Genomic DNA, 72,089 nt, shown 5'->3' with positions numbered 1-72,089 from the left:
CCGAACCCGGGACCTCTAGTTTAATAACCAACGTACCAAACAACCGAACCAAGATAACAATTTGTTAAACAAACTCAAAGTTAAACCCACAATTGTTAATTTACCTATTAGTCGTTCACGGGGTTGTCGGAGAAAAGGTTGCCGGAGACGTGCCGGAAAGACGAACCAGAGAGAAAGAGAGTGAGAGAGAGAGGGAGAGAGAGAGATACGAAGGGAGAGAGCGAGAGGGAGAGAGAGCTGAGAGGGAGAGAGCCGAGAGGGAGAGAGAGACGCGGAGAGAGAAGAGAGAGAGAGAGACGCGGAGAGAGAAGAGAGTGAGAGAGACGCGGAGAGCATCCAGGAGCCACGGCAGTGCTCCGACGTCAGCGGCGACGGTAGAAGGTTGTCGGAACAGGGGCGGCCGACTGTGATAGGGTTACCGGAAAAACGGGACTCGCCGGAAAAACGTCCGGCGGTCCATTTGTGGTTGTGGGTGAGAGGTTCGCAGACCAGAGGGGAAGAAAGGGACGGCCGGAGGTGGTGGTGCGTCGGAGGTGGTGGCCGGCAGGGTGGTCGGCGTTGCCGGTCGCCGGAAAACGGTGCCGGAGGCCGAGAGGAAGAATGGGGGTGGCGGCTGGTGATAATATGAGTTAGGTTTAGGGTTTTTTATTATATATATATATATTATATATATTTTCAAAAATAACCCCTCAAGTTTCAAACAAGTTTAAATTGAGTTTAAAGATTCTTAAAACTCATAACAACTTTACGAAAAATCGGTTTGGATCCCTTATGTTTTCTTAACGACTCTATAATATGACAAACCTTGATTTATTAATGATCGAGGTCTATATAATATTATATAATACTTAATTTAGGTTCTAAAAATGATTGATTCGGTTTTACAAAATAAAAGTTTACAATACGGATACAACTCGAGACTCAAATTTGACGAATGTTACAATCTTGCCCTCCTCTCAGGTATGTCCTGAATGGTCTTCTCAGCGGGGTCCTCAGGATCCCAAATCTGGTTGAGGGCATCGTGAAACCTCCATTGTTCTGGGTTTCTGCCAATTTGCTGGACCATCTGCATACTGATTCAAAGGTTGAGGTCTAGTGGGATCGAGCTGAGGCTGTGTGTTCCTTCTCTGTCTACACCATAAGCTTTGTAGAGCTTATAAATCCATGCACCACCATAGATCGGGGTATTTAGGCTCTTTGCATTTGCATTAGTTTTAAATAGTTGACAGAATAGGTACGTGATATTGCAAGGTACCTCGTTCTTGATGCAATAAAGGGCCCATAAATACCTCAATCCTACGACCTCCGCGCTCTGACCACGCTGAGTGATAGTGTGACTTAGGAAGCGGTGGATATACCTCATTAGCGGGTCACGTAAGGCGGTGCTCTTGGTGCTGCTTGGATAGTACCTTTCACCTCCAAAACTTAACTGCTCCCATGCTTGTATCCTGGTGTTTCCTGGCTCACTGGATTCATCAGCATCCTCATCTGTAAAAGTTATCCAACCTCATACCATATGGGAGTATCGGTCTCATCGGGCGTGTAAATTCTCAAATCGATCACAAGCTGGGTACCCGAGGTTTTGTACCATACTCCTCCATCCCTGAACTCGATAACTTCTTCGTCCCACATTGAAAAGTCTTTTGTTTTTATAGAGAATGAAGCCAAGAATTCTTTAGTCAATTCGGTCACTGCCTTGCCATTCTGATTGAGAACACGTGTCCACAGTCCCTTGACAAGCCCTTTGTACATTCTCCATTGGTTTACTTGCTGCAGAGTATCTTTACAAGCATAACAGTATCCTAATATTTTTCGGGCGAGCTCATCGCGTGCTGTGTTCTCGGGAAAAACTAAGAAAGCATTTTTTCCATCCCCATATTCAGTCGTCTGAATTTTTAGAACAAGATTAGGCAATTAATTTCAAAATTTTGCTCAGGATGTGGAACATAGGGCAAAGCAAGGCCCCGTGCCTCTAGAGGCACAACCCAATGTTGCTCTGGTTTTGGCAGTTGTAGTCATCATGACTGATTTTGACTTTGGTTGACCTGCAGTTGACCACGGGGTGTGTTTTGCAAAAAACGCGGCCCGTGTTTTTAATATGTTGCAAATGTTAAGATTCAAAATTGCGATTCAACCCGGTTCTTAAGAAATATCATCCGGGTTTGATTTTTATGGTATGGGTCGTCCAAGACCCGAACCCGTATGTTTTTCCTTAACAACCTCTTCCTACCCTAAGTTTCAATCTAGTCAAACCAATTTATCAATTCAAGATCGTAGACTTACAGGATTGACCATTCTAATTTTTGGGTTTTGACCCGATTCATCAACAATTTCGGATTTTGGGATGCGATTTAGACCTAGAATGGTTAATTAGACTTATATAATCATCAAATTGACATACCTTTTGTTGGAGATTGAAGATTTGAAGCAAGGATTGGAATTTTTGGGGTTGGTTCGCAGGTTTTCGGATAGAGGCGGAGTAGGTTTTTAGGGTTATGTTATGAGGAAGTTGTTGTTGTAATTAAAAAATCGTAACTGAACTATAGGTTGGGGCACGACCCCGTGCTTCTTGAGGCACGGCCCCGTGCTGCATGTAACAATCAGGTTCCTTTTTGTTTTAATTGTTTGTTTAACGAGTTGGTTTGTTTTTAACTGATTTTCTTTGAAGATTAAGGGTAGAAACATAAAATCCTAAGAAATTTCATTAACTTCTAAACATTACAACGAAAATTAAACAACATGAACCGAGAAACATGAAACTTACTTAAACAAGAACAACTCCTAAGAAAACAAGACAATGCTAATAACCACCATTCCTGAACAAATCTTGAATGTGTGGTGGGGCTCTTTTGGCTTCCAAGAGCTCGGAAAGCTTTTTGTCGAGCTTTCTGATTTCTCGGTTAAGGAAATTAAGCTTGTAGTCCACATATTTGTTATGGTTCTCAACAACATGGAAATTCTCGAACCTCAGTAGTTTAACCTTGTTCGTCAACTCGATCAAGCGAGCTTCTCTTTGGATGTCACTCTCGACTTGGTCTCTTATTATGCCTTGAAGCCTTATGATTTCTTCCTCAAGTTTTGAGGAAGATTCACCATTTTTGAATTTCCTCAATGGTTTCCACTCCATCTTTTGTTGTCCATTTCAGGTTTTTTAGTTTGGTAAGAATCGAATAGTGAGGAAGGCATGCAATATATAGAGACTGGAACGTCGAGCACGGCCCCGTGCTTAGTGAAGCACAACCCCGTGTTTTTGATGGAATAAATGTTTCTGATTCAGAGAGTTGCACGGAGTCAGCGCGTATCATGCTGAACATTCTATGGTGACCACGGCCCCGTGTAAGATGAGGCACGACCCGTACTTTTTGTCACTGAAATATTATCTTTGATTTTTCAGCAAAACGCGAGAACAGAAATTTTCGGAATGATGTTTAAGATGTTAACTGAACATTTTTGACGTCCTAAAATTACTTTTCATTAATAATAAAGTCCTAAACATAGAGTCGGGATAATCCCGAATATCCTAAAACATGAAATTAAGTCGGGATAAGCTCGAAAGTCCTAAACTTTGTGCCTATTGCACTTGATTGCACATGAAAGGATAAAGAGGAGTATCTCTAAATTCCACTGAGTGGATCTCCTCCATCGAACGGCATAGGTGGAGGAACATAGGTGAAACGAAGGACTTGAAACTGAAATTGTTCATTGATGTACCGTAGTTCCATTTTCATGCTTTCCATTGACTCGGTGAGTTGTATGAGGCGCATCTCTGAAAGGAGATTCATTTCGGTGAGTTCCTTTATGAGCTCTTGAAGTTTGATAAGTAGCTCGGGTTTGGAAATGTGTCGGCTTTCGTTTCTCGGTTGGCGAGGAACGGGAATTTCACTGCTCATCTCAGTTGGCATTTTGATTTCTCAGGGGTGAGAGTCTATGTTTGGTTTGGTGCAAGAAATGCATTGGCAAGAGATGCAATTTATAGCCATACAACTGCCAGACACGGCCCCATGCTTCTAGGAACACGGCCCCGTGCTTTTGGTCTGACAATTTTGTTACAAACCAGACTGAACGAGATTTTTGCAGCGAAGATTTCGGCCCGCACTTTATGGCACGGGGCCGTGCCTATTGAGGCATGCCACGATGTTTTAAGACTCTCCTTTTTTTAAGTAAAACAAAAGAACATATATACAAGGCCTGGTTTAATGAGGGTCTTGGCCAGACCCTACTTCCAGTATGTTCATTTGTTTTGGTAGAGGATTACGACCTCCGGGACATCTTCGAATTCTCCATCGATGTATGGTTTCAATCGATGTCCATTAACCTTAAACCCGTTGCCGTCAGAATTTGAAATCCCGACTGTCCCATAGTAAAAAACTGATTCAACTATGTATGGTCCTGTCCAATGAGATTTCAACTTTCCTGGAAAAGTCGTAGACGTGTGTTATATAACAGTACACGATCGTCAACATGAAATTTCTTGTTTCCTATTATGTGGGTGTCTTTCAAACGTTTAGTCTTTTCTTTGTAAGACCAGGATTTTTCATAGGCCAGTGCTCTTAGTTCTTCGAACTCGTGAATTTGATCTTCCCGGTTTTTACCGGCGGACATTAGATCAAAGTTCACTGCTCTAAGAGCCCGGTAAGCTTTGTGTTTTAGTTCTACTGGTAGATGATATGCTTTCCCATAAACAAGTTTGAAGGGTGTTGTTCCTATGGTGGTTTTGTAGGCTGTCCTAAGGGCCCACAGAGCGTCATCTAACTTTTCTGCCCAGTTTTTGTGATTCATTCCTATAGTTCTTTCTAAAATCCTTTTTATTCCTCGATTTGAGACTTCTACTTATCCACTGGTCTGAGGATGATATGGTGTTGCCTAACGGTGGTGAACTCCATATCGTGCTAAGACTTTATCCATTAGAGTGTTACAGAAGTGAGTACTTTTTTAATCATCTCAGGTAGTTTTTCTCCCCAATTTTTGCGATTCATTCCTATAGTTCTTTTATAGGATCCTTTTTTAATCCCCCGATTCGAGACTTCTAATTGTCCACTGGTCTAAGGGTGATATGGTGTTGCCAAACAGTGGTGGAACTCCATATCGTGTTAAGTGCTAAGACTTTGTCCATCAAGGCTTTGTAGAAGTGAGTACCTCTGTCGCTGATTATGGCTTTTGAAGTACCGAATAGTGAAAATAACTTTTCAGAAATCGTACAACTACTCGAGCATCGTTAGTAGGAAGAGCTTGTGCTTCTACCCATTTAGACACGTATTTGACTGCCACAAGGATGTACTTATTCCCGAATGAGTTAGGAAATGGGTCTATGAAATCTATTCCCCATACATCAAAGACCTCACAAATTTGAATGCCTTTTTGGGCCATCTCATTCTTGGCTGAGATGTTCCCGACTCTTTGACAAGCATCGCATGCTTGGATTAAAGCATGTGTGTCTTTACATATGGTGGGCCAGAAAAACCCTGCGTCAAACACTTTCCTGACCATGGCAGCGGTACTGTGGTGTCCACCAGTTGGTCCTTCATGGCAGTGTTTGAGAATATCTAAGGCTTCCTTTCCTGATACACACCTACTAACTACCTGATCGACACCTATACTAAACAAGTAAGGATCTTCCCAGAAGTAGAACTTAAGGTCGGAGAAGAATTTCTTCCTTTGTTGATGAGTTAGCCCTTTTCTTAGGATTCCGCAAGCTAGATAGTTTACGAAATCGGAAAACCAGGGACTTTCATCCTCTTCTTTCATGAATGCTTGGATATGCATGAGAACTTCGTGTGGAAAATTATCATTGATAATTTCCTCGTGATGTTCTTCTGAAGCTGGACATTCTAAGCGTGAGAGATGGTCTGCGGCTACATTCTCTGCTCCTTTCTTGTCCTTAACTTCAATGTCAAATTCTTGGAGTAGTAAAATCCATGGGATAAGTCTGGGTATTGCATCTTGTTTATTAAATATGTATCGTATGGCGGCATGGTCGGTGTAAACTATGGTTTTGGAAAGAACTATGTAAGATATAAATTTTTCAAAGGCAAAACCTATTGCTAATAACTCTTTTTCTATTGTGGTGTAATTTTCTTGTGCATCATTAAGAGTTTTACTAGCATAGTAAATTGGGTGAAAATGTTTTTCTTTGCGTTGTCCGAGTACGGCTCCAACTGCAAAGTCACTTGCATCACACATGATCTGTAATGGAAGGCTCCAATTAGGTGTAGTCATGATTGGTAAGTTGACAAGTTTGTCTTTTAATATGTTGAATGATTCAACACTTTCTTCATTAAAGACGAATGGTGCGTCTTTCTCTAGAAGTTTGGTCATAAGTCTAGAAATTTTGGAAAAATCTTTTATGAAGCGGTGATAGAATCCTGCGTGGCCTAGAAAACTTCTAATGGATTTGACTGAAGTTGGTGGCGGAAGTTTGGATATGGTTTCTATTTTAGCTCTATCAACTTTTAGTCCTTCTTGGGATATCTTATGACCGAGAAAAATGCCCTCTTAGACCATAAAGTGGAATTTCTCCCAGTTGAGTACTAAATCCACTTCTTCACACCTAGCCAACATTTTGTTTAGGTTTTTCAGACAGTGATCGAAGGAGTCCCCAAAGACTGAGAAGTCATCCATGAAAACTTCCATAGAGTTATCGATCAATTCATGAAAGATGGCCACCATGCAGCGTTGGAAAGTGGCTGGAGCATTACATAGTCCAAATGGCATTCTTCGGTAGGCAAAGGTTCCATACTGACATGTAAAGGTGGTTTTCTCCTGATCTTCAGGAGCAATTGGAATTTGAAAGTATCCCGGGAATCCATCAAGAAAACAGTAAAACATATTTCCAGATAAACGTTCAAGCATTTGATCGATAAAAGGAAGTGGAAAATGGTCTTTTCTTGTGGCGTTATTAAGCTTCCGGTAGTCAATGCAAACTCGCCAACCTGTGATGGTCCTCATTGATATTAGCTCGTCCTTTTCGTTTATTACAACTGTCGTTCCTCCCTTCCTGGGTACTACTTGAACTGGACTAACCCAAGGTGAATCTGAGATTGGGTAGATTAATTCGGCATCAAGGAGTTTGATTACTTCTTTCTTCACCACATCTTGCATGTTGGGATTGAGAAGTCTTTGATGTTGGACCACGGGTTTGTATTCTTCCTCCATGAGGATTTTGTGAGTACAAAAGGAGGGACCGATGCCCTTGATATCCATGATCTTCCATGTGATTGCCTTATTATGATTCTTAAAAACCTTAAGAAGTTCGCCTTTCTCTTCTTTAGAAAGGTCAGATAAAATAATTACTGGGAGTTGAGAATCTTTTTTCTAGAAAGGCGTATTCGAGATGGTTTGGAAGTTCTTTTAACTTTAAGGCTGCTGGTTCTTCGATTAATAGTTTCGATTTTTCATTACATTCGGTGATCTCACATACTACTTCTGATGTTTTCTTGATGGTTCTTGATAGTGCCAAGATTTTTGTTTTTTAAAATGGGTTTAGTGATAATTTCAGTTAAGATTTGTGTTTCTAGTCTATTACTGATGGAGGAATCTTGCACATAGCAACTCATGATAGAATCCATGATATCAACACAGTATAATGTGTCATCGTGATGTTGCGGATGTTGCATAGATTTTCCTATGTCAAAAGTGATTGCCTCATCATTGAACCTCAACGTGAGTTTGCCGGTGCAAACATCAATGATAGCATTTGCAGTGGCTAGAAAGGGTCTTCCTAAAATTAGAGGTACACTTTTATCTTACTCCATATCTAGATTTACAAAATCTACTGGGAAAACAAATTTGTCAATTTTGATAAGCATGTTTACAACAATGCCCCGAGGATATTTAACGGATCGGTCTGCTAACTGAATGCTCATGCAGGTGGGCTTTGGTTATACTATCCCTAGTTTTGCAAAAACGCATAAGGCATTAACTTAATACTAGCACCTAGGTCGGCCAGGGCATTGCTAACATACAAATTTCCTATGAGACAAAGGACAGTAAAGCTCCCTGGATCGGTCATTTTCGGTGGCAGCTTGTTTAGAAGGACAGCTGAGCATTCTTCACTCAATGTGACATGCGAGAGCTCCTCCAGCTTCCTCTTGTTGGTCGGCACTTCTTTAAGGAATTTTTCATATTTCAGCATCTGAGCAATGGCTTCGACGAAAGGGATGTTGTTGGGGAGTTGTTTGAAGAGTTCTAAAAACTTCCCGTACTGAGCTTCCAATCTCTCTTGTTTCAGCCGTCCAGGGTATGGAATAAGTGGAACATAAGTTCGGACTGGTTCCTTAGGTTGTACGGTGCCTGTTGGAATCAGTATCTCCTGCGTCTTATAAGGGACTTCCTTCTCCATAACTGGTTATGAAGTTGGTGAGGCAACAGTGGTTGTGCCACTTCTCAATGTCACAGCGTTGTCTGTCACATTTGGGTTTGTTATAGTGTTGCTTGGAAGAGCACCAGGTGATCTTTCAGACAATTGTCGAGCAATCTGTCCGATTTGAGTTTCTAGATTCTGCAATGATGCTTGTTGGCTTTTTAGGTCAGCTTCATGCTTTAACAATACTCCGCTGATATCAACGGCTCTTGAGTCGGCCTTCTTTTCTGCTTCATTTGTCTTGGTCATGATTTGAATCAACATTTCTTCAATTTTTGAGTAGCTTGGATTATGATGGCTCCTAGAACTTTGTTCTTGAAATTGAGATTTAGGTTGGAAGGATTAATTCATCGGCCTCTTTTCGAATCCGGGTAGAGTTTGAGTGTTACCTCCATCATTCCAACTAAAATTCTGGTAGTTTCTCCAACCTGGTTTGTAGTTGTTGCTGAAAGCGTTGTTCTGTTGGGCGATGAAGTCAACTTCTTCCATGGCCATAATGACTTGTTTGCAGCCACTCGTCTTGTGAGTTCCTCCACAGGTGTCATAGGTGATTTTGGTTTTCGATAGTTCGGCTTGAAGTTGTTCGAATTTTTTAGAGAGTGCTTCAAACTGTGCGGTGACATGAGTGTTGGAATCGACGTGGTGCATGTAACACCCCAAATTCGTGTAAACGTATGGTACAATTATATATTAACTCTGAATAAAGCAATCATTAGTTAAGTTAACTTTTGGTGCAAGTTGTACTTATATGTAACCTTTAATTTATTTAGTTTTGAACAAATTAAATTATGAGGGAAACTATAAGGGATCACTGTGTAAATTTTGAATTAATTCCCTTTTGATAAAACCCTACCTACTCTTGTTACCCACCATTACCTTGAGTAATCAGAAGATATATTCATAGGTCGATCATGACGTGTGGTTCATTTCCTCTCGTCAATTCAGAAACAATTGGTGGTTGCGGCCTGTCCACAATTTTAAAAGCAGTCACTCTCTATAGAAACACTACTAGTTGGTGAGCTTATTTTAGGGCTCGTGTGTATCGCGGTTCTCTTGATTATAGTAGCTCGCGTATTACATTAAGGTGAGTTCTAGATGCCTTCTTTTAAATGTTTTAATGATTTTTAGGGTTGGTATATATATTTTTTGGTTTTTATATATATGATTACTATACATGCTTTTATGATGAACGAGCATAAATCGGTTACAAATATATGCATGTTTATGTATGATTTCATACGATCTTTACGCATGAGTGGGATATATGATGTTACTAGTTATAATATAGTAATGTTTATGTTTTTCTTACGGTCGTGTACAGAAATTGTCCAAGAATGTCTTGAATGTTTTTATGTATGGTTTAATGATAGATTTGTGCGCATGATGTTATGTTTGATGTTTATGATTTTAACGGTCGTGCACGGGTTAGGTCAGCTAGAAGAAGTCCCTTCACAGGGCAAATAGAAGAAGTCCTTTCACGGGGAAACTAGAAGAAGTCCCTTCATAGGGCATTAGAAGAAGTCCTCTAACAGTGCTACGACTTTGTGTTTGGCATGTTAGGGGCATTTACGAACACTTAACGACCCAGTGGACTGACTATTTTATATGTTATGTTGCGTACACTTGTTTATGAACTGTTATTTGATTTTTTAAATCCTTCATTGATGATTTTAAAACTAGAACTCGCTCAGCAAAGCTGACGTTTTCAATATATATCAGACAGTTTACAGGTCTGGTGATGGAAAGAGGATCTCTTCGCTGCGCATGAAGTTACCCGCATCAAGACTGGCATTCTATTTCCCTTTGTTTAAATCTTGTTGCTTATTTAAATTTTGAATGTTGAGTGTTTTCCGCTGTAGTTGTTTCCTGTTTATTCCATATTTTAGAACTATGTGCTTATGAATGACCAACTGTAGGATCTCCCGGGTTTGGGGTCTTACAATGCATTTCTTTATGGGTTGGTGTAGATCTTGGTGGGTTATAAGCGAAACTCTTCTTTGCTTCCTTCTTCATGATTTCAAATGTTTCGTTAGGTGATTTGGATCCCAAGTCTCCACCGTGACTTGGTCGATGGCCTGTTTGTTTTGACTGGATTGTGCGTCAAAGAAAGTTTGTACTTGTAACCATACGCTTAGTCCATTATGTGGGCATCTTCTTAGAAAACTTTTGTATTTCTCCCACGCTGCATGTAGCGATTCATCATCATCGGTCCAGAATCCGGTATTGCTGGCTCGGTATTTGGCAGTTTTATCAGGCGGAAAGTATTTGAGGAGAAACTGTTCAACCATCTGGTCCCAGTTGGTGGTGGAACCAGAAGAAAGAGATTCTATCCTTTCTAAGGCTTGTCCCCTTAGAGAGAACAAAAAGAGTTTGAATTTGATCTGATCTTCTGAACAGTTTTGGATTTTAAAGGTTCTGCAGATTCATAAGAATCGAGATATATGAGAAAGAGGATCTTCGTCGAGGAGACCATGAAATTTAACTGAATTTTCCAACATATGAATGGTACTTGATTTGATTTCGAAATGTACGGTGATATCGGGTGGAGCCACTCCATTGTCGTAGCCTTCGAGAGTTGGCTTGGCATATTGGCTCATGTTTGGTTCATTGTTTTGTGCTTCCATCGTTTCTTCGGTTTGATTTTCTCCTGATTTCGTAACGTCTACTGACTCATCTTTGATTCTTTCAGCGGTTTCTGCAGTCCGTTTACGTATTCGTCGACGAAAAATTTATTCCGGTTCAGAAATTGGGGAAACAAGCTCAGGTTTGAATGTAGAGGACATACATGGGATTAAATCAAATTTAAACTATTTATGACAAAATTAAAAGTTAGCGAAACTTAAACTAAAGGTTAGGCTATTTTAAAACTAAACTAAAGTATAAGTTAATTAAATTTAAGCTAAAGTAAATGCTAGACTAGCCTTAAAAAATCAAATCTAATAGTTAGTAAAAAGAAAATAAAATAAAAGTTAAAACTTTATACAATAATAAACAATGATTAAATTAAAACTTTGTTCGTTCTTAGAAACGTACCGTGTCCCGGCAGCGGCGTCAAAAACTTGATGTGTTGCGTTTGAGTGCTTAAAATGGTTGGAATGGAATTTTAGCTTTCGCACAAGATCGTGTTTTAAATTTATAAAAGTGATTTCTACTAAAACTAAACAGACACAAAATAGGCAAGTGTACCTATCGTATATGTAGAATAGTATAGGTAAGAACCAAGTATCGATCCATGGACACAAATGTTTCTAATAATGAATCCTCGTTTTAGTTCAATCAGAGAGTTTTAATCATTTTGGGGTTAATTTTTAAAATTTTTATAAAATAGAAATACTTATATATATAGTATGTAGGTGACAAGAAGAGAAATTATAAATGAGTAAATCAATTAAATGAATGTTACCATCTAATATCATGAATCCACTCCATTCTTCATTGATGATTATTAAGTAAACATGTGATAAACTTGCCCTAATAATATGTAACGATTCCGGCAGAATCAGGTATACCCTAACCGGTATATACTATTTATGTGTTATTTAATAATGAATATATGAATTATAATGCGTTTATACGAGTAGGTATGATTCACAGTATGGATTATATTCGATTATACAGTTAATCGTATTGGAAATACGATTAACCGATTAACGGTTATTGAAGCCCGAACGAATCGAGGATTACATTATAGACGAGATATATAATATTTAGTGATGTTTACGAAGTGTTAAAGCTTCGGGATAAGTGAATTAAAGCACAGAAAAAGAATTTCGATTTAATGGTACGTCGGTACGTTAAACGAAACCTTTAATACCAAACCAAGCAAGAGACGATCGATCAAGCCGAAAAAGATGCGCAATTATTAATAATATGATGTTTTAAGATAATAAATGTCATGGTTTAAGTTTTTAAAGTTTTAAATTGGTTTTAAATAAATTTCTTTTTTTAAAGCCGAAAACGACCATTTTAGCCTCGTTTTAAGTTAGATTAAACATTTAACCGAAAAACGAACTGAACCAGATTATCCAAAACGTTATCCAGATTTCAGAAATCCAAATATGTGGCTAGAAATGGAGGAGTGGGTCCCACCCCACCTCCCCTCTTTGGACCGATCGGGCAAGGGGGTATAACCCCTTGTCTTGTTTTTCTTTTTTTTCACAAACATCTCAACAATCTTCCTCTCCTCTCCACTTCATGATCTAAAAACCCGAGTGTGTTGCAAGAAAACCGAGGTAAAAATCGAGTTATTTACGTTTCCATCTTCGTTTCTTGAGTTTATTTGCAAGAAAATGAGGTTTCAAGTGAAAAAGGGTGAAAACCCGAGATGAAACCGATTCTTGCATGATCAAGTGATGTATACGGGGTATACAAGGGATCTTGGTCCAAGAAAGGAGTTAAACGAACCAAAAACGAATTTTTACGGTTTAAACTTTAGTTTTGAAACAATAACCGAAACTATAGTGTAAGAGGCTTGATTGTGAGTGTAACTTGCTTGGTATTGTGGTATGTTGGTTGTAGGTTCTGTATTTAGTGGTAGATAAGGCGGAAAGACGAGTGTGTAGCTTGTAGTGGCGGAAAACAAAAGGTATATTCGGTTTATGTTCGGTTATGAGTGTTTTGGACAGATTGTGGTACGTTTAGAGTTAGGCTACGAAATTTGACAGAGATGATCTACACATGAAAATATGAGATCTGTGAAATTTTGGTAATTTTTGGACAAAGGATGAATATTTGGTGAATTTAATGCTCGGTTTTGGCTAAAAATGGTGAAAAATAGTTAAATAACATGAAAAATACTGGAAAATTGCAGATAAGATTTTTATAACATGTAAAGGTCACACACAAAATTTTAGGTCAGTTGGAGAAGTCTAAGTAGGCTTTTCGGTTAAACGAGTTCTAGGGTTTTCTAGCTCGGTTTTAGTGAAAATGGCATGTAAAAAGAGATTTTGGTTCTGGAAAAAATTACAGGGGACTATGTTGATGGCAGGGGTCATCCAGGAAAAATTTGGGATTTTTCTAAGGTCGTTTGGTATTTACGACATATTTAGTGTTTAAATGGTGTTTAAAAATAGATAAATAAATTTTAAATATAAAAATTAATTCTGGAAATATTTTTATAAAATTCCCCACTGTCAAAAAGTGATTTGTGCAAAATTTCAAGATCCGAGATTAAACGGATAATTATTTGTGCAAAAACAAACTTTTAAAGTTTAAAACGCGGTAAACCGGTAAAGTTCGCCTAAACGAGCTGACCGGTGTATAAAAACCCTAAAAATAAACTATTTTCATATAACTGAGTTAAACAAGTAAAAATAAATCATCCGAAAATAATTCGGATGATTTGGGTAATTTTATCCGATAAAACAGTTTCCGGCGCACTAAAGACGGAAACGGGTCCCGCGGCCAATCGGGGCGTCTAAACCGAGCTCAAATTTCACAACTTTAATTAAATTATCAGTCAACCACTATTTTCGGGTCGTGTGTGACCAAACTCATTTTTGAAACGTAAAAAAAACGGATAACCGTGCTAAGCACGCAAAACGGGGAAAACAAACTAATAGTAATTTTGACTATTGAACTCTAAACGATATCACAATCTGAGTCCGGAGAAGTGTTTCTGGGTTAACATTGCCCCCGGAATGGGTACAGTACTGGGTTAACAGTGTCCCCAGATGTCCCTAGAAGTGTTTCTGGGTTAACATTGCCCCCGGAACGGGTACAGTACTGGGTTAACAGTGTCCCCAGATGTCCCTAGAAGTGTTTCTGGGTTAACATTGCCCCCGGAACGGGTACAGTACTGGGTTAACAGTGTCCCCAGATGTACCGGTTAACACGGTTAAAGCTATATTAATAGTGATTGTATAGTAACGATCGTAGGGATCATATTACAGATTGGACGTGTTAACTGATAATGACTGTTGTTACCTGCTTGCATGTGCTAAGGTGAGTTTCACGAGCCCCTTTTCTGAATTGTTTTTAAATATTTTCCCGGGGCGGAAAGCATGTTGTTATTGAAATGTTTAAGTACATACTGAACGCATGGATTTGCGTGTATTTATATATGTTTTGTTGTACGGGAATCGTACGGAAATGTACTAAGATGGTAATTGTCTGAGTTGCTAACATTGTAAGGCCCCGCAACACGAGTGATTAGCTAAAAGCCGGTAGAGTGTGAATAGTACCATTGGTCTGACAAACCCAACTGGTCCGGCATGGATTTGCTGATGTTTCCCAGCCAGTTGCACATGTCTATTTTGTTGTTATTTATTTTGCTATGTAATGTTAGACATAGCGGTTTGGGGCAGGTCCGTGGGCGGAGTATGCCACGGGGTTGTATGTGGATAGTCAGAGGTTTCACTTGTGGGCTCAGCATAATTACATCGATAATATTATATTATGATATTGATTTATCATGGTTTACTCAAATTGTGAAACTCACCAACTATTCGTAGTTGACCCGTTTTCTCACATGCTTTTCAGGTACGATTAAGATGAAGTGATTGCTTACGTTCTAAGTGCTTGATGTGTGTAAGATTTGTGTGCAGGATGTTATGATACATTATATTAAATAGAATTATGTATCGTATTGTATGATGTGTGTATCACCTAGATGGTAATGAAACATGAGATAATGTAATTTGAAGTATATTAATGCATTCAGTTTTCTTTATAAACAATGTGGTTGATATCAGAGGTGTCTGTTGCATCCCGTTTACGTTTCCGCTGCGGTTACGGGGTGTTACAGAAGTTGGTATCAGAGCCATTGGTTATAAAGAATTAGGATGTCTTTAAAAGATACCTAAAATATAACCAGTAGCTCAAGTATTATAGGATCTGAATATCAACTAATAATATATAGTGACGAGATCTGGATGAACTTGGATGGACAAGTGAGTTATTATGGTCCGGAACATAATAACAGACTTGTCCGCACGAGGGAATTCAGGGGAAGTCACTGGATACATTAATAGGTAAAAATGGCAACATATGTGTAAGGTATATAATATTATTTATGCGTGCTAATGTGTATATATATATATATATGTACATATCTTGTGGGTACATGTATTGAGAAATAGGACCCGGATAAGGAACCGGGGGATGAAATAATAAAAGTACCAAGGACGCTGAAATTTCTAGAGCATCGGTTGATGATAAGTCTGACTTATCGGGCCATAGTTATGATAGTACCAAGTTAGATCTCCCGTTTGACATTAACCAGAAATATCTAGTAACCGTCACTCCCAACCGAAATTAATAAATCCCTTACCCTACCAATACCGGTACCGTATATCTTAATAACCCCCTGTGTTCACCCAAACCGCCGACCCTCACGTACGGACGGACCTGTACCTGAACCCATTCTTATTCCATTAAGGTAAAAAAAAAGGAATAATAATAATAATAAATTTGATAATAAATGAGCAGATAAAAATAATATATAGAAATTTATATGTGTAATTCTCACCCTCAAACATATGAGACATACCACCTCCAGATCGAGAATTACCGATTTTAGCGAACCTAGAACGCCTGAGGACATTGACTGAGCAAGTGATAGAGTTTCCCATAATAGTAATTGATAATATTTGAAGGCAACATGGGTTGCGCGATTACCTTGAACCTTGCAGCTCCCTATGTTATCCTTACATCCGTTAGATGCCTATACCCATGTATACTCGAATAGAATGATTACCCGTACACAAAGAGGTGTTGGAATCATTATAGCATAGTTGGTTGTTCGTTCGTAGGTGGTATACCGTGTATGCCGGATATACAAATAGACACGGATATTATAACTCCGTGGTACGTAATCGTTTGGTGCTCACGGTGAGCATGTATCGGTTATGCTGACATGCAGAAGGATATTGAAATCAAGCATATTAAACATTAATCTTTGTCGAGAAAGATCTATATGTCAGTTGGTGACAAGGGTTATGAAACATATTTAAACCTTAACCGACGTCAGGTTAAGTCCATATGTTATTATATTTGTGGGACATATATACTAGATACTGGTATGTGTAATATGTATGATAATATTTGGTGTGTATGTGTACCTGCTGTTATGATTGAGCTGGTAACGAGTTATACGGTGAGATTAGTATTGATTACTGCGTACGGGATGGGTACGGCAGAATGACATAAAAAGAGTAACTCCAATGATGGAGATTGATATGATTCATTTGATTGCTCAAAGATAGCAGATGATGATACCGAATGTCGTATCACAGATCACTGCTAGTGTTGATGCAAATGTGATCGCAGAATTATAGATCGAGCAATCACATGAATATGAATATTTCAATTCTTAGAGTTATTACTAAGAGTGATAATGTCCCACCGAATACTATTATGACTACAAGTATTAGTTATAAACTAAACATGAATAGTAGTCGTAATGAATTAGATCCGGTATGAAGGATATGTTTGTTGGTTGTGTTAAGGAAATTATTAATAGTTTACTGATGGTAAAGGGAGGAATAGATTAGCGAATGGATAGAAAAGATCGAAATGGTTAAGGATATTGGTAAGAGTCTAGAACATTGTGTAGTGAAATATGCTACAGATATGTTGGTAGATTATGTTGTATCGTGATGGAACACGATGGTACAAAATTATAGTTAGAAAATTATTACTCAGATGATATGGTCAGAACTTAAAATTCTTGTGCTAGAGCACTTTTATTCGAGTAATTAAGTTCAGAGATTGGAAACTGAGCTATGGAAGATAGAAATGCTGTGCTGATCACTTAGAACACGCTAATCGTTTGAAGGAATTGTCATGTCTGGTAACATGGCTAATTACTCCTGAAACTAAGCGAAGTGAGCGCTATATTGGGGACTAACTCCATCGATAAGGAGTATAGTCAATCCTGTAAAATATACAACCTTTGGAAGGGTTGTGTCACAAGCCAGCATTGATATATTTGACTCTATGGGAAGCGGACTGGAAGGACGTTAGGTGAGACGTCGAGTGTTAAAGAAGAGAAATGATAAAGGTATAGTGCAAGATAGGCCTTCGAAAAAGTAGGTATGTCCTACAACCCAGAATTATACTAAGACTAGTTCTGGAGTGAAAACATGAACCGCATGAAGGGTCCTTCCCTAAATGTGGAAAATATGGTTATCGACAGGAGGAAGAATGTTGAGTGATAGTGGGCCACAGGTGTGGTAAAGATGGACGTAATGCCCCAATTGTAGAACCAATTAAAGCCATGTGAACCGGCAACCCCAACCCATTCGTGTACAACCACTCCGAACCCAACAGCTTCAATAACAATCCATCCAAAGAAATCAAATTTTGCCAAACAGTTGTACTTGCTATGAATGTGGCAGTACAGAACTTTTCAAGAGAAATTGCCCAAAGTTGAACCAAGGTGTCGTTAGAAGACGAACCTCATGACAAGCATCAACCTCTGATCAAGCAAGGAGCCGTGCTTTTGTGAGTAATTCGAATAAAGCACGTCATGATCCAAAGGTGGTATTAAGTATGTTATAGTTTTAAATCAATATGCTTCAGTGATATTTTTACGGTCGCCGATAGAAGCTAGTTCCTATTAACCTCCTACCATTTGGAAAGATACCGATTAGTGAAACCATAGAACCTTATACCGTAGAAGTCGCTAACGGTAAAACCATGATAGTTAATCAGATAGTTCGGAATTGCCCTATTATTCTGAACGATCAATCCTTCCTGATTGACTTATTACCGGTAGAATTAGGTAGTTTTGACGTGATAGTGGGAATGGATTGGTTAGCACGTAACAAAGTGGAAATAAACTGTGAAAAGAAAATCGTCAAGATCCGGGTATCGGATGACGAAGAGGTGTTAGTGCAAGGAGAGAAGTCGGGCACAATGATACCATTTATATCCCACCTCAAGGTGTTAAAATATTTACGCCAGGGATGCGTGGCGTATCTAGCGAGCTTGACGGCCACAGATTCTGAGGAGAAACGAGTGGATGATACCCCGGTGGTACGCGAATTTCCACAAGTTTTCCCAGAAGAACTTCCTGGATTACCGCCAACCCGACAGGTCGAATTCAGAATCGATTTAATACCTCAAGCTGGCCCTGTTGCTAAGGCACCCTACCGACTTGCACTGTCCGAGATGCAAGAATTATCCAATCAGTTGCAAGAATTGTTGGATAAAGGATTTATACGACCTAGTCAGTCACCATGGGGTGCACCAGTGTTATTTGGGAAATGAAGGACGGAAGTGTTAGGATATGTATTGATTAGAGAGAATTGAATAAAGTGACGATCAAGAATAGGTATTCACTTCTTCGAAGTAAATGATCTATTTAACCAACTGCAAGGGGCGATTTATTTTTAGAAAATTGATCTTAGATATAGTTATCACCAAATGAAAAATCCAAGAGGAGGACGTTGCAACAACAGCGTTTCGGACTCGTTACGGCCATTACGAGTTCTTAGTTATGCCTTTCGGACTAACAAATGCGCCGGCAGTGTTCATGGACCTCATGAATCGAGTCTGTAAACCCTACCTCGACAAATTCGTCATCGTGTTTATTGACGATATTTTGATCTACTCGAAAAGTAAAGAAGAGCACGAGCAACACTTAAGAATAATTTTAGAGCTTCTGAATCAGGAGAAGTTGTATGCAAAATTCTCCAAGTGTAACTTCTGGTTACAAGAAGTGCAATTCCTCGGTCACGTTGTAAACCATCAAGGAATACACGTTGATCCGAGTAAGATAGAAACCATTAAAATTGGCAGTCACCCAAGGCGCCAAAGGAAATGCGCCAATTTTAAGGACTAGCCGGAGACTATCAGCGGTTTATTGAAGAATTTTTAGCATTACCCAACTCATAATCCTTTGTACGAAGCAAATGTACAAATTTTATAGATGATAACAGACCGCAGTCTCATATTCAACGAAGATGGGTCGAGTTGTTAAGCGATTATGACTGTGACATCCGTTATCACCCCGGCAAGGCTAACGTCGTAGCCGATGCCTTGAGTAGGAAAGATCGGGTTAAGCCATTGCGAGTGCGAGCGTTGGGGATGATAGTCCAGTCGAACCTTTCGGACCTGATTCGAGTCGCTCAACGTGAGGCGTTGAAAGAGGTACATTGGAAAAGGAGGGACTTTACGGCAATGAGAAGAAATTCGAACAGCGCGTGGACGAAATTCTCTATTTCAAAAATCGGGTTTGGATCCCGACCCTCCATGACCTTCGTGAATTAATCATGGACGAAGCGCATAGATCGAAATATTCCATACATCCGGGATCGGATAAGATGTACAAGGATGTGAAGGAGTTCTACTGGTGGCCGGGTATGAAAAAGGATATAGCAACGTATGTCGGTAAGTGTACGACTTGTGCGAGAGTTAAGGCGGAGCACCAGAAACCCTCGGGGATGTTACAACAACCGGAAATTCCCGAGTGGAAGTGGGAGCAAATCACGATGGATTTTGTGACACATCTCCCTAAGACGTCCCGAGGACATGATGCAATTTGGATAATCGCGGATCGATTAACCAATCCTTGCATTTCATCCCAATCCATGATGATTATCACAATGAATTCTCGCCCAAATTCACGATGGTGAAATGGTATCTCGTCGTGGAGTACCATTTTCAATTATCTCAGATCGAAATAGTCATCCTACTTCCATTATTGGAAGGCGGGGAAGGAAGCATAGAGAGCTTGAAGCTTTCTATGGGTGAAGTAATTATCACCAATTTGTTAAATTGAAAATGGGCGTCACTCAAGCCATAAGATTTGAATTGATTCGAGACACAACCAATCGGATTTATAATATTTAAGATAAGTTGAAAGCAGCGCGAGATTGGCAAAGGATTTATGCCAACATTCAAAGGAAACCATTGTCACTGGAAAGAGGTGACAAGGCATTTTTAAGGCATCACCTTAGAGAGGTGATATGAGGTTTGGCAAAACCGAAAATAGCTCCTTAATATATTGGACCTCATGAGACTATCTCCATGATTGGTCATTTAGTTTATCGATTAAAGTACTCCAGGGGCTAAGTACTATACTTGATGTTTTGCCATGTATATGGATTGAAATGTACCTAAGCGATGAGGCAACGAAAGTACCAGTAATGGAGGTACTCATAGAAGACATGCTTGATACCATAAATAATTCCGTAAAGATAGTAGACGGGAAAACTAAACAGTTTGGACACACCAAGCTTTATTGATTAAGATTAAGTGGAATTCACAGCGAGGACCAGATTATACCTGGTAACGCGAGGGTGAATTCTGAAGGAAAAACCCCCACCTTTCTTTCGGAAGGGGATAGTGGGCGTGTAAAATTTCGAGGACGAAATTTCTTAAGGGGGGGGGGGGGGGAATGTAACGATTCCGGCAGAATCAGGTATACCCTAACCGGTATATACTATTTATGTGTTATTTAATAATGAATATATGAATTATAATGCGTTTATACGAGTAGGTATGATTCACAGTATGGATTATATTCGATTATACAGTTAATCGTATTGGAAATACGATTAACCGATTAACGGTTATTGAAGCCCGAACGAATCGAGGATTACATTATAGACGAGATATATAATATTTAGTGATGTTTACGAAGTGTTAAAGCTTCGGGATAAGTGAATTAAAGCACAGAAAAAGAATTTCGATTTAATGGTACGTCGGTACGTTAAACGAAACCTTTAATACCAAACCAAGCAAGAGACGATCGATCAAGCCGAAAAAGATGCGCAATTATTAATAATATGATGTTTTAAGATAATAAATGTCATGGTTTAAGTTTTTAAAGTTTTAAATTGGTTTTAAATAAATTTCTTTTTTTAAAGCCGAAAACGACCATTTTAGCCTCGTTTTAAGTTAGATTAAACATTTAACCGAAAAACGAACTGAACCAGATTATCCAAAACGTTATCCAGATTTCAGAAATCCAAATATGTGGCTAGAAATGGAGGAGTGGGTCCCACCCCACCTCCCCTCTTTGGACCGATCGGGCAAGGGGGTATAACCCCTTGTCTTGTTTTTCTTTTTTTTCACAAACATCTCAACAATCTTCCTCTCCTCTCCACTTCATGATCTAAAAACCCGAGTGTGTTGCAAGAAAACCGAGGTAAAAATCGAGTTATTTACGTTTCCATCTTCGTTTCTTGAGTTTATTTGCAAGAAAATGAGGTTTCAAGTGAAAAAGGGTGAAAACCCGAGATGAAACCGATTCTTGCATGATCAAGTGATGTATACGGGGTATACAAGGGATCTTGGTCCAAGAAAGGAGTTAAACGAACCAAAAACGAATTTTTACGGTTTAAACTTTAGTTTTGAAACAATAACCGAAACTATAGTGTAAGAGGCTTGATTGTGAGTGTAACTTGCTTGGTATTGTGGTATGTTGGTTGTAGGTTCTGTATTTAGTGGTAGATAAGGCGGAAAGACGAGTGTGTAGCTTGTAGTGGCGGAAAACAAAAGGTATATTCGGTTTATGTTCGGTTATGAGTGTTTTGGACAGATTGTGGTACGTTTAGAGTTAGGCTACGAAATTTGACAGAGATGATCTACACATGAAAATATGAGATCTGTGAAATTTTGGTAATTTTTGGACAAAGGATGAATATTTGGTGAATTTAATGTTTGGTTTTGGCTAAAAATGGTGAAAAATAGTTAAATATCATGAAAAATTCTGGAAAATTGCAGATAAGCTTTTTATAACATGTAAAAGTCACACACAAATTTTAGGTCAGTTGGATAGGCTTTTCGGTTAAATGAGTTATAGGGTTTTTTAGCTCGGTTTTAGTGAAAATGGCATGTAAAAAGAGATTTTGGTTCTGGAAAAAAATTACAGGGGACTATGTGGATGGCAGGGGTCATCCAGGAAAAATTTGGGATTTTTCTAAGGTCGTTTGGTATTTACGACATATTTAGTGTTTAAATGGTGTTTAAAAATAGATAAATAAATTTTAATTATAAAAATTAATTCTGGAAATATTTTTATAAAATTCCCCACTGTCAAAAAGTGATTTGTGCAAAATTTCAAGATCCGAGATTAAACGGATAATTATTTGTGCAAAAACAAACTTTTAAAGTTTAAAACGTGTAAACCGGTAAAGTTCGCCTAAACGAGCTGACCGGTGTATAAAAACCCTAAAAATGAACTATTTTCATATAACTGAGTTAAACAAGTAAAAATAAATCATTCGAAAATAATTCGGATGATTTGGGTAATTTTATCCGATAAAACAGTTTCCGGTGCACTAAAGACGGAAACGGGTCCCGCGGCCAATCGGGGCGTCTAAACCGAGCTCAAATTTCACAACTTTAATTAAATTATCAGTCAACCACTATTTTCGGGTCGTGTGTGACCAAACTCATTTTTGAAACGTAAAAAAAACGGATAACCGTGCTAGGCACGCAAAACGGGGAAAACAAACTAATAGTAATTTTGACTATTGAACTCTAAACGATATCACAATCTGAGTCCGGAGAAGTGTTTCTGGGTTAACATTGCCCCCGGAATGGGTACAGTACTGGGTTAACAGTGTCCCCAGATGTCCCTAGAAGTGTTTCTGGGTTAACATTGCCCCCGGAACGGGTACAGTACTGGGTTAACAGTGTCCCCAGATGTCCCTAGAAGTGTTTCTGGGTTAACATTGCCCCCGGAACGGGTACAGTACTGGGTTAACAGTGTCCCCAGATGTCCCTAGAAGTGTTTCTGGGTTAACATTGCCCCCGGAACGGGTACAGTACTGGGTTAACAGTGTCCCCAGATGTACCGGTTAACACGGTTAAAGCTATATTAATAGTGATTGTATAGTAACGATCGTAGGGATCATATTACAGATTAGACGTGTTAACTGATAATGACTGTTGTTACCTGCTTGCATGTGCTAAGGTGAGTTTCACGAGCCCCTTTTCTGAATTGTTTTTAAATATTTTCCCGGGGCGGAAAGCATGTTGTTATTGAAATGTTTAAGTACATACTGAACGCATGGATTTGCGTGTATTTATATATGTTTTGTTGTACGGGAATCGTACGGAAATGTACTAAGATGGTAATTGTCTGAGTTGCTAACATTGTAAGGCCCCGCAACACGAGTGATTAGCTAAAAGCCGGTAGAGTGTGAATAGTACCATTGGTCTGACAAACCCAACTGGTCCGGCATGGATTTGCTGATGTTTCCCAGCCAGTTGCACATGTCTATTTTGTTGTTATTTATTTTGCTATGTAATGTTAGACATAGCGGTTTGGGGCAGGTCCGTGGGCGGAGTATGCCACGGGGTTGTATGTGGATAGTCAGAGGTTTCACTTGTGGGCTCAGCATAATTACATCGATAATATTATATTATGATATTGATTTATCATGGTTTACTCAAATTGTGAAACTCACCAACTATTCGTAGTTGACCCGTTTTCTCACATGCTTTTCAGGTACGATTAAGATGAAGTGATTGCTTACGTTCTAAGTGCTTGATGTGTGTAAGATTTGTGTGCAGGATGTTATGATACATTATATTAAATAGAATTATGTATCGTATTGTATGATGTGTGTATCACCTAGATGGTAATGAAACATGAGATAATGTAATTTGAAGTATATTAATGCATTCAGTTTTCTTTATAAACAATGTGGTTGATATCAGAGGTGTCTGTTGCATCCCGTTTACGTTTCCGCTGCGGTTACGGGGTGTTACATAATATATGATAGAATAGCCCCTCATTTTTAAGTGAACATGTTCTATGACATAAAAGAAAGTAGCATGAGTATTTTCAAGTCCACCCTTTCTTAATCTCATACTACCACGAGAATGTCAATTTAAGTAGGCAAGTAGTTTGGTAAAGTAGAAAGATTAGGATTGACTTCGATTTCTCAAATACCAATTCTAACAACTTCGGGTGGTTATAGTTTAGTCACACAACCTCCCCTCGGTTGATTTAATTAGGTTATAATTATACATTCAATTAACATATGATTTCTTTAACTAGCATGATAACCTAAGCAATCGTGTTAACAATGTTATTTCAGAATTATCAAAACTAGAGAAACAGATCATAGCTTATATCTCATCATTTCTAAGTACAATATAAGGATCCATGTTTTATCTTGAATTAGTTATCAAGGTATTCTCATTACCATTTCTAGTCTCAAAGAACATGAGTGAATCATGAATGATTGTTAATCATCAACCTTGATGTATTGAGTTACAGTGATAAAACATTTTTCATCAAATGATAATTCCAAAATAACCATGTACTTTACCAAACTAAATCACATGTTCAACATAATCATCAAGTAAAACAAAGCTTATTCATAGAAATTAGATGGTAAATAGAGTTTAGCTCATAATGAGCATGGTTATGAACATTAAAAGAGATAAAGATAACAAACACATGATCAAACTAGAACAATCTAACCAAATGTGGATGAATCTTCCTTCTTCAATGGTGATGGATGATGGTGATGATAACCTCCAAGCCTTCAAACTATCCACAAGACCTTCAATATAAGTGTAAAGTGGGTGTTTTTATAAGAGAAACCGTATAGAAGTTTTCTTCAAGCAAACTTGATAAATGCAACATGCTCCACTATTTATAGGCATTCTAGGCACTTAAATACGACCTCTTTCTCCATGAGACACGCCCTCGTGTCCGGCTGTCCTCTCGCATTTAATGCTCTATCAGATCCTACATGCTGACTCACCATGGGGGCGTGATTCTTGAGACACGGCCCCTTTGTTTCTAGTGATCTTTTATATTTCTTTTGTCTTTTCTGAAAGGTGACCACGACCCTATGCCTTCTGAGGCACGACCCCGTGCCCATCTGTCCAGTATTTTGTCTTTTTCTTGCAAATTTTTATCTTTTCTTGTATAGGAAAGCATGAGGGCGTGTTTCAGTGTTTTCTTGGGTTTTCTTTCATTTTTCTTTGGCTTTTCGTTCGTTTCTTTGTTTGAGGCTTGATTTTACCTGAAAATACATTTTAACATGATAAGTAGCTATTTGAGCTATATTATTGGATAGAAGTTGTAGTTTTTAGAGATTATTTGATGCTAAAAAGATGTATAGTTTTATATACATCAATATGCTATTAGCTTGAAAAAATAAGAAAGTAATAGTTGTGACAAAAGAGTTGTTAATGTTAGAATTTGACATGAAGGAACTTGGAGAAGCCAAGAAAATATTGGGTATGGAGATTACTAGAGACAGGGCTGAAAAGGTACTAAAACTGACTCAAACTGCTTATATTAAAAAGGTGTTGAATAACTTTAATATGGAAAATAGCAAAGCAGTTCAAACACCTTTGGGAGTTCAGTTTAAGTTGTCAAATAATTGTTCTCCTAAAACTGATGAGGAGAGAAAATACATGGAAAAAGTACCATATGCTAACACTGTAGGAAGCCTTATGTATCTTATAGTTTGTACCAGACCAGATATTCGTTATACAGTTCGCATGGTAAGTAGCAATCTTGCAGATCCTGGAAAGCATCATTGGGATGCTGTGAAATGGATTTTGAGGTATCTTAAAGGTACTTGTGATGTTGGTCTAGTGTTTGATCAGAAGACAGATGACAGGGGTAAACAGGTCATTGGGTATGTTGATGCTGATTATGCAAAAGACATGGATAGGGGGAGGTCAATAACATGTTATAGTTTTCTTGTTTTTGGAAATATTGTAAGTTGGAAAGCCCAATTACAAAAGGTTGTCGCTTTGTCAACAACGGAAGCTAAATACATGGCCTTAACCGAAGCCGTAAAAGAGGCATTATGGTTAAAAGGATTTGTGCTGGATCTGGGTTTAAAGATTGAAAATGTTGTGTTTTGTGATGATCAGGGAGCAATCCAGTTGTCCAAAAATATCATGTTTATGAGAGGTCAAAGCATATAAATGTGAAGTATCATTTCATAAATGAGGTGATAAATTCAAGGCAGATTCAAGTTGAGAATGTGAAAACAGTTTGAATGTTGTAGGTATGTTTACCAAAGTTTTACCAGGTCCTAAGTTTGATTTATGTGTCAAAAATTTAGGAGTTAGGTGATAAAAGATAACATCATTAGGTGGAGATTGTTATAAAATGATGTTAAAGCTGTTAATACTAGTGCAGGGGCTAAATAGTAAATACTGCAAAGTGGTTTATAATTGTGACAAGGTTTAAAGTTGATTTTAAACCATGACCAGAAGATGAAGGACTAAAGATGCCAGAATTAAAGATTATTTGTTAAGTCTTGTTAACAACTCGTTGAACATTTAGGGTTTTACTATATTAGTTAAGATTTGAGGTTTTCTGACTTACTTTTTGATTTCTTAATTCATTGTAAACAATTGTTAATCTTTTGATCACAAATAATAATAGTCTCTCAATTTGATCGTTCTTGTTCGATTTTCTGAGTTTTCTGTAACAAATTTTTATTTTTAAATTAATCTTCATCATCCAAATTTAAATCAATGAATTAGAATCTTTCTAATTTTTGTTGTACTTTGTATTTTAACCTTACTCTTATTATTAGTATAGTAAATTATAATATGTTGAATTTAATTAAGCTGAATATAATTTTAAATATTATATTAACAAAAAATTATAAAAATATATATTATTTATGGAAAGAGTTATTGCTTAATAGTACGGTAGGTTCAAGGATTTGTTCTTACTTGCATTTTGTTTTCTTACCGGCTCTAAACAAAATATCAAAATGAGTGTTATCATATACCCTTTTATTTTTTTGGAATATTGGTTTTAAATAATTCTAATTATGTCCTAATGATAAATAACAATCCAAACTTTAACCTGATGGTCCCAACTAAGGAGGTATTTGTTTTTAATGGAGCGTAACTAATGGATGTTAGTGATTTTTTAAGTTTGTGTAATACGGCTTTTTTTTTTAAAAAAAAAGGGGGGGAAATGAGTTATAAAAATAAAAAGGAAAAAAATGAAAAGGAAGTGGGAATGTGAAACATGGGCTGAGTGGTAGAAGCCCGTCAGATGGGGCATCCAGTATATATGAGTTTAGTTAGTTAGTTAGTTAGTTAGTTAGTTAGGGCTGAAAATGATTATTATCTTCTTTTCTTATCATATCAGGGTGAGGTGAGGTGAGTGAGTTAGTGAATCTACCCAAAATCATAGATCAGCAGACAAGTTCTATCATGGTTTAATATGGTTCTTTTTTACCCTTATAAATTAACATCTTTAGTCCTATATAACAAACATAGGTTTTCGTCATTGAATTTTACTTAAATCTTTAATAATAACGTAGTCTTTTGGTTTCCACAATGATCGGATTTGCTGCATCGTATGTGTTTTGGTTAGAGGTCTGTATTCTTGTTTCATACGGGATTTAAGAACATAAGTATTTGATTGCTGGTATTTTGTTTTTGGTATCAGGTGCTGCAAAGAAGGAAGGAAATGCAGACAAATTGTTTCCTACACCTTTATCTTTATTTTGTATGTTTGCCCCTTAAATAAATTCATCTTTATTAGAATGTTTATGCTGCATTTGCAGTTGGCTTCTCTTTGGGTTGTGTAAGATACTTTGATTGTTGTATGGTTTGACAAGTTGTCTTCAAGACTATGGCAATAGTCATTAACAACTTTATTGGTGGTTTAAACGAAATAAATTTTGGTCCGTTTTCTGAGTTTCATTGTTATAGCATCACGATTGAAAAAAAGAGCCTCCTAAGAAAAGGAACAGAAAGCCAAGGAGCTTGTGCTAATTATTTAATGCTTCTTATTATATCACCTGATACTTTATTACACATATCTAATCTAAAGATAAAAGGATGCTAAACAGAAACATTGTTGCAAGTGTACAGAAAGAAAGACGACATGTCAAAATCACAAACACTCCCTTCTGTAAACCAACAATTTACAAAAAATCGCTCGTCTTTCTTTGTAGGCTTCACATAACCAGCCCTTGGTATTTGACTCCACTAAGTATTATTCACTATTCATAATTTCATCAAATATTCAAGGTTTTACGTTTCTCATACGTTCTTGAACCCATAGTTCTAAATATTTTAGTTATTTAAGATCATGTTATTGATGAGATTTGGAAGGACGATAAATGTTACAGAAACAGCTAGCTCTATAATGATTTATGTTACAGAAAAGTGTCACCAATAAATTTTCTATAATTACTGATGATTTACCAATCAATAAATAGTTCTTAAAGAAACATAATCTCATCAATAACATAATCTTAAGTAACTAAAATATTAGTACTATAGGTTCAAGAAAGTATGAGAAACGTAAAACCTTGAATATTTGATGAAAGGGGAGTGCGGAGTTGACAACCGAAAGGCTGTGATCATATGACGGGAGACATAAGTAGGCATTACACGGTTAGCAGGTAGCCGCCAAACACAGTTTGTGGTTGGAGATTCCATTTATTTCAGTTGAATTCCTTCACATTTTGGAAGGATTATTGAATTCTTTTGCATGATTGAGTTTGAGAGAATTAATTCCAACTAGACATTAAGAATGAAATTAAGAGCCATGAGGATGAGGTCTCATGTTCGAAACCTGACTCAAGGAGTTTCTTTCATGGGTTTCCTCTTTGATGGTGTTCTTGGGAGAGTCAGACTCGGAGTGTCAAAATCAGTATGGACGGTTGACATCCCGTTTCAGGAAGGCTCACTCAGGTCCCGAGGGTGGCTTTTAGTTCCAAAAGCTGTTAAAAGAAAGAACAAAATTAAGATTCCATTTTCCAGAAAATTGGGTTTCGGTCCAGGTTTGACCCGTTGCACACCCCATTTGATAGCGGTAAATCTAGTCAACATGGAATAGACGTTAAGAATTTAAACGAGTCAGCTGTTGATTTTATTGGACCTGGGCCAGCTACTATATATGGGTCTAGTGAACAGAATGGGCCAGTGGGCATTGGGCTCAAGTTGATCCAGATGGAGCCCCATGGAGGAGGTTGAAGGATCCATGGGTTGTTTACACCACATTGCCATCATCAGTGAGTTATGCCCACTCCTTTTTAGTTTATGTTACTGCATTTTTTTAAAGCTTTGGCTAGTTTTTCTTTATGCTTTTTAGGTAGTACTTTGTTTGTTTATTTTCCTAAAATTAGAACGTGGGTAGTTTCTTTTAACTTCTATATGTACTGTTCTCTTTATCCAATGAAGGCAGATGAGTTTATGTTTAAAATGAGTTTGATTAATTTATCTCTTATGTGTGAGAGTTAGATTGATTTGTCTTTGCTAGCTCGATTTTGGCATCTCGAGTGGTGATCTTAGACACGGTTTCTTATCCGGAGTGGTGTGTCTGTATCTTCGGTTAAAAATCGCAGCCCGACTGTTTGTTTCAGTGGTGAATTTGTGTCCGAAACGAGCCGTTGATCTATCCGTTATATATTCAATTTCAATTCCTACCCGTTACCGGTGATTTTGCTATCATTTGGTATCAGAGCTTAGCTCGATTCCACTGTTCCTATCCACAACAACCCTAAATTTCTGTCAATTGTTACCTACAATCATGGCCTACGAAAGAAGAACTGTGGAAAATCAATTACGAGAATTACAAGACCAGTTTCGTGAACTAACAGCAGCCATGCGACAACAGCGGGGCCGGGATCGAACCCCCGTTCGTTACCGACCAGAAGTTGAAGATGACGACACCGACTACAATCCCTATGGTCGCCAACACCGAGACACCAATTACAGCAACGATATCAAAGTTGACATACCCGAGTATGACGGGAAGCTTGATCCGGATACTTTTATTGAATGGATGCGTACTGTAGAAAGGGTCTTTGACTACAAACAAACAACCGATGACAAGAAGGTCAAGCTCGTAGCCTTAAAGCTGCGAAAATACGCTTCTACGTGGTGGGAGAATGTTTGTGTTAAAGGGAACGCTTGGGTAAAGATAAGGTGAGAACTTGGTCCAATATGAAGAAGCTACTGAAGCAAAAGTTTTTACCTACTTATTATGTGCAAGACAACTTCTCCAGGCTTCATTCTCTGAAACAGGGATCACGACCGGCCCAAGAGTATTCTCAAGATTTTGAGTATCTCATCATGAAGTGTGGGTTGAATGAAGATGATCCACAAACTCTTGTCAGGTATTTAGGAGGTCTTGAACCCAGAATTGCACATGTTATAGAGCTGCAACCCTACTCTTCTTTGGCAGAATTGACAATGTTGTCTCATAGAGTAGACCAACAACAAGTGATGAAAGGAAAGGCTGAAGTGGGTCGTGCTGCTACTACTACCATACCCTCACCTGTGCTACCCACACACAAACCTGCTTCTACAAAAGCCATAACAACACCAGAGACAGCTAACCCGCATTCCAAAGTATCTCGGCGTTGTTTTAGATGTCAAGGATTGGGCCACTTCGCATCCGAGTGCCCTAACAAACGGGTCATCACTTTAGCAGAATTTGAGGCTGAAACCGAACCTAAGTTTGATGAAGAATCAACTCCTCAATAAACCGTTGAAGAAGTGGTAGTGGGCCCTGATGAAGGCGAGAATTTGATGATACAAAGGGTGTTAAAGTAGGACTGCAGTTCAAGGTGACAATGCACAACGAGAGTCACTGTTTAGAACTCGTTGCAGTATAGGGAACAAGGTCTGTTCAGTCGTCATTGACAGCGGCAGCTGCACTAATGTTGCTTCACAATCCATGGTCACAAAATTGAACCTGTCAACTGAACCACATCCCTCACCTTATGATCTCCATTGGCTCAACCAGGGTAAAGGTATTCGAGTCACCAAACGGGTCTTACTATTATTTACCATTGGATAGGAATACAAAGATGAAGTTTGGTGCGACATTCTGCCCATGGATGCATGCCACATATTATTAGGTAGACCTTGGTTATTTGATAGGCGGGTTATGCACGATGGGCATCAAAATACATACTCGTTTCTCAAAGAGGGAAGGAAAATTACCTTACTACCCTGTCACCCCATTACCGCAACCAGCGGGCTCTATATTTGTTTTCTTTTGACATGTCTTCTTTATATAAATTTGATTCTATTTTCTCAAGTTTGAGGGCAAACTTTCGCAAAGGTGGAGTGGATGATAGCGGTAAATCTAATCAACATGGAATAGACGTTAAGAATTTAAACGAGTCAGCTGTTGATTTTATTGGACCTGGGCCAGCTACTATATATGGGTCTAGTGAACAGAATGGGCCAGTGGGCATTGGGCTCAAGTTGATCCAGATGGAGCCCCATGGAGGAGGTTGAAGGATCCATGGGTTGTTTACACCACGTTGCCATCATCAGTGGGTTATGCCCACTCCTTTTTAGTTTATGTTACTGCATTTTTTTAAAGCTTTGGCTAGTTTTTCTTTATGCTTTTTAGGTAGTACTTTGTTTATTTCCCTAAAATTAGAACGTGGGTAGTTTCTTTTAACTTCTATATGTACTGTTCTCTTTATCCAATGAAGGCAGATGAGTTTTTGTTTAAAATGAGTTTGATTAATTTATCTCTTATGTGTGAGAGTTAGATAGATTTGTCTTTGCTAGCTCGATTTTGGCATCTCGAGTGGTGATCTTAGACACGGTTTCTTATCCGGAGTGGTGTGTTTGTACCTTCGGTTAAAAATCGCAGCCCGACTGTTTGTTTCGGTGGTGAATCTGTATCCGAAACGAGCCGTTGATCTATCCGTTATATATTCAATTTCAATTCCTACCCGTTACCGGTGATTTTGCTATCACCATTGATAGTCATATAGGTGATCAAGGGCAAGCTTTGTGTATTGGTAGCAGACTACAATTTGCATTCTTTTTAACAGAATTTATCAAGATGCCATTTTAGACTTGGAACATTGATGTACATTTTAGAAGATTAAAAGACCAACACATATTATAAATGTTATTTAGATAAATTTGTATATAAATCCAAGTTTTATAAAGTTTATACCCAAAAATCGTGGGTTCGAGTCCCAAAAATTAAAATAAATTTTCTTTTAAAAAGAATAAGCCGAAAATTAAAATAAATTTTGCTTTCAAAAAAGAATAAGCTCAACCTATATTATTATGTCACGGCTGCAACTTCACCACTTAGATATTGACAAAAACCTATAACAATTAGCCGATTATATAAACAATGACAAAACCAATTGGCCAGGCAACACAGCCGGGCCAGCACCAGTTTCAGGAGAAGGCTAAAGCAAATAAATATTATTACTCAGACTCCATGCCGGCCAGCACCAGTTTCACGAGAAGGCTAAAGCAAATAAATATTATTACTCAGACTCCATGCTATGGGCGCGGTGGAGGGTGGCCTGGGGGCGCGGAACACCGCCGGGGGCGGCAATGGAGGGAGGGACGCGCGGTGGAAGAAAGATCGTTCGAACGCCAGGTGCCTTTGGGGCATATTTTGTGGGATATAAATATATATAATGAGCGCCCAAGGGACATTAAACCATAGTGGGGCATTATAGGTTGGGGCTTCGATGCTCCGGTGCTTACGTGGCTGCTGGCGTGGCAATGTAGAAGGGCATCGATGCCCCTCACCATAGAGGATAGTCTCAGGCAGGACTTTGATATGTAGGTGCAACATAAGATATTAATAAAGTACAAATGCATCTAGCAAAAGTTAACTTGAAGTCAAACTCACAATCCAAAGAGTTGTATGTTTCCTTGCTCTACAAGTAAACCAACACAAGACTAAAGAAAATAGTGCATCAGATGCTACTTAGCTTGTTAATCATCAGTGTTTTCCACATTAGCTCCCTTGAGATGAAGATGCTTTTCCCTTTTTTGAAAATCAGTAAGACCTTTCCCACTCCTCGTCACACCCACCTTCCCAAACGGGTCCTCCGGAGACTTGAATATGCTTTCCCGCTTCCGACCCGAAAAGAAACCAATCTGAAACAAAACAAAAATAAGATTAATATGAAAAACTCAATATAATAAGTTCACAAGCCTCCGAAAATATATAGAAAGATATCATACACACCTTCTTGGCGCGACCTTTGGTGGTTTGAAATTGTTGCCATGCGTTTTGCTTCTTATTCTGCGCAACCTCTATTTGCTCCTTTCGCATCTTCGACTTAAATTGGTGTATCTTCTTACGCTTAGCAGCTTTCTGAAAATGTTTAATTAATTAAAAACCAAATAAATTGAGTTGTAATTAATTATTTAATATATATAAACTACATATGCTTACCACATCCTCCGAGTCTTCTGGTTCAATACGAAGCTTAGCTGGCAAGCTTTTAGACTGGAATTCGTCAGTAGAAGCAGCTAAAGCGATCTTGCGTTTCAGAGCTTGTTTTGTGGCTTCTGCTTCCTTCTCAGCTTCCAGCAGCGGGTCAACTGTCGCATCATCTAAAACCCTAATATTATCAGGATCAACCTGCACATAATTGTCACATTTTACAGAATATCAGTCAAGCTATATATAAAGACTCGACAGACGATTTATTAAAAATTGTACCTCTTCCTTATTTCCCCATCCGTTGTATGCAACCAAATACCCATTTGGTGTAAGAGCCTCTATTGTTGCATCATACCTGCATATTTAATTAAGTCAAACATAGATACATATAAGTAAAAAATGAAACGCTGCAAATAAAAAAAATTAAAAACATACCACTCGCCATCTTCACTATAAACGGCTTGAACTTTAGCACCAACAGGAAGCTTGTGACCGCCAAATATTGGCTGCTGATTGAAAAAATAAAAGAAAATGAGATTAGATGCATAACACGCAGCATTGCTCGGTATATCTAATATGTAAGAAGAAACTTACCATATTACTCTGTGAGGTGCCTCCGGAATGGTGAAAATTAGGTGACATGTGAGCAGCACTTGTACCAATACCAAGTCCAGAATTCCCAGCTTCATCCCGTGCAGCTTCTAGAAGTTCTTCAGTCAAAGCAATCACCTGCAGAAACACGTTCAAAGTCAAACATTAAATGCATTGGAGTTTTTGTGCACCACTAAGATAAAAATAATGTTGTTGACTAGTTTCAAACTCATAATCATGTCAAGTGACATCTGAATCAGGAGAGACAGATGTAGATCGGCCATCGGGACATATAGCAGACCTGCAGAGAAATCAAGATACAAGTGATGGACATCTTTGATGAAGTTTTAGACATAGTTGTTAATAGCGGTCAATAGCGAGACAAACTACCTATACACTATGTAGGAATAGCAATGACAAAGCGGTCACTATTAGATGGTTAGCAGTAACCTATTAGAAAATTTTCCAAAAAACAAAAAAAAACTTATTTGTAGCGCTGGATGCAATTGATGGATATTGGTGCTGTTTGGACGATTAAAATCCCAAAAGAAAAAAAAATCCTAATTGTCGCTATTGAGGGCTGGCTATACACTTAATAGTGCTGGCTATTAACAACTAAGGTTTTAGAGTTTAGAAATCCAAATATTATTTGTAGGTTTATGTGTTATATAAACTTGAACCAAGTGTTGAGAAAATGATAATTGTAACCTTGCAAAGGGAGAAGAGACATTCTGAAGTGTTGTGAGTCGTTTGAGCAATAGAAAACATATATCCATGTGTGTGTTTATGAGAGTAGTTAAGGTAGGTGAAGAAACAGGCAGATATACAGAAGGAATAATAATAAAGAGTGAGTGTAATGAAAAAGAAGAGTAATAATAATACCTCGAGAAGCTCTTTCTCCATCTCAGCATACTCATAATTGCTAGGATCCTTGTTCAACAGCTTCCTCACCTGATAATTTGAGCATAATTACTACTATACTGAAATTAAAGAATATGAAACCCTAATTCCCAAGTGAATTAATGGAATATGAAACCCTAATTCGGGAATTGTAAATGATACCTGTAGAAGCTGTTGGTTGTAAGTGTGTAGATTGGAAGAAAGCTCTTCCACACTCAGTTGTTCCTCACCACCTCCCTCCATTTGTCTATTTCTATTTCTATTTCTATTTCTATTTGTATGAAGAACAAATTCGATGGATGTTAATAAGCCCTAACAATATATATATATATATATATATATATATATAATATCGGAGAAATAGAAAGAACCCTAATTGAGATTTTATTTTACTTGTTTCATCGATTCATAAATCACTCAATACATATATAGATAGGACCCAACACGAAAGAAACAAATATCACCCTTCACATGGATGGGTACAAACCTTCTATAATATTTAACCTCTAACCTAAAAGTATTTTTTCTGTCCCTATATTTATAATTATACTAAAAACATACTATATTTTCTTAATTATATCACTCAAATTTAAAATGTATTTCAACTAAATCATCTAATTTTATACTTATTAAATTATAGATCTTAACATGCTCTTTTAACACTCTTCATTTTTGTATAACATAGACTTACAAGGATACTTAGACCACTCCTTTTGGCAAACTCAACATAGGTCGTTCCACTATTTGAATTTAAAAATAAGTTAAAAAAACAAGACTACATGTTTCTACACCAAACTAGTTTGCAATATTTTGATTTGCCACATGTCACTACCTTTATGGACATGCTTTTAGTTTATTTTTCTTTTCCTTTCGCACCAATTAGTTTTAGCTCTAAGCTTGGATTTTTCTAATAACTTTTGATGATTAAGTTTTTTAAAAAAACAAAAAACATAGTCATGTTCAGCTTTTTTTTATGGGCACGCCGGTATAAATGGTATTAAAAACATAGTTTGTTTAATTATATATATTTTGTAATATAAAATAAATATTAATCATTATTGAATTTTTTTATTTTTTTAAAATAATTTCAAGTTATATATATATATATATATATATTGTTTATTTTACATAAATTTTTTTATATTTCTAATCACTTAAACAACTATTATAATTTTTATTTATTTAATAAAAATAATATGTAGATTGGGTTGCTAATGAGTGCGGAAAGTTTGTATAGAGGTAGGGTACCAAAAGACCCAAATACCCTTAAGTATCACCCGCGGGTCGACTAAGAGCTCCTCACAAGACACCCGCGGGACATACAGATCACCCGCTTAACCGTCTAAGGAAGAAACACCCACATGACGTATGCGGAAGCATCCTGGCACCCTCAAGAGTCATCCGCAAGACGGAGTACCCGTCCGCACAAAATTTGACTAGGAGGCAATGCCTCAGGACAGCTGTTATTAACTAATTACTTTCCAGAAGATTTACCAAGATGCTTTCTTGGGCAATACGTGATCTCTCGACCAATTAATGAAGGGCACCTGGTAAGACCGTTATAACCGTACACATGCCAAGGTTATTTATCATCCTATCTCGTAAGGACGCGTGTCCAGGTTGTTATACATGCACATGCAACGTATAACTGAACCTATCATATGAAGACACGTGTCCAGGTGGTTACGAGAGCATCTTCTGAAAAGGACAGCTGGCCCAATCATCTTCCCACACTCTTCGGCTATAAATACCATCTCAATTTTCATGAGGTATTCATTCACTACCACTGTACTCTCACTATACACTTAAGTACTATCTTCGCCAGGATTGTACTTATTCTCACGCGGAAGGTGGTTACGGGAAGACCCCCCCCCCCCTCTTGTCCTTCCCGAAACGAGCTCACAGTGTCTGTTTTGCAGGTTCCGGTCACTGGACTTCAGGGAATTAGGCTTGTATCGTACTGGTTGTTATCTGTATCCTATCCTATGGACTCATTTGGTTGTGTTGGTACTAGGTGGAAGAGAACGAAATTAGTTTTTTTTAATAAAGATTGGATTGAGTTGATTTGTGATTGAGGATGGTCTTACCCACGTGGCCAATATCTTCACTCACGTGATATCCATGCAACAACACAACCTCCATGTTCATTTTAGCATTATTTTTACAGCTTATTAGATTAGCTTCTTACATGGCCGATTTTGGGAAGGTGAAAAAAAGTTTGGGTCTCAAGTAAAATGAGTATTTTGTTGGATTTAAACAATTTATTTTTTAATTGGACATACTTGATTATGATTTGGGTTGTGTAAAAAACTTGTGTATAAAAATAGACTAAAACATGTCTCAAACGAGACTAGACCCGTAACCTTTTGGTTTAGAGTTATACCTCTTTCCCACTAAAAGCCAAGCTAGTTGTTATGTAATTGAATTTAAACACTAAATTTACATATTGTTTTTCATAAAAATACATATAATTTAAAAAAATTCCAGGTCTAGCGGAGTGTCGGGCCAGAGGCCGTCAACAACCCCCCCCCCCCACCCCCCCATGGTTTCTTAATTCCATTATGTCAATGTTTTTAGTAGTTCATGCATATGCACGTTTCACTTTTTAAGTTTGTAAGCCTTATAAAAGGCCTCTTAGTTTTGTTAAATGTTAAAGAAGAAAGTTGAAGTAAAATTGCGTCTTATTCTTTCTATTTCTTTGAAGTCTAACCGCTTTAAAAGTCTATTACTTGGAAGATTAGCCATGTTGAATCGGCTTACTATCATACAGCCACTAGGCATCAAGCAAACCAAACTAAAAAATTAATCTATAAAACATGATAAACTTGACAAACGTGTTGAATTAACGTAAGTGTTCAAAATTGTTCACTTAGCAACCAGAAAAAAAATAATAAAAATAACATTCACACAAAGTAAAAAACATTTTTTTTAAAACTTACCAAAGGTGTTGATTGAGCATTACTATTACTATACAATATATGTGCATTTATTCATTAGGAACATAATAGAATAACTTTAATATGAATTCACGAATTACAATAATAAAGCTGTGTCTTTCTTTTTCTAGTGTTTTAAACAGCAAACACATAAACCATTTTATAGCATCACGGCCTTAGATCACCCTATTGTGTAGTGCACTGCAAAACAAATACACGAAGGAAAAGCCGGGCAATGGAACTTTTTTTTATGATGCATCAAAAGATAAGTCTTTTATTAGATGTACGTGCTATTTAAGGGTTACGACTTTTCTAATGTACGTGCTATCACGGCCTTAGATCACCCTATTGTATAGTACATTTTATAGCATCACGGCCTTCACCACCTTTCCTAATGTACGTGCTATCTAAGACCATCCTCTATGGTGAGGGGCTTCGAAGCCCCTTCCCAGTGCCACGTCAGCGCCAAGTGGGCACTGGGGTCTTCAAAGCCCCACCCCAAAGATGCCCCTCAATGGTGTGGGGGCTTCGAAGCCCCTTTATTTATTATTTTTTATAAAACCAAAAAATCAACAAACACAAACACAATAACCCATTAACCCTTCAAATGGCCTCACTAGAAACCCACCTCCTCCACCTCTTCTTCCTCATCCTCCACCTCACCACCACCACCGATCTCACCACCCTAATCTACAAAGGTTGCGCCAACCAAAACTTCCAAAACCCACTAGCCACCCAAAACCTCAAAACCCTTTACACAACACTCGTCTCACAATCATCCATCACCACCTTCTTCAAAACTACCGCCGGAGACAACGATTCATCCACCACCATCACTGGTCTCTACCAATGCCGTCGAGATTTGTCCAACGAAGATTGTAACACGTGTGTTATCGTCGGCCAGAAATTGGTCGGAACTTTGGCAAGGTATGTATGTGTGTTTGAGAGAGACAGGGGGGGCACATAATTTCCTATCCGCGCCGGCCGTGGCAACGATCTTTCCCACCGCGCCCAACCCTCAAACGGCGCCCCTCTACGGTGTTCGCGCCCAAAAAGACCACCCACCGCGCCCCATAGCGGGTGGTCTAAGGGCTACGACTTTGCTTGCAAGTCACTTTAACATGTATCCTAACTAAGGTTGGCCTTCAATATATACATATAACTAGCTTTTATCCCCCCGTATTATGGGGTTGTTTTACATTATTCGTTTATAATATTTATATATTTTTTTGGATTTTAATTTTATTTATTATAAGAAAGTTAATAATGTAATTAAGATTTGATGATAAAAGAGTTTCATAAATAAATGAGATGTTATAACCCGTTTTAAAAGCTATCTCGGTATGGTAAGACCCGTGACACACTTATATTTTTTACTATAAAATTGTTTATTAATTATAAATATTTTTTTAAATATAGGATTTATTAATTTTTAGTATCTCTCTATTTTATAAATTTTCATATCAAATATTTGGTGAGATTAGTTTTTAATTTAATGAGATGTTATAACCCGTTTAAGGAATATCTGGGTTTAGTGAGACTCATACTCGTGAATTCGGGTCAAATGCATGAGAAACCTCCATTTACAAATAATGCAATCTGATGACTTGAGAGAATATAGGAAGCAACCAGAGAACTTTTAAAGTTTTCGTTTAAAGTTTTCGTTTATATATATTATAGATAGATTTGTTCATGTGTTTCATGATAAATAATAAAGTATTAATTTCATAAATAATCTTTACAAATCTTAACAAATATTATGTATGTTAAAACAAAGTTTTGAGTTTTATATATGTTCTTTGTTAATAATTCTCATAATGTCAATTTTACCCATTACGAAAGCATGTGTATTTATTTTCAATCCTTTACTAGGTTCGAGATAACCTAATCCGTATCCTTTAGTGAAACATTTCGAATTCTTCAATCACACACACAACGATCATGCTTCGGTATTTATTTTACTGCATTGTATTGCTTATATTAACTATATTCATTCTTTTTTGTATACTTGGATTTCATACCATTAATTATAATTTTTGATGCTTCTCTTTATTAGGATTGAGAAATAATTGTTATAGATTTAATGAAAAAATGATGCTTTTGTATACCTATTAGTCCATAACTATAACAAAAACTTTGTTAATACACGATTTGATTTGATTTGATTTGTTGTACTGGAGAGTGAAGAGGTGAATGAATAAAAAGAAGAGGAATATTTAGGTTTATTAGTGTAAAATAGCATGAGTAACATTTGTCGTTTAAAGAAAACCGAACTATGAATAGAAAACGATTATTCAACTTAATTGAAGTTAACCCAACAACCATCATTGATATGAAACTAGTTTACTAGAAAACCATTATTCAATTGATGGTGTGTTGTGATTTTACGGGTTTAGGTAGAGATGATCAAATAAACCGGTTCCTGAAACCGAACCGGTGGACCCGAACCGGAACCGAACCGGTTCCTACCCGTTTTTTGTAGGAACCGGACCCTATCTGATTCAACCCAATGATCCGTGACCGGTTCTTGCATTTCTGAGTGGGGGCGGGTAGGAACCGGAACCGAACCGGAACCGGTTCCTAGGTTCCTAACTGGTTCTAGCCGTTGGATCGAGTATAGCCGTTGGAAATCGTTTTTTTTGGCCGTTTTTTGACCGTTGGGGTCAAAAATAGCCGTTTTTTGGCTCCCCCAAGCACCCCACTACTAGTATAAATAGGTATTTGGTGTCGTGGGTTCATCACAACACTCAAAACGCAAACCCGAACGCAAAAAAATACAAAAAAACGCTATTACAACGTTTTGAGTTCTCTAATCTCTTGTTTTCTCTTCTTCTATATTCATATTTGTTGTTATGGCTGCCTCACAATCATCGGTTGGTCAAGGTTCCAACGCCGAACAAAGTTTCGTTCGTATTGTACCTCATAATCGTAATCAAGAGATTTGGTGCAATTGGGATTTGGTTGAATTGAGTGACCATTCATTGAAGGCTCGGTGCAAGTTTTGTGGGTTTATTTAAACCCACTTTCGAATTCAAATTTGAAGAAACACATCGAAAAACTGTATTGCAAGGCGTTGAAAAAGAACGTCGATTCGCAACAAACGCAAATGGATAGTGAAGGCGGAATATTTACATACCAAATTGATCGAGTTCAAGATCGTATGGCGAAGTTTGTGATTCAAGAAGCTTTGCCGTTTAGCCACTTCGACAACCCTCGCTTAACCGCCATGATTCGAGATACGCTTTAACCACAATACACTCACGTAAGTCGTCATACTCTTAAACGTTATTGTTTAAAATTGTGGAAGAAGGCCAAAGAGGTACTAATTGCATATTTTGAAAATATAAATACGGGAATAAACTTAACTAGTGATGTTTGGTCGGCTCCACATGGTCTACCTGAATCTTATCTTTGTGTCACCGCTCATTGGGTAGACCCGTCATCGTGGGAAATGATGAAACGCACCATTGCTTTCGAACTCTTTGAGTATCCACATACGGGAGATAATTTGTTTGAAATTTTAGATTATGTTATAAAAACTTATAAACTAGAAAATAAAATATTTTCAATGGCATTTGATAACGCGTCGAATAATACATCGGCGGTTGATAAATTAAAATTAAAATATACGCCGATTTGCAATGGTGTATTTTTTCACTCAAGGTGTGTTGCACATATCATTAATTTAATCGTGCAAGACGGACTTGCTTTGGATGAGGTTACATCGGTTATAAACGATTTTAGACTAATGATACATGAAGTTTTTAAGAAAAGTAAAAAAAGACAAATGGAATATAGAAAATTTTGTAAAGATACGGGAAGAAAAGCTTTGGGAGCTAATTGGGATGTACCTCATCGATGGAATTCCACTTGCATAATGTTTCAAAGTGCTTTGGAACAAAGAGAAACTTTACAAATGTTTCATTCTAGTCTTGCCGAGAATGATTTGGCAATCCCCTTTTCAAATGAGAAATGGGAAATTATCAATGACTTATCGACTTTTCTTGAAGTTTTTAAAACATCAACTACGAAACTATCGGGAACATATTATCCGACAAGTCCCTTGGTTCTTTCGGAGTTATTTTTAATGGTTAACAATCTTAAAGAATTTGAAAATAAAAGTCCAATGTTTTCAAACATCATATTACCAATGAAGTTTAAATTAAAAAAATACTTTCTTGAATTGCCACCGGTTTTTACTTGCGCCGCCGCTTTAAACCCAATGTTAAATGTTACGAGGGTTGAATGTGTGATAGACGAAATTTTTTCAGCCTTAGATATGCATGAAGTTGACCCAAACTTTTCAACAGAGGCAAAAAATTATTTTAACTTGAATTTTAAATTTATGTATGACTTTTATTTAAATAAATATGGGTCAAACATACACATGCCTATGCCGGGGGGTCTTCATCAAGTTCAAGTGCTACTAGAGTACGAGATCCCATGATTAGCCTTATGAACACCGTTCGCAACGTAACGGCTAAAAAACAAAGGGGTAACACCCCTTCAAGCGAACTAGGAAGGTATAGTGCAAATGATTACTCTACCGGTTTATCCGAAGAGGAATATGGCACTTTTGATGTTTTGGCTTGGTGGAAGGTAAAGGAAACCGAGTTTCCGATTCTTGCCACCATGGCCCGTGATTTACTAACCGTCCAAGCTTCTACGGTAGCTTCGGAATCCGCTTTTTCTCTTAGTGGCAGGGTAATATCGTTGAGAAGAACAAGACTAAATTCGGAGTCGGTGGAGATGTGCATTTGCTTAAAGGATCACTTGGACTCAATCGATCGTATTCAACACGTAACCACTCTCGAAGATGAAACACCACTTGATGTTCGAGTGCACGACGAACAAGAAGGCATTTCTACAAGTAATTCCGAGAAAGAAGTCGCCGCTCAATAATTACGACGAACAAGAAGGCTTTTCTAGAAATAATATGTCACAACTTTATATTTATAAGTTTAATGTTTTGTTAGTTTGTTTTTGAAGATTTTAAAACATGTAACCTTTTTTTTTGAATTTCTTAAAGTAAATAAAATGAATTTTATGTTAATTGTTTTTTTTTATTTTTCATGTTATACAAATACGAATCGTAGTTTAGAATCCAAATCGCAAACGAAAAACGAAAAAAAAAAAAAAAATTTACACTGTAACCGGTTGGAACCGGTTACAGTACAGGAACCGGTTTAGGAACCGGTTAGATAGGTTAGGGGTCCGAGGGTGGGAGAACCGGTTCGGTTCCCTAACCGGTTCGAGCCTGGAACCGGTTTAAAATGGGGTTTTGAATATAGGAACCGGTTAGGAACCGGTTCCGGTTCCTAGTCCCAAACCGTTTTGAACATCTCTAGGTTTAGGCATGTTGAAACTTTGAGATTATGTGGTGCTGCACATGAGATGGAAATCATATTATAAAGTAACATGTGGATGAAATGGATGATCTATATACGTGAATGAGCTCATGTGAATAAGTTTCTCATTTCTATTTACTTATTTTCTTACTCTATCTGGCTATTGATCCCAGCTTCCTTCCTTCCGTATATGATCAAGGAGAGCAGAGATAATCCCGATAGGAATCGAAATCCTTGATTAAGTTCTTACTGATAAATGGAGAACAAAACAACAGGTTCTCGTCTCTTTCTTTGTATCATTCTGCCATGTTCGCAACTAATAGCGACCAAAACCATTCTATTTCAAACATTTAAAACCACAAAACCAGGCATGAAAACCGACCCTAAATTCTGCAACTTCATACAACAGATATTCAAGGCCAGGATGTTCTCTCGTTTCCCACCACGGAAACCCGATGATCACTCGTTACGAATGGAACAGTATTTGTCCCATAGATACTGTGATTTAGCTATTTCAGCCATCAGATTCTTCAACTTATGACTGCAATCTCCTCCACTGCATAGGCAACAATTGTTTAGTACTATGCCTATTATACCCTTCTACTCGTTACAATTACATAAAGGAAGGGTATAGATGTCATAGGTACAAAAATGGGTATATATAATATCATTATATATTAGGTAAAATACGTTATTGTTCAAGTTTTGAAGGGTATATGTATCATCCCAAACGTTTAAAACCTTCTAAATCACTTTAAAAAGGAATTAAGTTCACAACTTCAGGTTATTTGTGTAATCATTTTTGATACATTATCATTTATATAACTCAAAACAAATGAGTAAACAAACTAGTTTCAACTCGCAGTTGACAATTACCCATTCGGTACCCAAGCTGCCCATACTGTGTTTCTAGATATATTATTAAATAAGAGTCCGTTCAAAGAGTGTAAACGAGCCGAGCCTACGCTCATTTTAGCTATGAGAGCTCAAGCTCAGCTCGTTTATTATTTATTAATTAATTAATTTACATAAACTTTTTATTACATTATATTTTGAAATTACAATTTTTATATATAACATAATATCTGTTATTTAATATATTAAATAAAAATCATATAAATGATAAGCCTGTGAAGGCTCGCAAGCCGGCTCAACTCGAGCTCAAAAAGTGAAACCTGGGCTCGTTTATTGAACCAGATTATTTTAAAGTTCAAGCTCGTTTAAGCTTGGCTAGATTAGAGCTTGCCACTCGGTTCGTCTATACCCCAAGTCCATTCCTTTTTAGTGAGCGTTTTGCATGAACTATTTAGGTTATAGGGGCCCAATACTCCAAAATAAAGCCAATAAAAACAGAGAGAGAGATACCTGACACGATTCAAAGAAGCAATAGCTCTAAGTGCACTTCTAATCATGTCTTCATTGCGGTCAACCTCTTGCTTTACAGCATCTTGTTTCGGCTTGAAGTTAACAGTTTTTTGAAGAGGCTCCAATAATGAATCTAAAACTGTGACGGTTCAAACCAACTCGAAAATTTAGCTAACTACGAAGCGAGTGCCTATATTCTATACAGTACACACAATATGAACATAAAAAAAGCACTCGCCTGCTAAGACAGACGAAGGACACTTATCTGCAAGTTTTGAGAGGATAAGATGACATGGCATCTTAACATCATAATGACCTGTGTGATAAAGATATACATATGTCAGCGATACTCGATCAGTAAAGTGGCCCGTGTAACAGAACAGTCAAGGATCACAATGAGCTTACCATCAAGACCAGATTTAAGGTAAGGTACAATGAAAGATGAAGGGTTTAACTGATCAAGGCAATTATCTAGCAATGTATCTACACATTCAAATGCTGCTTTCCTTAACTCAAGGCCATCATCGACTGTATGCTTAAAAGGACCAAGGTCAACTGTTCTAATAAGTTCTTTCTGCACAAACAGGCATTAAAGTCAGCATACAAAGCAATAATAATGTTCTTATTCATTTGTCTATAGCATAAATAAAGCTGACTTTAGTTTATTTACTAGAAGGTTTCTATTACATATTACATATCAAAAGCTAACTACCTTAATAACTGTCTGATCATAAAGAAGTGGTAACAGTTCTGGAAGAAGACCTTTGATGAGGTTTGGCTTGTTGTGGCCAGCTATACTTAATGCCAAAACAGCTGCACGCCTAACATGCTGCCCAAATTTAACAAACTCAAATATCAACTATCGGTACTGGCGATAAAATATGAAATATATATAATCCAAAACACCAATAATTGAAGCATAATCTCTGTTAAACTCACCCGATCCTGGTCCTTAATAAGCATAAGGAATGAAGAAATCTCTGGGTACAGGACTGAATCGAGCTTCTCGGGTCGTTCAACTATAGAATACTTCACAGCAACAACAACCGTTGCTCTCGTGAATGCAGCGGGACTGGTTGTTCGCTCCTACAAAAATATATACATTTGAACAAGACCGTTAACAAGTATACATGGCAGGTGGCAACTTTGACCAACTTATAAACGGGTCGATGTGGGTTGTGTTTTTATCTCAAATGAGTTACTCTAGCTAAAAAAGGCATAGGTCAAACAGGTTGAGAATTGCACAATGCCTATTTTAATGAACACAACTTCCTAATTCATTTTGTTCAAAGATCCAGATAACTATTGTAATAATGTTGCTTGAAATAATTGTGTTAACCAAACTCAACATAGACTGTTTCAACCGAACCCAAGCTAATAGAGACCAATTTTGACCCGTCACGCGCGCCCACTCAATCTACCCGTCTTGCCAACATAATAGAAAATTGATATTATACCTTGAGGGCAGGAACAAGTTTTAAAGGCTTAATCAAAGCAATTTTGCCCAAACACTCTGCTACCACATTGCGGACACCCTCTTCCTCACTTTCACAATGGTTAAATAGCAAGTTAAGTATCTTCTCAACACTAGAATCCTGAAACTCTGCTTTATCTACGGACTGTCTCACTATCACCTGTAAAATAGATAAATGATGTTAGGTAAAGTGATATCGGGATTGAAATATTTAATGGGTTTATATTAGCACTTACTTCTTTCAAAGAATGGAGGAGCAGATATTGTTTTTTCTGCTGATTATCAATCTGGTTGAGAATAAATGGCAAGTATTTGGGCAGATTTCCAACAGCAATATTGCCTAGTGCATAAGAGGCTGCAGATTTTATTTCTTCATAGGAAGACTGAAAGGATTCAATAACTATGTTTTCTATGTGATCATGGGAACTCAAATCTCTTCTTCTCCCAATTTCACCCAAGCATAGCAAAGCAAGGTGTTGTTTGGCCTACAAAGAAGAACTTAGAAATGAGAAATTATCATGCAAAAGATCTAGGTTCGCCGAGGACAATAATGCAACTCACACTGTCGAATTTTGTATATTCTTACATAAATAAACAAGACACAATTTCTTGCTTTCACATTGTCAATAAATGATTTCGGCACCAATTTCAGATACAATAAAGAGAAATGACTCTAGATGAAAGTTGTAAAAAAAACTGCAATGTTATATTAAAAAGACTTGTTTACAAGTTCCGAAACTGAGAAATAAACACATCAGAGATCGTTGCTAACAATATAACTAATGAGAATCAGATACAGGTAAGATATCACAAAGCCTATTCTTCTACTGATCAAATCTCAACATGTGAGAAGAATATATAACTGGCAATTCAAATGCTCATGTTAAATTGTTAACAAACTCCAGTGCAAAGATATTTAATGCCTAAATATCAACCACAAGATAACATAAATGAAACTTATAAACAGCTAGTTCAATGAAATCAGATTACCACATGAGAATGAGAAAAGAGAAAAACGTACCGAATTAGAACTGCTATCATCTTTTAAAATATCTGTGAGCATGGTAACTGTAGAAGAGCATTTGTGGTCACCTGCAGCAAGGCAGAGTACAGCAACACACTGTGCTATGGAAAACAAAGCTTGTTTTGCAATGCCACCACCTTGAGGAGATTGTTTAGCAGTTGAGAGAAGAGATTCCAGCAGAGCATCAAAACTCGTGTTTGCAGAGTAAACTAAAGTAGCGAAAAAGTTTTGCAAAGCCTGCAGGATTTAGCAGATTTCAAATGAAGCAAAATCTTCTCTCATCAAAAGAAAAGTTACATAGCAACAGTTATTTAGTACCGAGAGGGCCTGGCCTTGAAGCAATGAACTTTTTACAAGTGTCAAGGCCTGAGGAAGAACTTTATTTCTGACAGTTAAACCGACAGTTGGACCAGACCTCCTGTCTGACATTAAGGTACAGCAGAGTTCAAGGGCAAGAGCAGTCATATGCAAGTCTGAATCACTGGTAATTAAACACACAATAACAGAATTAGTAATACATTAATCCAAGATTTAAAAAAACGACATTACAAGATTCTAAAAAGTGTGGAAAACCTGATCAAAGTTGAAAGTTCTACAATGATAACTTCATAAGCAGCAGAACCGATTTTATCACCATAGGCAACAATTAGTGTATTTAAAGTTCCCAATGTCGCCTGCCTTAATGCTCGATTAGCCTATTTTGCAAAAGCAGATCAACCATGATTCGGTTTTCCCCCCAGCTTCTTATATAGCTAGAACAACCATCTTAAAGTATAAAACTTAAACATTGATGCTGATTATACCTTGCGTAGGAATGCAGTTAACTCAACAATAACATGCTCTAGTACACATGAAAGGTCTAGGTGCAGTGGAGATGCAGCTATGACTGCAAAAGCCTGAAAATCAATTCAAAGGATGAAAAAAATGTATGTTTGGTCACTTGGTGCCTACTAGCATTTTACGCACATTAAACCTGTCAGGCCATTATGAAAAAGCAATATCCTGTTGAACACTTATAAAAGGCCCATGATGATACCAGAGAGCATTGTATTTAAATTAAAAAAAAACCATTTTTATCCACCTACTGAACTTTTTTCGATCTCTTCATTATACTAATTTTAGTTGTTTTATAAGAAAATCGAGTAAATAAAACCAAAAGCTTTCATTTAGTATCACTTAAACATAAAATTCTACCAAAGTAAGCACTCTAGTGATGTCTTTATCTGATAGAACTGTATGTGATGGCACATTCTAACTAATGTCTGTGTAAACAAAAATGTCTTGAGTTGAAATAGTTAAAACAAGCAAAAAAAAAGACTAAAGATTACCCTGTTATTTAATAAAGATGGTGATTTGTACATCACCTCTTTTAGGCATGCACAGCCAAATTCAATGCTTTGGACTATTTTGCCCCTCATAACGGTAAAAGAAAACATTATCTGATGAAGAGCAAAATAGTCAACAGTATGAAACATGCAAAAAAATATTTGCTAGTTTTGTCACTTGATGCTTCAGCCTGACCATCATGTGCGCATTAGGAATCGTAGAGCTAATTATCAAGAACAATTTTGTCTTTACACTAGTGACATAACTCTTACCTTGTTACAGAAAAACAGATCAGCGGACAGCTAATAAAAAGATGCGACACTTAGGTTTTTTATAAATGAAACCTTATTAAAAGCACACATACAAACCTTTACAGCGGTAAGTCTTGTTATCTCATTTCCCATTCGATCCACAAGAACAGGTAGACATGCAGGTAGTTCCTTCGTGAAGTGGTCACCAAAAGTTGAAACAACAAGCCCCATACAAGAAATAGCACATTCCTTGACTTCCTGGTCTTGATCTTGGTTTGTCAGACGTGACATGATAGCATCATACATTGGACGAACATACGGTTTGAAATCAAAATCTAAAACCTGAACAAATCCAAATAAAATCTCAGGAAAGAGAAGATGAAGAAATACAAGAAACAGCAGAACAAAAGAATTAAACCTTAATGTCCGGGCGTACAACTCGAACAAGTTCCCCGCATACTCTTAATGCCTCTGCAGTAACTTTGTAATAGCGTTCACCAACAGCAGATAAAACAGGAGCAGAAATAGCCTAAAGGTATAAAAGTGAAATCATCACATGTATGTTGCATACAACATAAACTGCCACAAGCGTACAGACGCATTAACTGTTTAGACTCAAAATTGAAAGTCAATTTCTTTAGAGAATATATTAACATCGTCATTTTAACTCACAAGGCTAAAAGTTGAAAACAAAGATCCTTTTGAATGTCAATGCAATCCCTTCCAAACTACACACCAAGTCAATAAAGGTGAACAATAAATGACTTGAGCCCCACTACTCCAAAACCTCATATATGGTGTAAAACATAAAAAACTTGTTTGAATATATCAATCTTGACAAACCATTCACTGGAGAAGGAAAAATGTGTGATAACCTAAACTTCCAACAGCACTAATCTCCAAAATGTCAATACCCAATAGAGAAAGCATACAGTAAAACTAATTGTATGACAAAAACAAAACAAATCAAATTCATAGCTTGAGCTTCATTGCAAACACACCCACAAAACTATATTAAATTTCTACAGGATTACCTTGATGTATGGATGGAATACAGCTGGAGAATGCGAAGCTAAAACTAATCTCGTAAATATAAGAGCCTCGATTTTAAGGTTTGAAGTTGAGGATTTTTCCTGTAGATGATATGTTTGGAAAGACAAAAAAACGCCATCATAAATTCATAAGTCATAATGACATGCAAAACAAACAGAATTAGAATTGCAAGATTTCCTTACAAAAAGTGCTTTCTCGATTCCAGGAATGAGCGACCCAATGTGATCAGCAAGGCAGTCAGGCAAAACAACAACAAGCTCTTTAAGAACCGAAAAGGCACCAATCTGAAGATAAAGCATTATGACAGTATAATGAGAACAAATATCAATTGCTTACAAAAAAAAACAATTAGATGCAACTGATTATGGATGTGTACCTTTGTTTTAATAGACTTTTCACGCAGTTGCCTATTAATAGATTTAACAACCTTGGGTACTTCTTGATTCAATGACCATCTAGGACTACAAGGCACAGAAAGAACTTAGATCACATGATAAAACAATTCTTAAAACTTCGCATTGCTACCTCCAATTAATAACAATCATCACAATAACCTTCAGGTTTTATCAAAAAAATCAAAATCTTTAGATAAGCATCATGCTTACCTCAATTTGTCCACGGCAATCTGCCCCTTTGTGACATTTCCAGTTTGGCGTAGCAACTCGATGAAAGTGTTAAAAATATCCATCTGCAGAATATGTAATCAGCAATCTGATAACTACATGATAAAAAAGGCAAGTTTAGCAAGTACCTTGACATTTTCTTCCCTCTCTTTAAACCTGTCAACCAACTTTGGACAAGCCTGCATGACATGCACCACTCAAAATATAAGTCAACATTTATAGATTCAAGCCAATGTCCCTAAATATTTTTTTTTTCTCATTTGCTTGAGAACTGAACATTTTTTTCTCATTTGCTTATGAAAAATCAAACCGCATGCCTATGTGTGCTGCATATCGTTCCATCATCTCATGGCTAAATAACAGATGACTCAGGGTTGCACATCAGGCAGTTGGCCTAATCAAATTCGGTATTGAGATCATTAACGGTTTTTGTGATGTTTTGCTTGGTAAGTCAAGCATGTATATATATTTGATGCTAAGCATATTCTTAAAGCTTTTAACAGCGAAAAAAAAGAGCAGACATGTTTCCCATACAACCAAAGAGGTATATTGCAAGTTAGCACTTGAAAAAAGTTGAGGAGAAGGTATCTAGATCCTAAAAATGCAAATTTAAATTAATAATCAATAATGTAATAGTGAAGAAGCGACAAGATTAAAAAGCCAATTACAAAAGATGATGTGAGATCATATCCATCATTAAAGTGTCAAGTATAGGAGGGTAAAACATAGGAAAATGAAGAGATCATAACTGAAAGCATCAGTGATTAAAAAAAAGCATTGTGGAGTTTATTTCTGAGAACGTTAAACGCATGTTGCACATAGCTTTTGTTAAACCATAAAAGTGATTAACTCAAATTGCATGCTGACAAAAGATTAGTCTTTAAATGAAGAGATCATAACTGAAAGCATCAGTGAGAAAAACAATGTGAAGGAAGATAAAGAAGAAGTATTGTAGAGTTTATTTCTGAGAACGTTAAACGGATGTTGCACATAGCTTTTGTTAAACCATAAAGTGATTATCTGGAATTGCATGCTGACAAAAGATTAGTCTTTTGGTTTCTACACCATCCATCTATTTCATCCAACCACAAAGCAATTGTTTCATCAAGTACTAAATAGTAATACTCTTTTTGTAAAAGGTGGAAGCAGTATTACCTCATCATATAATTTTGAAAGCATCTCCGGACGAGAAACAATTAATGCGGACAGGCATTTTGCAGCAGCTCTGCGAACCTTCCAGCTAACATCTTCATCATCTGTATACTCATTGGCACTATCGCTACAAATAAAGCAAGCACAACAGATTATACTAAAAGTTGTTAATGAAAGCTGCTCTTGAAAGAATAACAAAACACGTACTCATCTTCCTCTTCATCATGGACTTCATCATCAGTGTCCTCTTCCATGTTATCAGTGAAATTGGGATCATAACTAAGATACTCCAAAGTCAGATGTAATATTTCATTGCAGTAGGAGACAATGTCCCTGGGGCATCTAAGTAGAAAACTTTCCAGTGCCTGAACCACAAAAACCACGATAAAATTCAAGATCACAAATACAAAAGAACAACGAAAGGGGAAATATAATAGAATAGAAGAGCATAACTAGGTCAAATACCTGCAAGCTATACTCACGAAGTTCCTCATCATTCTCTGATGCATTCATGCAATATTGAATTAGAATCGGAACTGTATCTCCAAGATGAGGACCAAATCGATAACCAACAGCACGGCTAGCATACAAAAATTATATAACTAGTCAAGTATAACGATTAACAAATCATGCAAAGCAACGAATGACGTAAAAATAGACCTTCATGCAACACAGTTGCATACAAATGTAAATTATTGTAGCTTCAGGGATGTTTCGATAGATAATTGCAGAGAGATAATATTGTCTAAAGAAAAATGAACTATCCCTGCCATCAGTCTTTATTGATTCTAAAATTATCATTATAACATTTGAATAAATAATTATCCTTTCTAGACTGTCATTGAAGCTAATAATGGAAGACACTAAGGAAAAACAAAAGAATATGGAGAGAGTACAAATTCAATGACCTCTGCCTAGAAAAGTCATCCAACTGCTACAAAAAAAAAATCGGTGTTGGTCATAAAAAAAGATAATACTAGAACATATCAAGCAACAGGTAGAAGTTACGCATATATAACTGTGATTATTAACTACTTATCTGACTTCAACATGTAGTCACACAAACAATTTTAGGATCATTTGTACAGAGCAATGGGGAATTAGACAGTGATGTGACCCATCGAGTTCAGGTAGGATGGTGTAGATGGAAAGCAGCCACAGGTATATTGTGCGACAAGAGTTTCCCGACTAAACTAAAGGGAAAATTCTATAGGGTGGCAGTTAGACCTGCAATGCTATATGGAACCGATTGTTGGGCCATCAAGAAGGCACAAGTGCGGAAGATGGAGGTAGCAGAAATGAGAATGCTACGTTGGATGTGTGGGCACACAAGGCTAGACCGAATAAGAAACGCTGTGTTTCGCGAGAGATTAGGGGTGGCGAACATAGCAGACAAGATAAGAGAGTGGAGATTGAGATGGTTTGGACATGTGAAGAGAAGACAGACGACGAATCCTGTTAGATCCGTAGAAAACTTTACTATAGAGGGGAGGAGGGGTAGAGGACGACCGAAATTGACTTGGGATGAGAGGATTAGGCATGATTTGATAGACCTAAACCTCTCCGAGGACATGGTTGAGGATAGGAATTCGTGGAGAAGTAGAATTAAAGTAAGGATTTTTAGGGAGAATTGAATACCTTAGGGCTTAGACTTAACTTATTTAGGTCACATACCATAATGGTATTTCTCTTACATATATTATTATTTTTATAATTATTATCAGTTTTTATATAGCTGTTAAACTGTGATCTTATTATTAATATTATTATTATTAGTAGTAGTTTTTATATAACTGTTAAACTTTGATTTCCTTTATTTTGCTTCATACACATGTACTTAGAGCCGAGGGTCTCTCTGGAAGCCACCTCTTTATTCCTTTGGATAGAGGTACGGTGTGCCTACATCCCACCCTCCCCAGACCCTACTTATAGCTTTGCTGTCGGTGGGACTTTACTGGGTATGATTGATTGATTGACAGACCTCTATGTGGCTAACTACTGTCACTGACCTAAGATAACTATTAGATTAGCAATAACATCATTCAAAAGTAACACAATAAATAACTCACGAATTTAGAGCCAATGTATATATTAAGTTAGCAGACTCTTGGTCAGGCTACTGTTGACACATGACATTTCAAACTTTCAGAGGGCAAAAGGCAGTGATGGAATTGAAGATCCCAAATATTGCATAGGTTATGCTACAGCAGTGTAAGACAGAAACAAACAAACCTTAAAGCCCCAATCATCTGAATGTTTGTACGAGTCATTTCAGACTTTGTTCCCTTGTTCTGTAAAGCACGAACAACTTCAGTTGTGCCTTTTGCTAACAGGTCATCTGACAGACTTAAGGCAAGGGAAGCTGCAATGCAAAGAGATTTAGTTAAATTATACCCTATGAGTCTATGACACTCCTAAGACAAATACTTATACTGCTACACTAGGATGTAAATATCATTATGGTATAAAGCTGCCTATACTTACCAATGCATGATACAGTTTTCTTTCTAACACTGGCTTGATTAGAATGTAACTGAGGCAACAGCGCACCTAACAGCAATTCATGATCTGATGTCATCAGATTTCCAAACTTATGCAAAATGTCACATAAGATATCCAGGCATTCACATTTTATGTCGGTCTTCGTAGTCTGTGAAAACAAAAGAATATGTTTCTCAAAAAGTTTGAAGAATGCAGCATCCATGTAACAAATATTTTTGTACCCCATTCCAATGATAACAAAAAGAGAGATTATCCCATGCATTTATACACACTAGTGTAATGTTATTACAAACTTGCCTTTCTCACAAGCAACTATTGTTTGACAAGAAAACTGTGGACAAAGGTGGACATGAAAAAGGGAACAAAAAAATCCTAACCAAAAGTAAATACAAATTAAAAAGTTCAAATAATGAACAAGACTATAGAATCATGAGAAATGTACAAAGATAGCAGCCGATTAAGACTGATCTCGAAAGTAGCAGTGCTTATGACAGTTCTCAATACATTAGCACATGCATGAAAGCCTTATTCCTTTAAAGAAACATTTTTTTTATATAACTGATTTTAATATTACAGTAGTAAACAAAAACCAATACCAAATACCAGAATGATAGAACCAAACAACAAAATAAAATTAAACTCATGACAGAAAATTACGCTATTTAAGGCAATTAAGGTTCTGCATTCTCCATTTTCAAGTTTTCAACCTAATATGTCATTTGCAGACCATAGATTTATTTTTCATCTACTTACTGAGTCACGTATCTCAATTGTTGTAACATAAGGGGAAATGAACCCAAGACATATGGCACATACAATGTAGTATACTCAACAACTAATTGACAATACAGTCATGCATTATGACAGGTAGATAACCCGCATATATGTCTTACTAACTATACTACCCAACTACTTTATGTGAGAATTTAAGTATAAGTTGAAAATGTAATTCTTCAGTAACTCACAGGACTTTTTATTCCTCCTATCAACTTCGAAGAAACAGAAACAAGAACTGCTTGCGTAACAGATGAGGCAGGAACTTCAGAAAAAATTGTCTTCAGAGCTATGCTTGCAGTGTCGCGATGCTGATCCTTCCCATTAAGCAGTTTATCACATAGCTTATCAGTCATCTCCAATACCCGTTCCTCATGGACTTTCTTCACTAGTGGAGCAAGACTAGAAAACAAGTTAAAAAGTTGTTAACACTAGCAGAAAAGCCCTATTATGTATGGACGGATGGATATGTCTTTGTGCGCTTGTATGTGCATGTATGTATGGATATATGTGTGCGTGTGTAAGTATACACATGTAGTGGGTGAATGCATTTATACATGCATGTCTATACACATGAAGGCGTAATATCCACAAGATAGGACCTAGGAATAGTTGGTGAAGCAGAAAGTACACTAGAGCAGGCAGCGAAACAAAAAGAATAATTGATTTATTTAAAGTAACTAGTGTTACATAATAACTAAAGAGGGTGGCAGGAAACAAGTCAAACCATTTAACAGCCAATCCAGAGACGTCACCAGCTGCATCATCAAGTTGTTGTAGAACAATATTGGACAATCTCGTCTCAAGATCAGTGTCAAGTTTAAAGCCCTCTTTGTTTAACTCATTTAATAAGTCAGAAGTTGCCATATATCTGTAATCTTTATCCTTCCCTATCATCTGCACATTTAAACATCAAAATGTGTTAAAACATCTTTCAAAGATAGACAATGCAACAAAACTAAAGTTTATTAATACGAAAGAAGAAAAAGAAAAAGTCCATAGCTACTTACCTTCTCCAGAATACCAGATATGGATGAATTTGCCATGAGTCTTTCCTAAAAAAACTTGTAGATACCTGAGATAGAAAGTATATGCATACGTCAAGGGAGAATAAAGATGTTACAGTGTGCAAGTGGAGACTAAAAAAACATAAGTGGAGATTCCGTCTTTTTGATACTGCTTGGTAGCAATATATTAAAAAGAGTAGTGATTCATCATTCATTTGAACTTCAATATAACTTGTAATGCAATAATATGTGAGTGTGAAAGCAGCACAGTTATAAGAGAAACAGAAACCTAGCCCTAAAAGTAAACACAACACATTGTAGTTTCATCTAATAGATAAAGAAATAAAGTTAAATCAAATGACCTAGATTAGATATAATTTACAAAAACCTAGTTACAATTTCATTACTATAGCAATTAACATTAGCGTACAACCTCAGTTCGTATAGAATAGAGATTAGAAGAAGGAAGGTCGGTGGCGGAGTAGTCCGACGGCGGAGGTGAGTGGTAGTTGAACAGGCGGTGTGGTTCGATCGGAGGAGTTTCTGCTGCTGCTTTTCACGATTGAATGAATAGCCAGGTGTTGCATAAACCCCGTGCACCAAACCAAATACTTTTCCTCACGTGTCAAGGCCTAATTACACCTAGCGAAACAAATCGAGCTCTGGTTACTAAGACCACGAAATAAATATAATAATCGGACTGTCAAATATTCGGACTATTGTGTCCTAAAACGGGCCGGAGACAAAACCCTCGATCAGTGAAATTGATTGAGCCTTTTGTTAGTTAAGACTATCCCCCATCAACAATCTCAATCTCACATTATAAAATTAATTTATCTCTCTTCAATCTACAAAATTTAACTCACCCCCGTTAACAATCCAATCTCATCCTTTTTTTATTAAATAAATTCAATTTATAATTAGTTTTGATTAACTATATAAATATAATTAAGTAATTATATTTTTTTTAAAATATAAAAAACTTTAAATATATATATTAATCAAACACATTTTATAAAACAGATAAAAATAAGTTACAATAGTAGCATGAAATACAAAATTACACATATTAATGATACAAAACTACATACTTATTCATCAACACCAAATTTCTGCCATATATGCTCAATCAAATCGTTTTTTAGAATGTTATGAGCTTCTTACGAAGTTGTGCCATATTCGTCATATAACTGGATAGGCTTGCAATTCGTTCAGTAGAGTATTGAAAGAGTGGTTCATCATCTTCACTAGAACTCCTTCGTTGTCGGTTTTTAGGCCTATCATTAAGAAATTCGGATGGATCATAATAGTTAAGGTGCGTGTCCCGTTCATCCTCAACAATCATATTATGCATGATGATACATGCAATCATAACTTTCCCCATGGTATCTTTGTCCCACAACTTACATGGGTGACGTAGAAATGCAAAACGAGCTTGTAGAACTCCAAATGCTCGTTCCACATCTTTTCTAGCGGCCTCTTGATGTTTAGCGAACAACTTGTGCTTTCGAAGCTGTGGACAAGTTATTGACTTGACAAATGCGGCCCATGAAGGATATATACCATCAGTAAGATAGTATGCCATATTATAATCCCGACCATTCAAGACGTAGCTCACATTTGGTGCCCGACCTGTCAACACGTCATCAAAAATAGGAGATATTTGGAGGACGTTAATGTCATTGCACGTACCCGGTGTTCCAAAGAACGCATGCCATATCCATAAGTCATATGATGCAACGGCTTCCAAAATGATTGTTGGTTTACCGCTTCGACCTGCATATTGCCAGCCCAAGCAGTGGGACAGTTTTTCCATTCCCAATGCATGCAGTCAATGCTACCGATCATACCTGGAAATCCGCGTTCTTCCCCGACATGAAGTAATCTTCTTAAATCATCTTCATTGGGCCTTCTAAGGTATTCTTGACCAAAACATGAAATGACACCTTCAATGAACTTTAGAAGAGAATCTCTTGTTACAGTGTCACTCATTCTCAAATATTCATCTTGTGCATCTGTTGATGTCCCGTAAGCCAACACTCGCATAGCGCCGGTACATTTCTGCAAGTTTGAAAGGCCTTTTCTTCCGGTAGCATCACATCTTTGTTGAAAATATACATCATTTGCGGTAACAGCGGCCACTATACGGAGGAATAATGGTTTGCGCATTCGAAATCTACGCCGAAATGTGTCTTCACCATATGTTGGGCGGTCAACAAAGTAGTCTTTCATCAAACGTTCCTCCCCTTGCTCGCGTTCACGATCACAATACCTTCTTCTTGATTTAGGAGGATGATCTCCTATGATCATATTTGGCATGTTTATAATAAATTCTGTAATTATGTAATCAAGTTGCCGATTTTGCTCAGCAACCCTAGCTTCCCATTCATCAAATTCATTTGAGTTAGATGAATCGGAACTCTCTGATGGGTAATCATTCAGAGATATTTTCCAAATACTTCAGAAAGGAAGAGTTATTATTGTATAATACTCTGTCAATGTTATACTCTCATTTATATAGAATAATATTAACCTGATATTGGTAGATTATTTATCTAAACAAAATCTAAGCATCCAGTAACATGGTGACACGTGGAAACAAAGATAATGTTTGGATATCTAGTTGATAACGCCAGATTATGTTATCTAAACAAAATCCAAGCAATGAGTAAAACAGTGTTACATAAACCCCGTGCACCAAACCAAATACTTGCACGGGCTTTTTCTCACGTATCAAGGCCTAATTACACCTAGTGAAACAAATCGAGCTCTGGTTACTAAGACCACGAAATAAATATAATAATCGGACAGTCAAATATTCGGACTATTATGCCCTAAAACGGGCCGGAGACAAAAACCCGGCAATCAGTGAAATTGATTGAGGCTTTTGTTAGTTAAACGTTCTTCATGAATACAACTTACCCGAATGATGAGTAGAACAAACGCTATGTTCCCGAGTTTAATATATAAAAGAAAAGAAAGGCAAGGGAATTAATAAAAGAAAAGAAAGAAATGGAAAGGAAAACATAAAAGTTACGATCGTGTTCCCGAGCAATGTTTTCAGACCCGGGAGGGCGGACCGTTGTTTGACCCGGATGACATCATAATTTATATTTATATTTATATTTCATATTTTTTATATATAATATAATCATAATCATGTTTATGGACCATTTAATGTTAGTTGAAATTTTAAAGGATTAAACATGTAAAATAGAGAAACTAAATGGACTAAAAAGTATATTAATATTATCTCTTAATGAAATAAATAAAACATTTCAAGCTTCTGCCTCATCTCTTCCTTTACCTCTACACTGACTTTATCTCAAAACCCCAACCCTAAAATGAAATGAGATTACAATTAACACACAGCCGTCATATTCTCTTATACTTCTTAAACCCTAAAAAGAACTAGCGCCGCTTACATCCGCCATTGTTTACCATCGCTTATGATAATAATAACCTTAGATTTGACATTATTAAAGCTTTTTATCTTCTCTTCAACTTCTTTTTCTTCCATGTTGTTCTCAGTTCATAGACCTGTAAGTGACGATGATAACCAGGCGGGGATGAAGACACGAGTTAGGGTTTGAGTTTTCATAGATTTTGATTTTCTATAATTAAAAAGAGAAAAAAAATGCGTTTACAGGTTAACCCGGCGGTTCACCAGGTCCGGTCCGACCCCAACCTATCAGAGCCGGCCGGGTTTTTAGAAAACGGGTCAACTACGCAAACCGAACCGATAAGAGCAGTGGGTCCCGGTTCGACCGGACGGTCTGGGCGGGGTTTCAAAACATTGTTCCCGAGTTTAAAGGAAAAGAAAATAAATTAAAGCTTTCATGTGTTCTTGAGTTGGAAGGAAGACTCGCAATTTTACAGCTATACCCTTGTTTCTTATAAGTATTCATTTATACTATGAGCTTCACGGTGATCTTTGTATTCTTAAACAACCTCTCATCTGTTTTCCAATCTTGCATCCGAAAACATACAAACTTTCACAGCAAAATTATAATTTCTACTATGGTTGGTTTATGAGCCATAACACACACAAAAAAATGATGCAAATTAAGCTATGCTCCAATATTATAGACGAGCCAAAAATTGTATTAAAAATTCAAATTATAATTTAAATAAACCATATCCTAATTAAATCATTTCTAGTACATATTGTATAATGATGATAATAATACTTATCTCCTAATAATATCATATATATAATAACCTGAGTTGAATCGAAAGCAACATATATGTTAGTCATCGACGCATATTGTTTGAAAGTCTCAACTTAGTGACCAAAAAATAAAAAGAAAAAGAAAAAAGGAGTCATGCTTTGATCGGTAATCATAAACTCATTGAAGTAATGGTCACAAGAAAGGATTTGCATATGGTATTGGTGGGTGATGTGCTTGACGCTTCGAAGTAGGTGGCAATTTGGTTACAATTAAAAAAGCAGCGAAGACCTATAATTAATAGGATGGGGGTATTTTTGTAATTTGAGTTTGATTAATCTTGTTTCCACTTTTCTTTCTCTCCAGTTCTTTCCGATTTGGAATATTGACATTAGAGTCAGATTTCATTCCAAATTAATTCCTTTTTTTGTTTCCCTCCTTAAAAAAACTTAGGAACTGTAACATTTTGTTTTGTTTTTTTTTCGTTTTGTAATCGTGACCCGACCCAATACATACCCGGGTTCTTATTCGGAAAGTTATTACTAAAATCTCATTTTGTTTAAGTTTTAATCTTTATTTATGTATAATATATATTCTTTTATATATATCTATGATTAATATGCGAAAACGACCCTAAACTATCTATTAACCACTTTTGCACCCACCGCCATAGAATAGGAACCAGATTGCAAATAATATCATAATTTATTTCCCTCTTCTTCCTCCCTCTCTTCCATCGGCCTAAGACCCCCCCCCCCCATTACTTGGACCTCAATTTTTGGGCATAACAAACGAAATTGATCTTGCCATATCAATTGTTGACCAAAAACGTGTTTAACCGACAGTTTAATTGTAGAAATATACGACCAATTGACATCTAACATTCCTAACACGAACCGCAGCTGGCCTCGTCCCTAAAACCCTATATAAACGCGTTTATAATTCAACTAATCGTGCATACACACTCCTTAAACCAGCGCAAATCAGAACCCTAACCTAATTATTACATACAAGTTCGTTAATATCATATTCGATATCAAGTTTGAGCCGTAACCCTAAGGTGCCATTAACCTTTAATCCGCTTCCGTCTCAGGTTATTAGTGTATGCATTCAGTTCGTTTTTCAACGATTATCAATTGCCCTAAATCAGTTTTAACCAACAATTAACATATTAATCAATATAAAGATCTAGGGTTTATGGATAATTTGGGTTCTGCACATACTGGATATATTTTCTTTCAATATGTTATAATCACAAATTAACACACCAGCCATCAGGCTGGTGTGTGTGTGGTTAGTCATCTAGAACCGGTCCAGGCGCGGGTTCGAGCCCCCCTTGGCCCGGTTATTGTAATTTATTTTTCTTAATTATTTTTCCTTTATTATAATTAATATTACTTATAAATATCAAGTAATAAATGCTATTATTTTTTTTTAAAACCGAACCTCTAAGTCTCACGAAACCCGGTTTTATAGTTTTATCTTTTTTTTAAATCCTTTTTAATTAAATTTTTACATTTACTACATATAATACAATATTTTGATAAACCGAACCACTTTAGATTGTTCATAATAAATCTTCTTTTAAACCTCCACGTTAATTTATATATATTACATAATATTTTACTTATTTATCAATAAGTAATATTTATTTTATTTATCAAAAATAGTTAATAATAATGATTATTAAATACTAATTAGTTTTTAGACCCCGCCGCGTTGCGGCTGGGATCTTAAGCTTATGTGACAAACATAATGAAAACCGGGATAAGTTAGTTTCAGACACGGATCATAATCGGTTACATTCAAGGGTAATGTTAAGCATACATAAATGAATATAAAACATAATCTAGTGATCAACTTATGTTTACCAACCAAACCTTTTAAATTTCAAGCGTAAAATACAACCAAAACATAGAAAAGCTATGGAGGTTCATATGAGGGCAACATCATCATTACCTTTTTATCAAAACACTCTAGACTCATCATCATCATTCATCACGGTCACATTCTCACCATCGTTAGTTGTATGTGTAAATGCATTTGTAAGCCAAAGAATACAAAGAAATAAGTAAAAACTACAACGCATTTCGTACAATTGTTTTAAGAACCATTGTCAAGGAATTGTACAAATGTGGGTGTCAACCAAACTTGAGAGTAGAACCAAATTATAGTTGTATCATGGTTGTGATATAAGTTGCCATAAAAAAACTAAATCATCATCCAGGTCATCCGTCCAACAAATGGGTTGCTCATAAAGTATAATCATTGCCATAGAATGACTCTTAAAAAGTGCATCATAAAAGGCTCAGAACCGTATAATAGCGGCAACAAAAGTTTCCACGCCAAAAACCGAATCATCATCATAGCCATAAACTAATTTATCATATCAAATTACCTTCAATATGTGTTTCGAAGGTCCAACAACGACATAGACTGCAGGAATATCTGCGGGTAACAGCAGAAATAAACACTTCTCGCCAGTTCTGGACCATTATTCATGATAATAAATGACCCAGTTCCATCACGATTTAACCATAGACACATCCCAATTGCAAGGTTTAATACTGAATCACAAATGCTGCAAAATGAACCTAAAAATGTTAAATTTAGGAGTGATTCACAGCCGATTTTGCACTTATAGTTCCATTCGATAACTTTCCATTTTGGCCAAACACCATCACTTACAGTAAAATGCTCTATACGTATATATGTCCGACCCAATTGTAAATAAATAACCCGGTCTAATCAATTTGGGTCTCGCGGGTCTTGCACGGTTTATATAAAGAGGAAATGGTCAAATCCGTGAGACCCGACCCGGACCCGTTTATATGGTATTCTTAGGACATGCGTACTGATCCCATCGTATATAACCGGGTCGGGTCTCACAGATCTTACCCGAGTTTATGGTCACCTTATCTTTGTATTTACTAAGCTCTACAATATTGAACATCTTTAAAATCTCTAATAGCCAACAATTACTAACTTATTATTCCATGTTTGCATTGGAATAAGTGTATTAATGTAATAGAAGTTGAAATCTTAAAATAGTTGGAGGCATTGGTTTACGCAGATTATGGGGTTTGTCTTTGTGTGTTTAATTTATAGTATGGCCATTTTAGAGATCGGATAAAATGACTCTCAAAACGTGTAATCATAAAAGGATTAGAACCGTATAATGGCTGCAACAAAAGTTGCCACGGCAAAAACCGAATATCATTATAGCCATAAACCAGTTAACATATTAAATTACCCCCAACCTATGTTTCGTAGGTCCACCAACACCATAGAGGGGTGAAATGTTAGCGGGCAACTACATACAATATCATAGCCCAAAAAAGTTTGGGTTTTTATCAGACAACATATCAAGAACAAAAAGTAGATTTTCATTGTTTCTTTGAACAGATCTATGAAGAAACCATTTCAATTTATGATTTTCACCAATTACCATATGATCACAGACCCTGTGAAAGAACCACAAAGAGCCCAAATTCAGTCAATGACAATTACACTTTTCGGTCGAAGCTTAGAAAACCGTCATTGCTCACAATCGCAGCCCAAATTAGACTGATAAAGAGAACATTACATAAAAATGTTACCTTGCATCTCCAGAACAAAGCAATCGCATTTAACAACACCAATCACCATCGCCGCCTAGGGTACCAAAATGGAAGCTGGCAACGGCGGATATCGAAAGAGAACGTAGAATTCGGAGCCACCACTGTCACCAAGAATTCCAAAACGGAAGCGGGAAACAAATCACCATTATACCCCTGCCACCGCCGTCACCAAGGATTCCAAACGGATTCCGGCAACAGCCGCGACTGTAAGTGAACAATTTTTATGAACATGGAAAGAGATGTTAGTACACGGTTTTGCGTCTCGAGTCTTTGTAATTATCGTTTTGTATTTATCATTTATTTTAATGTAAAAGTTATTATTATTATTATTATTATTATTATATTAAGCTAGTTCGTTAAAGAACAGTCTAGTTCGTTAAGGTTGTTTAACGAACTAGACATTAAGTTAAGTTTCCTCTTGATTCGTTAAGGATGTTTAACGAATCACGGGCGGTTCGTTATTTATTGTAATGTAACGAATTGGAAGGCTAGTTCGTTACGGAATGTGTAACGAACTAGATTCCATCGTCTATTTATAAAGGGTTCCTCCTTTGTTTAATTTAAGTTTTGATTAAGATATCGAACCTCTGCCAATTTATTCTCTCGATCAATTCTTCACATATATTTAACATACTACAACTATTACTAATATATACAACATATCTATACGTATAACATATAATCGATAAGAGAAATTATGAACTAGATCCGTGTTGATCGTGTTTTGGATCTTAGATCTGAGAACGATATACGTGTTCACAAGTGGTATCAGAGTAGACGACTGCTCTGGGTGCATCGATTAAGGTACAAATCTGAGTTTAATTCGTGTTCTTTGGGTTTTGGTACTGTTTTGGTCATATTTGGGGTTAATTTATGGATGATTGACGGATTTGAGGATGAATTCGTGTTTGTTGAGGTAATACGAATCTTCCTGTGTAATTTGGTGATAAGTTATGGTGTATTGACGAATTCACCATGGAAGAACATGTTACTTTTTGATTCGGTTTATGATGATTTAGTGATTGTTAAGTTAATTAGATGATCGATTCTTGTTTATAACTGAAATCCGCATGTTCCTGTGGATTTTGGTGGTTAATTATAGTGAATTGAAGATTTCACCATTGAATAGCATGTTACGGGTTGATTTATTTGGTGATGAATAAGAAATTGTTAAGTTAAATTGATGTTAAATTTGGAATCTTGATGAAATTCTGAGCTTTAGGTGTGATTTTCATGGTTAGTTATGGTGTTTTGATGATTTCACCATGGATGAAGTTCAAATTTCCAGAATCCGGCCAGATCTACAATTTTCCGGCCATGTAACTGATTTTTCCGGCGAATTACGTTTTTTCGGCAAGCAGTTCAGATCCAACAACCTGATTCGTTATGTTACTGTAGCTAATTCGTTAAGGGATTTTAACGAATCTACTGTAGCTAATTCGTTATGGGAGTTTAACGAATTAAGTTAATTCGTTAAGGTAAATGTAACGAATTAAGGTAATTCGTGAAGCTAATTCGTTAAGTTAAAAGTAACGAATTAAGGCAATTCGTTAAGGTATTGGTAACGAATTAAGGTAATTCGTTATGTGTATTAGTAACGAATTAAGGTAATTCGTTATGTGTATGACTAATCGGAATTCTAAATGAATGGGAGGCAATTCGTGTGACTGTTATAACGAATGAGGTTTGGTAATTATAACAAACTGATTGGTTGACGAATGGAGAGCGCGAACTAAGTTAACGAATGGAGTGGATATTTATAACGAATGTAGAGATGATCCGTTAAAAAATAATAATAAATAAATAAAATAAAAGAGTTATTTGGCGGGAAAATTTTTCTTGCGTGAATTTTCCCGAATACTCCTCATAAGTGAGGTGTTCCTGTCACACCTCAACCTACGGTGGAACATGACGGGGCGCGACAATATTGTATCATAGCTCATAAGACACTAAGTAAAATGTACGTGTCAATATCTAAATTATTCATTCCTATATCAAATTTCAAAAGCACAAACATTGTCTCAAAAATACCGTTACAAATAAATATTCAAATCATAAATAACTTAAATAAATGTATTCTTCATTCATCAAAGCAACCTAAGGTATCATCTAAACTCAAATACTTTATTCATTAAATAAAGCTACCTACGTAATGCGTGAATATATATATATTTGTCAACATAAAGTTGAGCAAATAAACCACAGTTTTTGAAATACATATAATACTAAAATGACAATTCCATGCAATAATCGTAAATTACTACAACTAGTAAACAGTAAATAAAAGTTGTCTTTTCAACCAAATCGCATTGATAACAGTTTACTCTGACGGCGTATGATCATACTAATGAGGATGGGGATGAGGATGAGGTACCAACCAACATAAAATAAATACATTGTCATATTCGCGCGTAACAACTAATCGAGCAATTACAATTGTGCATATAACGGAATTGTAGTGAAAACAATAGTTGATTTTGAACACATGACGCCCCAAAATTGTAAAGCGGTGGGGATGTGTATTTACTTACCTTGTAGAGTTGGATGAGTGAAGGTGTGACGGCGATAGAAAAATTTAAATAATCAACGATTTAGCTCCTCGAGATACGTAGAAGAAAGGCCCTATTTGTTAACGATAAAAATTGTTATAAACATATTGTATTACAAGACTTATGACGGATCTTGGATTTCGATAAGGTTATTAATATGTAATTAGTCTTAGTATCATATTCATACGGTTGTTGCGATTATTAACGTTATTATTATTAATATTATTATTAGTATTTAATTATCATTATTGTTAATTATTTTTGATGAATAAAATAAATATTACTTATTGATAAATAAGTAAAATATTATGTAACATATATAAATTAACGTGGAGGTTTAAAAAAAGATTTATTATGAACAATCTAAAGTGGTTCGGTTTATCAAAATATTGTATTGTATGTAGTAAATGTAAAAATTTGATTAAACAGGATTTAAAGAAAAGAAGATAAAACTATAAAACCGGGTTTCGTGAGACTTAGAGGTTCGGTTTTGAAAAAAAAAATAATAACATTTATTACTTGATATTTATAAGTAATATTAATTATAATAAAGAAAAAATAATTAAGAAAAATAAATTACAAAAACCGGGTCCAGGGGGCTCGAACCCGCGCCTGGACCGGTTCCAGATGACAAACCACACGCGCACCAGCCTGTTAATTTGTGATTATAACAGATTAATAGAAAATATATCCAGTATGTGTAGAACCCAAATTATCCATAAACTGTCTTACAACTAAACATTTTTGGGGGATGGCAGATAGCCGATAGCCAATCACAATAACACAACGTTTAATATATAATGTTAAACACATTTATTTAAATATCAGAGTCTTACATAGTTTTTATTATTAAAAACTACAATACGGTCCCATACATAACTTATTCAAACACCCACGCCTCTTTCCGCTCCTCCTCGCGAAACCGTCATTTACCAGAAAAACATGTTTAAATAATATTTGGGTCAACACGAATGTTGGTGAGTTATTCCCGAGAAAAACAATTATATAAATATAGACAATTTATATATAAATAACACATGAACATAATAGTGTATGGCTATTATACTCCCAACGGTACCGATCTGTACACGGTACAACACAATAACGAAACCCGTATTTTACCTTTAAGCACAAAAAACGTTAGTTGTAAATTAGCTAAGAGTACAACGCGTGTATGACTACCAATTTGATAACTCGAAACGTACCATACTCGAAATATTCCCACTTTTAATCCAACGCGAATGGAAGTGGGGGGGGGGTGACCCCGATAGATCTACCAACATTTCTGTGCCCTTACTAATTCGGTTAACAGTTATTTAACCAAATTGATTCATCCCACAATAACGACAATTTGTAAAGTATAATGCATTTTCGAAACATATATATAAATAAGAATATATATATATACAATATGTTTTTTGGAGGAAAAACTCGCTTTGATTTTGGTAAACGTCCAAAGCTCGTGTCCTATATTAGTACACGTTCGTTAATTCTAAGTTCGGGTTTAATCAAAATTGTTTAACTATATTTATATATAACCTTAATTTAAGAATTCACACAAGCATACAAACACATAAAGCTACTAATTTGTAATTCTATAAATAAACACTTAAAATATAAGCAAGTAATAAATAACCAATAATTGGTTTATTTAATAATTTAAATTAAATATTTTAATTTATAAAAATTAACTCTTTTAGTTGATGGAGTGTTTTGAAAACTTTAAGTTTTTATTTTATTTAAATTTTGACTTTATTTTAGTCGGTTTTGAACTAAAAAAACGAACTGGCTATCGTTTCGTGAAAACTTTTAGTTTTAAATTATCAAAAACACTTTTATATAGTTTTTAATCAAGTTTTATTAGTTTTTCAATAAAAATGATACGATTTTCATTTTAGTTATCGGTTTCTTAAAAACGTCAATTTTAACGTTTTCGTGTCGGTTTTCGCGACACGAACCGTGTTGGTTCAAGTTTTGTTATTTTTGAATTTTCTTATAATTTAAATTATGTCAAATATAAGAAATTTATGACTTTAGGAGCTGATTTAAATCAGCTCCAAAATCTCATGTCGATTTACGTTAAAAGTCGGACTTTCCGACCGTTAATGTTACCGACAAGTTATTTAAGTTATAATGTCAAAACAAAACCATTTGGTACAGCAAATATACATCTAATAACAAGTAATATATCATCATATTCATGCTTTATCATCTAGCACCAAATATGCACACAAAACAAATTTTCACCACACATGCTCAAGCATTAGCTTAAGCTTTTAACAACATAATGAGCATGTTTTACTATAATTTCTACAATGTGTTTATGTATCAAAATTTCTAGATCCTAACAACCCATAAAATCATCTTAATTCATCCCATCATCATCATTTAAACAATAACTTTCTTAACTCTTTAACAACAAAGTTTCCATATTTAGCAATTCGGTTATTTCAACAACTTTCATTCACTTCAAGCTTTCAAATGAAATTAAGTATAACTTATATTTATCTCATTCAACTAGTTTAATAGGAAATCCTATCAACTTGTTATACACTTAGTCTTAGATTTTCCATTTATCAACTAACAAAGTTACTATTATAAGCAAGTAGCACTTTAACAATTCAAATATCAACTCAATAATTTTTATAATAGAGTTTACTAATGTAATTAGAATCACAAGTCTTTAATTATTTATACAATATTATGTTTACTAATCAAACCAAGTTATTAAACATCTTGCACAATTTCAAAAAGTTTCTTTTATTAGTAAGTCTTAACACCAAATTCTAGTTTGTTTATGATACTAAGTTTCATGACATCCTAGTATTTCTAGTTGATTTTATTCCATTCTATATGTCATATTCAATCAACTCTAGATCATTACAAGACAAGTATTCACTTTATAATCAAATTTTGGATTATGTGCACATGTAAGTTAACTTTTAAAATAGTCAAATGACAAATCACTACACCAAATTGTCAACCCTTTTACAAGATTCCATTATTGTTTTCTTTCACTTTTCAACTCACTATTAAACATTACTTACAACTTTTCAAGTAAATTTTAATAAATCAACTAAGTGGGTTTCAAGATTAACAATCATTCTTAACCATTTTAACAAGTAACTAGTTAACAAATGCCATCCATAACCCAAACCATAACCCACGGCTCAAGTGGGTATGTTTACCCATAATCCATTTTCAATCTTTTAACCATTTACACACTTACTTTTACCTCTAAAACAATACTTAAACCCATTTATTTAACAAACTCAAGTAAACTCAATATGGACAGTTTAAACAAGCTATTATATAACCATAACAAGTCTTATAATCAACTAAACCCATTTCCTACATTCATATACAAACTCACGGCACACACATGCATGCATAAAACTATATCAAACTTGCATGCACATCACCAAATATACCAAAATCGAGCTTTAAACAATATATAGTAACTAATATACCCAATATTAAGGTGGGTTACCTTGGATTTTTGGTTTTGATGACTAAGAGAATGATAATGTGAGCTTGTGCTAGCTTGTAATTCCTTCCTTAACTTCCTAACCCTTGTTTATGCTTAATCTTCCACCCAAGACTCTTAATCCTTCAATAATGTGTGTGTAATAATTTGAAATGGTGATAATATGGAAGGGGTGGGGGTGGTCGGTTATATGAAGAGAGAAAGATGGATAGATTGGTGAGTTGGTATTTAGCATAGGTGTATGTGGATGATTGTGAGACTTACAAGTAACATGGCAATCATTGTATGTTTTCATATCAATTTATCTTTGGTGGGTTGGGTTTGTGTGTGTGGCGACCGAAATAGGTGGGAGGGAGTGGAAGGGTTGGGTAAATAATAAGGTATATGGTATAGTTTAGATGATAAGGTTTAACGTAATGCGCATTTTACCTAGCCAAACGAAGTCCGTTTTCGATAATTTTCATCAGACTTTGAGCGAAACTAGATTACAGTCAATATCTGCCTAATAACTTAATTTTCTGAAAAACTTGACGTCGGGTTCTTACGGTGTCATCTACTTGCTTTCGGTTACTTATTTTCTAATATTCGCGATTCGAACCTTCTAAAATTAAGTTTATATCCTATCTCTAATATCCTAATATAAAATTTAATTATTCGGAGTCATCTAGACACGTTTACGAATTTATTTGTTTCTAAGTCGTTACCCATTGTCAATCTGTGAAATGTTCGCTACGCGACAAAATTGAACTTTTTCGGGTTCCATAATTTAAAACTCAACTAAAATAAAAGGCTTCGGACAAAAATATTATTATATAATTATTACACTAATTAATACACAATTGCGGTTAAGATAATTACCAGATTAGTCTAATTTTTGGCAGTTGTCACAAAACCCTAGATTTTTAGATTTATTAATCTGTTAATTGTTGGTTAAAATTGATTTAGGGCAATTGATAATCGCTGAAAAATGAACATAATGCATACATTAATTACCTGAGAGGTAGCGGATTAATGGTTAACGACACCTTAGGGTTACGGCTCAAACTTGATATCGAATTTGATATTAACGAACTTGTATGTTGTAATTAGGTTAGGGTTCTGATTTGCGCGGGTTTAAGGAGTGTGTATGCATGATCAATTGAATTATAAACGAGTTTATATAGGGTTTTAGGGACGAGGCCAGCCGAGGTTCGTGTTAGGAATGTTAGCTGTCAATTGGTCGTATATTTCAACAATTGAACTGTCGGTTAAACGCGTTTTTGGTCAACAATTGATATGGCAAGATCAATTTCATTTAATATGCCCGAAAATTGAGGTCCAAGTAATGGGGGGGTCTTAGGTCGATGGAAGAGAAGGAGGAAAAAGAGAGAAAGAAATTTTGGATATTATTTGCAATCTGGTCCCTGTTCTATGGTGGTGGGTGCAAAAGTGGTTAATAGATAGTTTAGGGTCTTTTTCGCATATTAATCATAGATATATATAAAAGAATAGATAATATACATAAATAAAGATTCATAAAACTAGTTCCAACAAATAGGGGAATGACATTTTTGGCTATAGAGAGCTTCAAAAGGTGCCATACCAATACTAGTGTGAAAACTATTATTGTAGGAAAACTTTACTAGTGGTAAGTGGGTATCCCAATTTCCACCAAAGTCTAGTATGCAAGATTGGAGCATATATTCGAGAGTTTGAATTGTTCTCTCGGATTGACCATCGGTTTGCGGGTGATAAGCGGTGCTTAAATCAATACGGGTACCCAAGGAGGTTTGCAACGAGTTCCAAAAATGAGAGGTAAACCGACCATCACGATTGGAGATAATGGTCAATGGTGTTCCATGGCGGCAAATGATGTTCTTGACATAGATTCGGGCTAATTCACTTACGGAGGACTTTTCTCGGAACGGTATGAAGTGAGCCGATTTGGTTAAACGATCAACAATCACCCAAATACTATCATTGTGGCTTTGAGTAGTGGGGAGTTTGGTAATGAAATCCATGGCTATGTCTTCCCATTTCCAAACGGGGATCGTAGGTTGCTCGAGGAAACCAAACGGCTTTTGATGCTCGGCTTTAACCTTAGAGCAAGTGGGGCATTTAGATACATATACTGCGATATCTTTCTTCATTCCTGGCCACCAAAACATGGAACGAATATCAACATACATTTTATTCGCCCCGGGATGAATAGAGTATCGTGACTTATGAGTTTCATCGAGAATGAACATGCGAAGACCTTCACAATCGGGAACCCATAAACGGTCCAAATATTAGAGTAAGACATTACGTTTGTTTCAAGTTGGAGTTCGGCGCCACACGACATCTCGTCGTATAAGTTACCCTCGGTGACGGAGACGTGTTGTGCGTCGAAGATGCGGTATTGGAGGTCTGATTGGATGGTGACGAAATGGAGCAAGACGGATTTAATATGACTCTTAAGACTAAGAGAATTGGCCATGATATTCGCTTTCTCCGGGTGGTAGCGAATTTCG

The 72,089-nt window shown here is 36.5% G+C and overlaps 2 protein-coding genes and 1 pseudogene across 3 annotated transcripts; all 3 read right to left on the bottom strand.

Moving 5' to 3' along the window:
* Positions 1-32,834: 32,834 nt before the first annotated feature.
* LOC143586709 (uncharacterized) lies at positions 32,835-35,196 on the bottom strand. Of its 2 annotated transcripts, none has more exons than XM_077068189.1 (8): positions 35,100-35,196; positions 34,920-34,988; positions 34,041-34,175; positions 33,882-33,955; positions 33,726-33,801; positions 33,456-33,644; positions 33,246-33,374; positions 32,835-33,154 (listed from the first exon to the last, which is right to left on the bottom strand). In XM_077068189.1, exons 1-8 carry the CDS (start codon positions 35,178-35,180, stop codon positions 32,990-32,992), a joined length of 918 nt encoding a protein of 305 aa, XP_076924304.1. In that variant the 5' UTR covers positions 35,181-35,196; the 3' UTR covers positions 32,835-32,989. The 2 variants fall into 2 exon arrangements, with proteins under 2 accessions (XP_076924304.1, XP_076924305.1); XM_077068190.1 differs by having other exon boundaries at positions 33,882-33,952.
* Positions 35,197-43,305: 8,109 nt separating this feature from the next.
* Positions 43,306-56,368, bottom strand: LOC143586703 (cullin-associated NEDD8-dissociated protein 1-like). Its single transcript, XM_077068185.1, has 28 exons — positions 56,193-56,368; positions 55,776-55,820; positions 55,493-55,662; positions 54,957-55,167; positions 53,974-54,139; positions 53,722-53,851; positions 51,955-52,069; positions 51,697-51,854; positions 51,493-51,616; positions 50,466-50,516; positions 50,320-50,402; positions 50,091-50,175; positions 49,897-49,998; positions 49,696-49,794; positions 49,080-49,190; positions 48,779-49,003; positions 47,888-47,980; positions 47,658-47,779; positions 47,403-47,565; positions 47,082-47,321; positions 46,297-46,545; positions 46,044-46,220; positions 45,526-45,672; positions 45,299-45,415; positions 44,992-45,160; positions 44,825-44,902; positions 44,587-44,725; positions 43,306-43,777 (listed from the first exon to the last, which is right to left on the bottom strand). Exons 2-28 carry the CDS (start codon positions 55,809-55,811, stop codon positions 43,681-43,683), a joined length of 3,657 nt encoding a protein of 1,218 aa, XP_076924300.1. The 5' UTR covers positions 55,812-55,820; positions 56,193-56,368; the 3' UTR covers positions 43,306-43,680.
* A 413-nt stretch (positions 56,369-56,781) lies between these two features.
* Positions 56,782-58,091, bottom strand: LOC143586710 (uncharacterized; annotated as a pseudogene).
* Positions 58,092-72,089: the final 13,998 nt, after the last annotated feature.

Source organism: Bidens hawaiensis, unplaced genomic scaffold (assembly GCF_021521415.1).
Source record: "Bidens hawaiensis isolate Kalapana, Puna unplaced genomic scaffold, B.hawaiensis_p1.1 tig00034773_1, whole genome shotgun sequence".
Lineage (NCBI taxonomy): Eukaryota > Viridiplantae > Streptophyta > Magnoliopsida > Asterales > Asteraceae > Bidens > Bidens hawaiensis.
The sequence above is the reverse complement of the archived record's forward strand: the minus strand, read 5'-3'. Positions and strand labels throughout refer to the sequence as shown.

Bases quoted from the DNA above. Each gene is read 5' to 3' on its own strand.
- LOC143586709 (XM_077068189.1), bottom strand. From the start codon at position 35,180: ATGGAGGGAGGTGGTGAGGAACAACTGAGTGTGGAAGAGCTTTCTTCC. The intron at 34,989-35,099 runs GTATCATTTACA...TCAAATTATCAG, and splicing joins ACAACCAACAGCTTCTACAG to GTGAGGAAGCTGTTGAACAA. The intron at 33,645-33,725 runs GTACAATTTTTA...AATTATGTGCAG, and splicing joins GATGGGGAAATAAGGAAGAG to GTTGATCCTGATAATATTAG.
- LOC143586703 (XM_077068185.1), bottom strand. From the start codon at position 55,811: ATGGCAAATTCATCCATATCTGGTATTCTGGAGAAG. The intron at 51,855-51,954 runs GTATTTGACCTA...TTTGTGGTTCAG, and splicing joins TTCGTGAGTATAGCTTGCAG to GCACTGGAAAGTTTTCTACT. The intron at 50,403-50,465 runs GTACTTGCTAAA...CATATTCTGCAG, and splicing joins AGAGGGAAGAAAATGTCAAG to ATGGATATTTTTAACACTTT.